This window comes from Chiloscyllium plagiosum, unplaced genomic scaffold, assembly GCF_037043375.1.
Source record: "Chiloscyllium plagiosum isolate Xiang-an unplaced genomic scaffold, Cpla_swu_hap1 HiC_scaffold_3, whole genome shotgun sequence".
In the NCBI taxonomy this organism is placed as follows: domain Eukaryota; kingdom Metazoa; phylum Chordata; class Chondrichthyes; order Orectolobiformes; family Hemiscylliidae; genus Chiloscyllium; species Chiloscyllium plagiosum.
This window is the reverse complement of record NW_028270141.1, coordinates 75,102,667-75,161,369: the sequence shown is the minus strand read 5'-3', so window position 1 is coordinate 75,161,369 and position 58,703 is coordinate 75,102,667. Positions and strand designations below refer to the sequence as shown.

Here is a 58,703-nt window from a genome sequence, read left to right as displayed (position 1 = left end):
TCATTGCTCACTAGCAAGATTGTTATCTTGTTGTTCAAACCTTGGATGGCAAAATTGGATATTTTGCTCTAGATATCGAGAATCATATTATACTGATCTTGCTATATTTTCCCAGCTAACTTGCCATTGTCTGTCATTCCAGGGCCTGGATGAAATTCATCCTGAATCTTTTCTCACAGGTGAGAACATATTTTGATAATGGTAGATTCATGTTCACAAACCGATTCTTGGAAAGGCAAATAGGATTGGTGGCAAAATGGATTAGAATGTAATGCAATGATTCAGTTTGCAAATAAATTGCATTATGGGAAAACCTGATATGTGCAACCCTAATGTATGCAATTGTTATAGATCAATTACCTGCATTTTTCCGAAGATTGTGCTGACAATTTTCTCTTAAAAGCTTTCCCCCTTTTTACACCGAAGGATTATTTAATTGAATCTAGCATGAGTTATATTGAAGCTATATGCTTTAATTGTTAAACAAAATGTATTTGTCAAACCTGTATTGATCACATTTAAAACATTAATATTGTATTATATTTTAATGGATGTGATCAGCAGTTTTGAAATAGATTGTCAATGTTAAGCTTTTGTCAGAAGCCTTATGTCTATCTTGACATTCTGGTCAGTTTCGGACAATGGGGTGGGGAAAGAAAACAGTGAACACAAATGTTTGCCAACCTATTTGCACACCCAAAGAAATATCCATGGAAGTGCTAGCTTGCAGCTACCCAGTAATTTAAATTTTAGATTTTATTGTCATATGCACTTGAGTGCAGGAATATAAGAATACAGTGAATTGTGTACAAAGTCGCAAATCTCCGGCGCCATCTTAATATACAAAAGACAGGATTAAAAACAGAAGCAGAACTAAAACAAAAGGCTAAACAGAAAAGCAAACATCCAGATCACTCCCCTGCCTCTGCCGTGAGTACTCATCACCAGAAAAACAAAACCACCAAGTCTATCCTTTCAGTCTGTGAACAGAACTACATTAACCAAGCTGTAACGAAAGAGTCGATTCTTCAGTAATTCTACAAATTCAAACACTAACTCTTGATATTAATGTTAGGCATAATTAGGGTAGAGAAGGGAAAAAACAACAATCTGTGGAAATCAACTGAAAACAGGATGTTCTAGAAATGCAGTGCCTGTTCATCAGCATCTGAAACAATATATTTCACTTTTCAACCAGGGAGTAAGGAATGTACCTTTATTTATTCATAGGATGTTTGTGTCCAGAGGGCAGTTAAGAGTCAACCACATTTTTACACTTAGCTAACATGTCTTTCAATAACAACTTGTGTGAAATGCAATCACTTACATTGTACCAACAAGACGCATTTGTTTCTTTACTCAGTTCTTCTCGTTGGGTGTATGTGTGTGTGTAAAGTGTCAAATGGAGCCCTGATTTCATTCCTGGGTCAGGTACTCGGAGTTGGAAAAATATTTTCTCCATGGACCCAGCGTTTAAAACTGTGGCAGATTGTACTGTCCGTTTTCAGTGATGTGGGATTCAGGTAACTCGTGATGAACAGAGGAGAATGCCAGTTTCTAATGTGAGGTGAGTGAGAAGCCTACCTTGGGACTCCAGCACCGTGGCCAAACATTTAAAGATCTAAAATATACCTCCAGGCCTCAATCCTCAACCCCATACTCCCTATGCCTCATCAATACTAACCCATACTAGTATTAAATCTCTACTGATCCCCCATGATCTCTCATATCTGCTATTTAAGTTTGGGAAATAATTTTTTTTCCTAAATTCTCTATTGGAATTCTCGATGACTACCTTAGTGAACTGTGGCAAATGGAGTTTAATCCTGAAAATTTGAGACGATGCATTTTGGGAGTGCTAACAGGACAAGGGACGTTGAGTGGTAGGACCTAAGGAAGGATCAGAGGCACTTTGGTGTGCATATCCATTGACCCTTAAAGGCTGCAGGATAGCTAGATAAAATGTTTAATAAAATAAGTATTTTTTTTTTAGTCAAGGTATTGAATACACGAGCAGGGAGATAATGATGGAGCAGTATATCATGTTAGTTAGGCCACAGTTGTGTTCAGTTCAGATTGCAACACTTTATGAAGGATGTGTAGGGCTCTTGTGGCACAGAGATAAGATCACTAGCTCTGGACCAGGAGTCCTGGGTTCAAGTCCCACCTGCTCCAGAGGTGTGTAATGACATCTCAAAATGGATTGATTAGAAAAATAGATTGAATTTTTTTTAAATAGGCTGCAAAGGAGATTCATCAGAATGTTGCCTGGGCTGGAGTGATTTAGCTATGAAGAGACACTGGATAGGCTGAGATTGGTTTCCATAGAGCAGACAAGGCTGAGGGGAAATATTATTGAAACATAGGAAATAGGTACAGGAGTAGGCCATTTGGCCCTTTGAGTTTCCACCAATATTCACTATGATCATGGCTGATCATGCAATCTCAGTATCCCATTCCCGCCTTCTACCATTACCCCTTGATTCCGTTAGCCACAAGAGCAATGTCCAACTCCCTCTTGGATATATCTAATTAACTGGCCCAACAGAATTCCACAGGTTCACAACTCTGAGTAAAGCAATTCTTCCTCATCTCTGTCTTGAATGGCTTACCCCTTATTCTTAGACTGTGACCCCTAGTTCTGGACTTGCCCCAAAATTGGGAACATTCTTCCTGCAGGTTGCCTGTCCAGTCCCATCAGGATTTTATCTGTTTCTATGAGATCTCCCTTCATTCTTCTAAATTCCAGCAAATACAAGCTCTGTATGTCAGTCCTGCCATCCTGGGAATCGGTCTGGTGAACCTTTGCTGGACTCCCTCAATAGCAAGGATGTCCTTCCTCAAACTGGGAGACCAAAAGTGCACATAATATTAAAGGTGAGACCTCTCCGAGGTACTGCATAGCTGCAGCAAGACACCCTTACTCCGATGCTTAAATCCTCCCACTATGAAGGAGAGCATGCCATTAACTTGAGGTGTACAATATTTGAGGGGCGTAGACTGAGAGAAATGTTTACCTTCAGTCCAAGAGTGTAGTGTAAAAATTGGGAATTTTAGAGGAGATTTGAAGGAGAACTTCTTCACCCAGAAAAGTAGTGAGTATCTAGAACTCGCTGCTTGAAAGGGTGGTAGACTAGAGCCCTCGTGACTTTGAAGAACTATTTATATGCGGACTTGAAATGCCACAGTATTCAGGGCTATGAGCCAAGTGCTGGAAAATGGGATTAGAAGAGTGGATGTTTGATGTGGGTGCTAGATGTGATAAGTCGAAGGGTCTCTTCATGCTGTGAAAAGTCTATGACTCTTAATCCCAAATACAAATACTATCCTCCTGCCCACCTCAGGAAGGCTTGATTTCCTCATTGCTTTAGAGCTAAAAATGTATTGTTGGAAAAGCGCAGCAGGTCAGGCAGCATCCAAGGAGCAGGAGAATCGACGTTTCAGGCATGAGCCCTTCTTCAGTGCTCATGCCCGAAACGTCGATTCTCCTGCTCCTTGAATGCTGCCTGACCTGCTGCGCTTTTCCAGTAACACATTTTTAGCTCCTGATCTCCAGCATCTGCAGTCCTCACTTTCTCCTTCCTTATTGCTTTACCCAACCTGAGCTTTCCATGGTGAAATAGGTAGAGGAGAACAGGACTTCAGCTTGTTGGCTGCATTAAAAGTTTTGCTTCTTTTGGTTCAAACATAGCATATGTATTGCTCTCTCGAGCAATAATGCGAAAGTTCGGACACAAAGAGCCTGTTGACCATGTGGAATGGGGGTGGTTGCTGGTCCTGTGGCAACATCAAATGCTGTTTGTCTTCTGGAAAACCAGCCCAAAGAGTAAATTTAACTTTATTTTTTTCAAATAGAAGGCCATTGTTTGCTTGTGTGTAAATTTTGAAAAGCCCCTTAATGAATAATTGAATAATTTCACATTATATTCATTTTAATATTGTCATCGAAATCATTGCAAATGACTAACACAACCCTGTTTAGGCTCCTATTAAATTTACAATCTATGATCCTGTCATTAATGCCAGAAAATGTGTGTCCAGAGAGAAGGCAAAGTTTGTCCAATAACAGGAATACTCCTTCAGCCTAGGATATTTATTGATCAGTCAACAAATGGAAAGAAGTGAAGGTCTCTTTAATTTCCACATTATAAATGGAGTGGTTTGTTTTGTAACCTCTGTCACATTTATAGTGTGGTGAAGCCAGTCCGATAAGAGGGCATGTTGCTGACTGATTTAAAAAACAGACTTGTGATTTGCTTTGGACTTGGTTAAGACTCTAATAGAAGCAAATGAAATGGTAAATGGTATGGACATGGGTAATCTGAAAGACTATTCTAAATTACACTGAGGATAGAACTAGGAAGGATTAGTAAAAGATAATGATCATAACCAGGAGGTTCCTCATGTAGAGGGCAAACACTTGGAAGAGTCACCCTGATAGTGAATTAAAAAACATATTTTTGTCAAGGTCTCTACATGACAATAGTCTCAGAGTTTTGCTAGATGGAGGAATAAGGTGACTTTAACAAACAGTATTGTTCATGCCTGAATACTTTTCGATGTAGAGAAACGACATGGGAATCGCCGTGGATAACTTGAAATGTGGGCGATTCAGACTTCGAGTGGACAAATGAGCGGGTTGTTTGTGAGATTGTTCATGGGACATGTAAAGTTATCATTCCCAACAAATGAGGGGGAAAAAATGAAAATCATTCCAGTAAAGTGATGCCATTTACAAGTATAGAAAAGCGGGCCCAGTTTTAAAAGTAGTTGAATTTTATTTGAGTCCCATTTGGGTAGTTTCCGAGATTATTCAGTGCTCTGCCGTTTGTGAGTCCTCTTGCAACATCAGATTCTACATCAAAACAGGAAAACAGATAACCTGAAAAGTCCAGGAATCTACTTTGTTCCCTATTACAATGAGTCCCGTCCAATTAAAAAAAAGTCGTAAAATCACCTTGCGTGAGGACCAGGTACAATAGCATCATTTCCTGGGTCAGACGGATGTTTGGTTTCCTCTTAGTAACGAAGCGCTGAGAAAACTGCAACTCAGGAGCAGTTCAGAGTCTGCAGGTATGTGTTGCTGCTTTAATTTGTGAGTTAGTGCAGAGAAGTGGCATTCAAATAACTGGAGCGTCTCAGCATGTGCTGCCATTCAATAGCTGTCCCGCCCGTGCGAGTTTTATCCGATTTATAGGTTTCAATCAGTTCTGGTTAAAACTGCAAATTCTGATGCTTTATCATTCTTTCAAACAGATTTTGTGCCACAGTTGATTGGTTTCAACTTTAATTGTGCTTTTAATATTCCAGAGGATCGGCAGCAATGTTTCTGATCAAGTTATTGTGAGGATTGCCAAGCTACCAAAAATGCCAATGGAGAACCGGATAGGGGATTGTATACTGAGAACAAAGAAGCACCGTGACACAATGCAAAAGGACATTAATAAACTCTCAAATAATTGGCAAATGAGTTTCATTATAGATAAGTGTAAAGTGGTACATTTTGGTAGGAAGAACAAGGGGACCACGTGCACCTTTTTACAATGAGAGTTTAGATGGGGAAGAGCAGCAAATAGTCTAGGGCCCAAGTCAGTAAAAGTTGCAAGTCATGTTCATAAATAATTTAAAAATTATTAAAATACTGGTTGTTCTTTTCCAGATGGATTTGACTAAGAAGCACACAGATTACTTTGAAGGTGTATGGATCTTTGGTTAGACCACACTCTGAGCTGAACTTTGCAGTTCCCCACTGGCAGCTTTGCAGGCAGATAGGAGTGCAAAAACAATCTCTGGATGACCTACTGGCCACCCTCTCACCCATTCCTGGCCTGACTGCAAATTTATGGAGGATAGGTGAGACCTCCCAAGTGCTCCATCGCCAACTTGCCTTCCATCATGATGTCCTCATGGGAGGATCCCCTCCGTTGTATAGACAATGCTGGAATCAATGAAGGTCATGGTACAAGGACACTTGAGAAATCTTGTGATTGGAAAAAGTCAAGACAACTGTATGTAAAGGAAGTAATTTGCTAAATTTAAGTTGCAACTTGAGTGGATAAGACCATAAGATGTAAGAGTGAAAGTTGAGAAATACAGGATGTATTTGGATTTTCAAAACAAAATTCAATCAGGTGCTGCACAAGAAGTTATTGCTTGAAATTAAAGATCATAGAAGCATGTCAATGAGAATAAAGAGTTAGTTGATGGACAGAAATTGAGAATGGGTATAAATCAATCAGCTCTGGTAAACTGGCTTGAACCAGTGTGGGAACCACAAGAATCAGTGCTTCAGTCTCAACTATTTCTAATCTACATCAATAATTTAGGAGGGGACTGAGTGTGATGTATCCAAGTTTGATGACAACAAGTTGGATAGGAAAATAAGCTGTGAAGGGAGTGCAAAAATGTTGAAAAGGACAGACAGGGTAAGTGAAGAGCCAAGCTGGAGTCACATGTAGGCCAGACTAGGTGAGGATGACAGAATTCCTTAGTGGGCTAGACAGATTTTTCAGCAATCATTTCATAGCAATCAGTAGATTTTTAATTCCAGATTTTTTTTATTGAACTCAAATTCCACCATCTGCTGTGGTGGGATTCAAACCTGGGTCCCAGAACATGAGATGAGTTTCAGGATTAATAGTCTGGTGATAATATCACTGAACCATTGGCTTCCATAATGAATGTTCACTAATGGATTCTTGAGATGTGGGGCTTGTTGTGCAAGGAAAGATTGAGTAGCATAGTCTTTTATTCCCCAGGATATTTTTAAAAAGAGAGGTAATTTCATTGTAGCATATAAAATTAATGAGGGGCTTAAATGGGTCAGTATTGGGAAGATGTTTCACTTCACTGAGGAACTGTTGAAGAAAGCCTCGAGAGGCAGACATTGAACATTAACCAGTTTATTACACAATGCAGCATGGGAAGACCACCGTCCTAAGTATGGCTCGGCAGAACTCCGATGTACAGCAAAAAGTTACAAGACTATATAGAAAACAAGACAGGGCTGAAGCACAGGCTGACCATTAATCACAAAGTGTCAGGATGGTCCATGGAGATACCGAATCAGGGGGGTCTGCCCTAAGAGATGCTCCACATTCTACAAGTAAACAGGACTGAAAGTTATCACCTAACATGCTGTTTACAGAGATCCATGATAAATGCAGGACAGATGTCCTTAATTAGAGGAACAACACACATTGGCAATATATCGTAGAGTGAAGCTAATTGACAAGAGGAGCTGCCTTTGAACAATTAAGCTACACGCCAGCAATGCATCACAGTGAGAGAGGAACTAAGCTATGTGTAAGAAAGCCTTCCACAGCTGCATGCCAAATACTATTGATCTGCTAGGTGAGGGGCACTTCCACAAAATGGTTTCTTAATCAGGAGGGAAGCCATAGCCCAGAATACGTCTTCCACAGGAACCTAAAACTAGGAGTCTCAATAAAGGGTTGGTCGTTTAGAATGGAGTAGAAATTTCTTCACTCAAAGAATCTTTGAATTTTATGCCTCAAAGCGGTGTGAATGCACAGCTGTTCAATGTGTTCAACTAAGAAAATTAGAAAGAAGGAAGTCTTAGGATATAGGGTTAATGTAGGAATATATACCTGATGTTTAAAAAAAAGTCAGTTACGGTCTTAGTGAATGGCAGAGCAGGCTCAAAGAGCTAAACACCCCGATTATTTCATTGCATTCATACTTGTTATTTCTCACATGCAAATGCTGAAGTCAGAATGAAGTTAACTGCCATCCTTTGGCTCTTCTATCATTTTTCTCTTTGTTCCAGTCATTTCCCCCAGGTCAGCATTTGCCCTACTACCAAAAGAGTTCTCCACCAATGCCAGCTGCCATCTACCATCAATTATCAAGAGATGGTAGTCCACCGCTCACTGATGTGGAAGTCCTACCTCAGAAAGCTGCTATTTAATCTGATTAGCTGATAGCTCTATCATCCCAGCAGGGGAATACTAGGCATGGTGACAATTACTAGCTTCCTCATCGGGCCCAGCATTTAAGTAACATGAATTTTAACAACAATTTGTCAGCCCAAGGCTATAAAATTATCCAAGAGCTGATTGAGAATTGCATGAGCAATTCATTATTATTGGAGGAGCTGTGGAATGGGTTCCCAAATAGTCCCACTTCTAACCTTCCTGTTTTGTTGTTTTTCTACTTCCTCAGGCTCATCTGGAAAAGGAGTTAATTGGTACTCAACATGAGCACTTTTCCCAAATGGTTCAAGTAAGATTACACAAAATAAATGTTTTTTGTTTATTTTTGCTAAGTATTTTTCAGAACACAATCTAACCACCACCCTTTGACATTCAATGACATTACTATCACAGAATCCCCTACTATCAACATCCTTGGGGTTGCCATTAACATAGTGGCAACAAGAACAGGTCACAGGTTAGGAATACTGAAGTGAATAACTCACCACCTGACTCCCTAAAACCTGTACACCGCCTACAAGGCAGAAATCAGGAGTGTGATGGAGTATTCCCCATTTATTTGAATGAGTTCAGCTTCAACGCCATCCAGGATAAAGCAACTTGCTTGATTGGCACCCCATTCAGAAGCATCCACTCCCTCCACTACTAATGCTCAGGAACAACAGTGTGTACTAATCTACAAGATGCATTGAAGAAATTCACCAAGGTCCCTTCAATAGTACCTTCCAAACCCACAACCACTTCCACCTGGAAAGATAAGAATACCACCACCTGAAAATTTCCCTCTAAGCCACACACCATCCTGACATGGAAATGTATTGGCATTCCTTCAGCGTTGCTAGATCAAAATCTTGGAAAAACTTCTTGAATGGCATTGTGGGTCTTCCTACAGCACATGGACTGCAGTGGTTCATGAAGGCAACTTACTTCCTCTTTCTCAAGGGCAACTAAGGAAAGGTAATAAATGCCAGTCCAGCCAGCAATGCTAACATCCCACAAGTATATAAAACAGTGGGAGTACTTAGTGTCTACCTAACGTGGGGCAAATTAGATAATTCATCATGGATAATATTGTAGGGGAAACTCAGACTGGCTTGTTTGTGGAAAAAAATGTTCTTACATAGAAAATATTGTGTATTCTGACTACTTTTATAAATATTTGTGAAAAAATTACCATATTGGCATAATACACAAATGTCTTTCTTTCCTTCCATAGTTCAGCGGAAAGCCCTTTGGCTAGTGTTGAAACTGAGTTCATTAAGAATCTCCAGCAACAGATCTATTATCTAGAACTTGAAGCCAACTTTCTATATCCTTTCCACATCAAGTTTGTTCTTGTATTTTCTGGATAATTACTAAACAATCACTCGGTGTGCTCTTTTATTTATTTCTAGATTATACATGGCTCAATGGCTTTAGGTCATGTCCCTGATTTGACTCATTCAAACTATTCTAAATGGGTAAACGTCAGGCCATATATCAAATACGATCCATTGAAGCAACGTAACAGTCCATTCAATGCAATGAAAGGCTCAGCCAGTCCTAATGCCAGAAGGGCACCTTGATCATACAAACATGCCAGGCATTGCCAATGTCAGTGATTAAAACTGTTTATAGTCAGATTTCCAAAACTTCCCATCAGGCTTTCAGCATTGAATTTGGGGAAAGCTAATGAAGTTTTGTTAGAAAGTGTAGGAGGGCCAAATAGCACTGGTCTCTGAGGAAGTACAGAACTGCAAAATATCACGATTTTGGCAATATTATAGCCATGGTTTGACAATATTCTTTTGTAAGTTGAAAGTGTTGCCTTTCTCTTTAATAAGTATAAGTGACTGAGAATATTTAACTGATATTTAGAAATTTGGAACAAACTAAGGTATGGTTTTAATAAAAGGAACCCAGTCTCAAAGTGGTGCCATAATATTACTCATTATCTGCTTGTTTTTCTTTTTAATATCTTAACCAAAACATACTCGCACTCAAACAAAAAAGTCTACCACCCTCCAACCAAAGGTAGAATTGGAAGCAAAGCGAATGTTACAGAAGCTACAGGTAATATCTTTTCTTAGCAAATCATTTTAATTGCTGCTGCATAACCTAAATTTCAATATAGTGATATGAGGAATGTGTGCAGAGGAAAAGTTGACTTATTAATAGAAACATGACAGGACAGCACCTGCCATCCCCCACTCCAATGATCAATCTGCCTAATAAGTAGCTTAGTAAGTTTATCTTTGCAGCGTAGCATGTACTAGATTTTATCTTGGACAAAAGTGGCAGATGGAGTACAATGTGGGAAAATGTGCTGTTTTGCACTTTGATTTGAAGGATAGAGATGTAGTCTATTTGTGAAATGGGGAAAGGCTCCGGAAATCTAAAATGCAAAGGGACTTGTGAGTCTTACTTCAGGAATCTCTTACAGTTAACATGCAGGTTCAGATGGCATAGCAAACATGATGTTAGCATGCATTTTGAGAGGACAAGAATACAAAAGTAGGATGGATTTCTTCAGCTAGAGGGTGATGAACCTGTGGAGCCCATTGCTGCAGAAGGCTGTGGAGGCCAAGTCATTTAAGACAACGATAAATAGGATCTTGATCAATAAGGGAATCAAGGATTATGGTAAGAAGTTAGGAAGAACAGGGTTGAAAAACAGGATTGATCAGTCACGATTGAATGGCAGAGCAGACTTGATTAGCTGAATGGCTTTAATTCTGTTCTAATATCTTGTGGTGAGCCAGACTGACCTCCCAGTCACCGCCCATTTTAATTTCCCTTCCCACAACCTTTTCGACATGTCCATCCTCGGCCTCCTCCATTGCCACAGTGAATCAGACTGCAAATTGGAGAAACAACACTTCATCTTCCCTGGGCAGCCTACAACCCAGAGAATTCAACATTTGAGTTCTCCAATTTCAAACAACCTTCCCACCCATCTCCTGACTCCCTTTTCAGCCCTGCCGTCTCCCTTCCATTCCATCTACTGAGCCTTCCTTCCAGCTACCAACTGGAGGAAATTCCTTCCAGTCAAGTCGTACTTATCACATTTGTTCACCTATCACTACCTCACCATTCAGCCCTTTCCCAACCCAAACCACCCCCCTCTCCATCTCCCCTTATCTGCTGTTCCCCTACCCACCTCCATTCCTGAAGGGTTATACCTGAAAAGTTGACTTCCCCACCTCCTGATGCTGCCTAGCTTGCTGTGTTCTTCCAGCCTCCTGCTTGTCTACTCTGTACTACTTGGCAGGGAAGGTGATAGACATGATGTCCCAGTAAACCTCCTTTATCAAAGTATTGGGTGTTAAAACTTGCAGTTCTTCTGGAGGTAAGCTGGAAAGGTTGGAAATCAGCTCCAAAAAAATCATCTCTATTGAAGCCATTTCCTGGGAGCAATGTTGATGATAACAAACTCTCAATACTAAGAGTTGCTGAGTACTCAAACCTCAAAAAAGGGGCCAATCTATCAGCAACTTGCTGATTGACAAATGTGCCTCTGTTTGTGGATCCAAACTGGAATTTTGGCCTCCATTACCCAATCCCAAGTAGGATTGGATTGATGATGGTTGGCATGTTGCAACTTTGACCCTATGCCACTTATTTTGCTGAAAATAACTATTTACTGGATGGCTTTCTATCCACATGATAACAAGAATTTAGAAAATTGTATTTTTAGCAATGTATCTGAGGAACAGATGCTTTAAATGGGAGTAAAATAGTGCACTGCAGAGGGTGACCTATCAAGACTTATTCCTCAGACAAGGCCTTGATAAGCAGATTAACTAATCATTCTCTCTTTGGTGTTTGTGGAATTTTGCTGTTAACAAATTGCTGTCACTTTTTGCTACATCATTACAATAGTGACTACACTTCAAAAATAGTTGAGCCATGAAATTCCATAGGCTCCTACAAACATGAATTATTACTTTCTTTGTATTAAAGACTTGATTCAAGTATTGGGGAAAAGAACTGAAATATTTTATTGGTCACGACTGATCAAGCCCTTTTATCAATTTGTATGTAATTATTCAGGAGATGCGTTCTCAAGTTGATGGTCTACACTTAGAACTGAAAAGAAAAGAAGCCAATTTAAACATGTTGCAGACTCAAAAAGAGAAACTCAGCAATGAATTTAATCTCTCAGAAGGCAAGTTCTGTGGTTAGCTCATGAAGTACAGGTAGTTCTGGGATAATGTATGTTTCAGCACTGCGATTTGGCTATAATGTCACTGAAGAATTAGGGAATGGTATTTTGGAGAGTGCTTACCTCCTTTGGCAATAGCGTGATTCCAGCCAGGATCAGTTTGCGCACTTTGTTCTGTGCATGTGCCAATGTCTGCACTGAAGTCTCTGTGTCATCCTGCGCATGCGGCGATGTCAGCTTCCGACAGAGCAGCTTTCTCTGAGAGGTACTGGAGAAAGAGTAGCTTTCTTAACATTTTTTAGATGCACTGTTCAATTTATTTTTGTTTCATTAATAAATATGATTTTAACCTTCATCCAGGCTGTGCTATACTTTGTGTAGACGTTTGGGTAATCTTTGAGCAATCATGAATGATATTTTTTGTGGGTCTGCCCCTAACCTCACTTTTCCCATAAGCCCTATTATTTCTATTGTGCGACGTCTTTATTAAGCAAGGTTTCGCTGGAATGCAACTACGGCATTATTGGAGAACAATCCGTACGCAAATTCTTTTTTGCTTTTTTAAAAATTTATATATATATATATGCTTAATTTGAAAGTTGATTTTACAGCACCAAAATCTTGCATTTATACAGTGTATTTAGCAGAATAAAACATCCCCATGAAAGTTTCAGAATGCAAAACTTAACACTGAGCCATGTCAGGAAGAGAGAGAGTTAAACAATAATGAAGTAAAATATGAAACTCAGCAAGAGAAGAGGCTCGACACTGAAAGGAGAGGCAACTGAGTGATATATAAAGTACTGCAATATTGAAGCCTTGGGACAAGGAGGAGAGAGACCTGAATGATAGCATCATGAAATGTAAGTAATGGCAGCGGAGGAATCCTGAGATCAGAAGGGACAGCTACTGGGCAAGAGTAAAGTCAGTGATTCAAGCCTGGCAGCACAGCTGGGATGAGTGCAGAAGAGGTGGGAGCTGAAACTAGTTCAAAACAGTGAAGAGTGACGTGAGAATCAGTGCAGAGAAGGAGGCAAGGCAGAACTGAAAGGAAGGAAAGCTGCATTTTAAAAATGGAGGTTATTAATTTTAAATCTTAAGTCTTTAAGTCTAAGTTTTACTTCTATTAGATTTAGATAAGATAAGTTGCATCTCCCTAAGTTGGCACCAGTCTAGCCTGGCAGTCTCTGTGGTCTGACAGGTAACAACATGATCAGGTGGAAAGCAGATACTTTAATGCTGCACAGCATTTTTTTTAAATTGTGCTGAAAAGCTCTCATGACCCTGAAATGTGACCTTCCATCTTCCTGCAAATCCTCTGGCCCAGCAAAGACTCAGTCCCAGGTTTGGGTGACTTACGAGGCACGTAGGAAGTGAGGCAGGCCACCTCAGACATGATAAGTGCATATCCTGCTTGCCATGGGAATTCTTGGAAGTGTCTCAGGTCCTAAACAACCACGTGCAGGAAGTATTATCAGCTGCAGAGGTTTGAACTCTAGCCATAGCCCAACCTCTGCCTCACTGGCTCAGTGGCAGAGCAGGATAATGAGGAGGACAAAAGAGGGATTGTGATAGGGTATTCGATGCTCTGGAACAGACAGGCATTTCTATGGTTGCAGTTCTGATTTCAGGATGCTATGTTGTGCTTCCTTTGTGCCATAGCCAGTGATATCCCTGAGTGGTTGCAGAGCACTGAGTGCCTCGGATACAAAACCAGAGGCTGTGGTTCGATACCAATCTCGATTACAGAGAGAGAATGAGGAGTAAGATCCCACACACACATTTTACAGAACTAGGAAATGAAATTAAAACTCAAGAACTCAAATATAGTCTTTGCCAGATACTCCTGGCGTCATGTATCAGTGAGGACAGAAATAGGAAAACAGGGCAAATGAATGTGTGGCAGCTGAACTGTGCAGGAGGAAGAAATTTAGGTTCATGGGACATTAGCTTTTCATACTATTCAATGAAGCATGGCAAGAACCAATATTATTGCAGGGAAGTTTGCTGGCACACCTGGGAAGTGTTCACACCAGCTTGGCAAAAGAATGAGAAGATGACTCCACATTTGGAACAGTGAGTAGCAAAACTTCAAATAGAAGACAGAGTTTCAGTAAGCGAGCAAGAGTGACGGGGGCAGAAAAGGCTAGAAAACAAACAGAAGTTGTTCAGAGATGAATCGTATACACATCAATTTAATGGGCTGGATTTTCTGGCAGGTTTGAAGGCAGGAACTCAGTAAATTCAGAGACTGGCTTACCTGCTGCCTGCCTTCAGTAGCGGTTGTACCAGGAGCAGTGATGGTACTGGATGGCCTGCAAACAGATATAGGCCCTTAAGAGGACCTGCTTCATGACAACATCCCACTGCTGCCAGGAATTAACAGCAACAGGAAAGGCCTACACTCGTGGGCTGGTGGTGAAAAGGAATGGGTTCCTCCATAACAGATTCAATGGCGTTATTAGAGGGCCGCGACTAATATTTTATCTCCACAAAAGGTTGCCTACCCCAGCTGGCTCTCTCTCACTCCACCTCCTGTTGCCTTCACAGTGGTCTGCCACTTGATACCTGACAAGACCTCAAACACTGACTAAAATACCAGACAAACATTGCACACGTCTGTTCAAAAGTGCTGGAGAGCTGTGGCTGATTGGCCTGACAACATTTCTTCATAACCAGAGAAAACCCAAGCCATTGTCCAAATCCTAAAGATATCCACGATATTATATTTTAATCATTGTCTAGAGAGTATGCTGCTTTCTCTCTCATCTATTCTTGCACTTGTTTGTAATTAATATGCTGTAAATTCAACTGTTTTATATTCAAGTTCCGTATTTTGCAATCACTTTACCTTTTTTACCCTGATGAGGCTTGGAAAGTATCACAGTCCCCAAGATTTTGTTCGGTAGGTGAGTAAGAAAGGCCTATCCATAGCATTTACTCCTTGTGCTCATATCCAGTCGTCAAAATTGCTTTGCTTTACTCTTTCAAATTCAGTATAATTTCGCCAAAGCAATTTCATTTAAGTTTTGAGCCCTTTGCCTGTATACTGCATGAACCTTTACATACCTATCAGAATAGCCTTTCTTACTTGTCCTAATCCATCAAAACCACTTCCAATAGTGACACATAAGTTTCATGTACTCCACCCACCAACTGGTTCCAAATGGGCAGTGTTTAGTTTTTCTGACCACTTCAGATGTTTTACTACTTTTTCAGCTCAACTTAAAAAAAAAGAAGTTGCCACATTTATTTTTCTCAAATGTTGGTAAGGCCTGTCCAAATTTAAACATATCCTTACTGGACTTAAGGTTATGGTGTTTTCACCCCCCTCATCATAACCATCATCTTCACTTGAACCTCTTTTTTTTAACTGTTGTTTTATCGTCCGATAATGCCCATCTCTCTATTCTTTCTCTATTAGAAATTCTAGTTCCAGTTTGTCATTGCTCTTTTCTTTCTCAAGTTCAAGATTTTTTTATCTCCAGTTCCCCTCTCCTTCATTTCCAATTTCAACAATCTTTTGCTTTCTTTCTTTGCTAGTTAGAGTTCTATTTCTAATTGCTTTGGGTTTTTTTCCCCATGTTCGAACTATTTTAGCTTTAAGTCCATTGTAACAAACTCTAATGGGAGGTGTGCACTACTCCACAAGCCATATCAAAAGTATAAATGTTTTACTTAATCAAAATGTTCAATTTGGTTTTATTTTTTACTCTTATCTAAAATGAGACTCTATTTATTTTACTCAACAAAATCAAAATACCCCATTATTCAAAATAAACTTAGCCTTCAAGCAAGTGGCAAAACTAATTCTGAACTAAGATACCATCCAGATTTAAAGTAAATTACCGTTTAGTCCTAAACCTGCATATTCGTACAGAGACAGGACAAGACACAACTTGAGAGGTATTATGGGATGGGAAAAATAAGGAAAATACAACCCTGGTGGGATTGAATGGAAATTAAAAGGGTAGAATTAGGTTGACTTCTCAGTTGCTTCACCTTCTTGTCAACTGGATAAAGTTTCTGTCAACGGCAGAGTGATGGAAGATCTTTCATTTGGGTGGAAGATAGTTAGATCCTTGGGTTGCGATTACCTTTCAGTATTTGAGGATATCAGAGATGCTGATGTCTCGAATTTTCTGATTCCCAGAAAGTAATTCAGAGATATTTCTTCAGATAGCTTTCTTTGAAGGATTGTCTTTAGACAGAGAGAGAGGAGATGCCAGCTTTCTTCCAACAGCTTCCAAATTTGTAGCGAAACAGAAAACAGACATCCAGAGCTTTTGCTAAGCGACAATGAAACCCTAAATCCGAAGAAGTTTCTTCAGGTTTGTCTATCAAACCATTTCTTATCTCTCTTTTCAAGCTTTGGTTTATCGCCTTCTGCAAAATTATTTGCTTTTCCAGTTAGCAGCTAAGAGCCCCACAGTGCTTGGCAATTGACTTTTTGTCCAAACAGTTCAGTTTTCATGTCTCATAATCCATAAATATATGTTTTTAACAATGGAAATGCAATATTTATTGTTGTGCCCAGTAGGATATCATTTTCATCAGCTTACTTTGTTTACAAAATGACAAATCTGCCCATGCATAACTGCAGTAAATGTTTACAATATATTGAAATTAAGTTAAATTAATTTCGAAGTGTTTTCTCAAATTGGTGCCTTCACTGGTAGTTAACAGTATAATTTATTTATAACATGCAGATTCTTATTTGAAGGAAAAGCATTCTCTTGTGGAAGAAATAGTACAGATGAAGAAAATGAAGGAGATCACAGACATGGCCCTCTCTCACAAAGAAATGGAGTTGCTGCAAAGCAAACAGGAACTGGAAAGACAAGTCACGAAACTAAAGAACAATCAGCATAAAGTTACAGTTATAAAGCAACAGGTCAGTTCAGCAGTCTTTCAGTACCCAAGTTTAGTAAAATTAAGTAGTTGATTGTTCAAATTAAGCAATGACACATGAGAGTGCAATTGCAAATTAGCAAGCAGTATGTATGCCTGTTTGCAAAATTAGTCCACTTAAATATGCAAACCTTGGCATCTACATCAATTGTTAATGCCCTATTTGCAATATTGCATTACACAAGAACATTAGAGGAACTTTACTAGCTGCCCTTGAAGGCTATTCAGAAATTGACCTGAAATGGTTTAATTTTATGGAGCCAGTTCTATGCTGCTCCTACCCACAAGAAAACCTCAACCCCTAGCCAGATCATTTGAAGGCACACAAGATCAACAATATCTCCTCACCTCCTTCCGAACAGACTGACCTGCCAGCCGGTTGGCTATTCATTGGAGCTAGTCACTGTCCCAAATTTTCATAACTACTAGTCCATTGGTACCCACAGCACTCCCTAAATGAAGCCGTCCAGGCCTACCAGCAATCTACTGATGTTGCCTGACTCTGAAAGGAAGAACACACACCGAGGTATAAACACCAGGTGGAATAGTTTGATTCAGTGTCCCACATCAGTCTGTTGTTGTTTTTATTTAACACAAGAATAGCCTTCTTCAAAGTTTCCAGAAGCCAAAATATCCATCCAAGGATTTAAATTTCTAGCAATTCGTCCAATGCATTCAGAATACTTACCTGTAGTGTCCCTGGACCCTGAGAGCCTACTCAAAAGTGCTTGATCCTGCAACCTCTTTGAATAAGGCCAGATCCTGATACTCCATTTCTATGTTCCCAGATCTCAAGGCCACTCTTATAGCTAATATAGAGTGATCCTAACTGGCACAACTCAGTTTATGGTCTTTTATGAATCCTGCATCTTACTGTAAACACAGTAATTAAGTTGAACATAGTGTAAAAATTTAAACCACACTAATTTGGTTGACTTTATTTGTTTGAACGTTTTCAGATTGAACAGAGATCAGAGCAAGAGAAGATGATTGGGACACAACTAGGAGAAAAGAGTCTAGAGCTATTAAAAGTGCAGTCAGCTCTCCAGGAGATGGAGGAAAAATACTATTCAAAGACAGCCACAATGCAGGCTAAAATTACACGTGATTTCAGGTACTAGCTTGTTAAGAAGAGATCAAAGTTTAAGCTAACCAATCAGATCAAGAATTCCAAAATGATACTATACTTTATTGCTATGCTATGTTTTTCCACTGAGCTTGATTAGCATCTTAACTTTTTTTGGAATAGAGAAAGAGCATTTGATACAGGAGGTTAATTACTTGCACACCTAGTCATTTGCATTCAGAGTATATTGAGAACTTTGTTTGTGTTGCTGACAAAAATAATACCCAATGAACACAGTCCACCGATTTCTCAGCAACAAACCCAAACAAGTAGACAAAACACATCCAGAAACCCTAGCCACTCTCCCTGACATCAAAGACATCTCGGAAATGACTGGCAGTGTACTCAGACCCCTTGGCAACATGGTATCCCACAAACCCACCAACACACTAAAACAGCAGCTGATGAACTTGAAAGACCCTATACAGACAACGAGCAAAACTAATGCCATTTACAAAATACCGTGCAAGGACTGTAACAAACACTACATTGGACAGACAAGCAGAAAACTAGCCAACAGGATACATGAACATCAACTAGCCACAAAAAGACATGACCCCCTCTCACTAGTATCCTCACATACGGATGAGGAAGGACACCACTTCAACTGGGACAACACATCCATCCTAAGACAAGCCACACAAAGATACACACAAGAATTCCTAGAAGCATGGCATTCCAACCGGAATTCTATCAACAAACACATTCAGTTAGACCCCTTGAGAAAAGGAACAAGAAGTGACTTCACCACTGGAAATAACATCACAGGAAATGACAGCACCAACCCAAAGAAACGCAAACATGTAAATAGAAAGCAGGAATTTTCAGCATTGCTTTGCTTGAGGCCTACTGAAGATGTTACCTAGTAAGGTAACGAAACGTCTGGAAATGAACCTTTCAGCTCAGTGAGCAAGCCTACATCCAAAACCTCAACCTGAGCTACAAATCTTCTCAAAACTCACTAACCTCTCCCATATAAAGGACCAGTACATGGAGTTCTGAATGTTTCCCATGCTGCTGCTAAATAGTTGTACCTCTGCGTTCATAAGGAACAAAGTATATTTGAGGAGCAAGCTTAAAAAATATATTAAAACTCTGGAAATGCACCTAGCAGGAATTAAATTGAGGGAAAAAAGGAGGAAAATCTGAAAATTAATTTTAAAATCACAGTATTCAAAATAAGTTCCTGCAAACTTCATTTTTGGAACTGGGATTCTCCACAAATTGAATAAATTACTAGGTAGACAGGTACATTTGAATATTTAGTAATTAGGTATGTTAACTTCAATAGTAATGTGATGTCTTTGAGATCTAAAGAATTTTAAAATGTTAAATTACAATATTAACATTTGAAGGAGAGAGTACTAGTTTAATCAGTTATAAAGTGCTAGTCAGTGTATGAATTAAAAAGAGGCACTTGGGCAAGTGTCACAACCTCCTTGCCAGGAAGTAATTAAACACAGGCCGGTATGTACCATTTTCCTGGTGTTAGTTGGATTCTATTCAGTTGAAAGAAATTATTGTAATAAAGTTCAAATTTATTATTAGACAAAAGTCTAGTTTATGGATTTACAATGGCTGCGTAATAAATAACCCATTATTCCTTGTAGAGATATGTACTGATTTAATGCATACTATATTCGAACATTATAATCCAACAAACATCACAGATCATTAATGCATTACATGAATTATTTACAGTAAATAGCTAACAGAATGGCTTAATATTTACTATCATGAAGGAAATGGGTGTTTGTTTTTACCAACAGTACATTTATCCTTCCTGTACTCAATATCTATATTGCCATATTAACCAAAGCCTATGTATGTGCTTAAACAAGAGCATTAGTAAAATGCAGGAATACCTTGCCTGTTAAGTTTTAGCAATCCCATGAGGTACTGTGCAGCATATCATGAATTTATGTTCAATCTTTCAAAATTGCTGGTTAGACCTCATTTGGAGTATTGTGCTCAATTCTAAATACCACACTTTAGGAAATATATTAAAACATTGACTTTAAAAGCAAGACTTTGAATGAATATTACAAGAGGTCATATCCTCTCCACCCCAACTCCAAAGTGTCAGGCCAAACCACTAGAAACCCAGCTGCCTTGCAGCAGTCTGAAAAAAATAGAAGTTCCACCCAGGAGAGCAGCTGATTAATCACATTAACTGGTTTCTCTGCAGTTCCATCAACATTAGGATAGAATTGTGGTCACTACTCAGACTACAGCAGTCCCTGAGGAAGAAGTGTAATTATTTCTATACATCAGGTAATTCTAGGAATTTTAGATGGGCCTATCTGGCAGACCGTGAGAAGGGAGGAATGTGGGTGGTTGTTTTAGATGTTGTTGGAGGAGTATGAATTAAGTGGCACTTCTGACAGATACAGCGTATTATCAAGGGAGAGATCTCTTCCTGCCTGATAGTAACCAACAGTGAAAACTGCTGGGCTGCCACCTTCAACGATCTCATGTATAATAGCAACAGAATGAAATTGCCAAGATGCCATTAATCGGTGCAAGAGCAGGGATGTATGCCTGATTCCTTACCTGTCCACTACAATAGGTACGAAGGTAAACTGGCCAAGAATATTAAGGAGGATAGTAAAAGCTTTTTTAGGTATGTGCAAGGCAAAAAAATGGTTAGGACAAAAATTGGGCCCTTGAAGACAGAAACAGGGGAATATATTATTAGGAACAAAGAAATGGCAGAGGAATTAAATGGGTACTTCAGATCTGTGTTCACTTGGGAAGACACAAGCAATCTCCCTGAGGTAACAGTGGCTGAAGGACCTGAACTTAAGGGAATTTATATTTGCCAGGATTTGGTGTTGGAGAAGCTGTTAGGTCTGAAGGTTGATAAGTCTCCAGGGCCTGATGGTCTGCATCCCAGGGTACTGAAGGAGGTGGTTCGGGAAATCGTGGATGCGTTGGTGATTATTTTCCAGAGTTCAATAGATTCGGGGTCGGTTCCTGAGGATTGGAGGGTGGCTAATGTTATACCACTTTTTAAGAAAGGTGGGCGAGAGAAAGCAGGTAATTATAGACCAGTTAGTCTGACCTCAGTGGTGGGAAAGATGCTGGAGTCTATTATAAAGGATGAAATTACTGCACATCTGGATAGTAGTAACAGGATAGGACAGAGTCGGCATGGATTTATGAAGGGGAAATCATGCTTGACTAATCTTCTTGAATTTTTTTTTGAGGATGTAACTATGAAGTTGGACGAGGGAAATCCAGTAGATGTAGTGTACCTGGACTTTCAGAAAGCTTTTGATAAAGTCCCACACAGGAGGTTAGTGAGTAAAATTAGGGTGCATGGTATTGGGAGCAAAGTACTAGATTGGATTTAAAATTGGTTGGCTAATAGGAAACAAAGGGCAGTGATAAACGGCTCCATTTTGGAATGGCAGGCAGTGACCAGTGGGGTACCGCAGGGATCCGTGCTGGGACCACAGCTTTTTACAATATATGTTAATGATATAGAAGATGGTATCAGCAATAACATTAGCAAATTTGCTGATGATACAAAGCTGGGTGGCAGGGTGAAAAGTGATGAGGATGTTAGGAGATTACAGTTAGGTGAGTGGGCAGATGCAGTTTAATGTGGATAAATGTATGGTTATCCACTTTGGTAGCAAAAACAGGAATGCAGACTACTACCTCAATGGAATCAATTTATGTAAAGTGGCAGTACAGAGAGATCTGGGTGTTCTTGTACACCAGTCAATGAAGGCAAGCATGCAGGTACAGCAGGTAGTGAAGAAGGCTAATAGCATGCTGGCCTTCATAACAAGAGGAATTGAGTATAGAAGCAAAGAGGTGCTTCTGCAGCTGTACAGGGCCCTGGTGAGACCACACCTGGAGTACTGTGTGCAGTTCTGGTCTCCAAATTTGAGAAAAGACATTCTGGCTATTGAGGGAGTGCAGCGTAGGTTCACGAGGTCAATTCCTGGAATGGCAGGATTACCTTACACTGAAAGACTGAAGCGACTGGCTTGTATACCCTTGAGTTTCGAAGATTGAGAGGGGATCTGATTGAGACGTATAAGATTATGAAAGGATTGGACACTCTGGCAGTAGGAAACGTATTTCCATGATGGGTGAGTGCCGAACCAGAGGACACAGCTTAAAAATACAGGGTAGACCATTTAGGACAGAGTTCAGGAGAAACCTCTTCACCCAGAGAGTGGTGGCTGTGTGGAATGCTCTGCCCCAGAGGGCATCGGAGGCCCACTCTCTGGATTCATTTAAGAAGGATAGAGCTCTCAAAGATAGTGGACCTATTGTCTATTGTCTAATATGTAAGGTGATCAGGAAAGTGGGCAAGCCATTTGGTTTACTGGTGGAGGCGCTGGTAAATATAGCTGCATGTGTTAAAACATTAGAATGCAGTGTGTCCCACAGGGTGCCAAAGTGGAGTCAGTATAACGTAATTTAACAGCAAGACATAAAGTTGGTGGAAATATTTCTCTTTCATCAATGCTGCTCCAGGTATTTTATCTGACGTTAGATATCATTTTCATTATCTCAGATTTTAAAACATCTCCCATGCTGTGAATTAACAAACATTTTATTCAGAGATATGGCCATGACCTGCAATTTCTATCTGGGAGATGGAAAATATTTTTGCTTTAAAATAGCTTTTAATATGATAGAAAAGCAAATTGGCTAACCAGTGTAGTTCTGTCACATTTGAAACAAATAAAGTATGGTTGTTGCACATGGAGAGCGCTGCAGGAATACAAAGCTACTTAAATTTGTTGCTGGGTTGGCCATTTTGTGTACCTCACCAGATTCTAAGAGCTACAAGAACTTCTTTGAATACATTGTAAAAGCTTTCTTAAATATGGTGCTGGGCCCTTGCTGTTTGTTGTGTACATTAATGATCCCGACATGAACATAGAACATAGAACAATACAGCGCAGAACAGGCCCTTTGGCCCTCGATGTTGCGTCGACCTGTGAACTATTCTCAGCTCGTCCCCCTACACTATCCCACCATATGCTTATCTAAGGATTGTTTAAATCTCCCTAATGTGGCTGAGTTGACTACATTGGCAGGTAGAGCATTCCATGCCCTTACCACTCTCTGCGTAAAGAACCTGCATCTGATGTCGATCTTAAATCTATCACCCCTCAATTTGTAGTTATGCCCCCTCGTACAAGCTGACATCATCATCCTAGGAAAAAGACTTTCACTGTCTACCTTGTCTAACACTCTGATCATCTTGTCTCTATCAAATCCCCCCTTAGCCTTCTTTTTTCCAATGAGAACAGACCCAAGTCTCTCAGCCTTTCCTCATAAGACCTTCCATCCAGACCAGGCAACATCCTGGTAAATCTCCTCTACACCTTTTCCAATGCTTCCACATCCTTGCCGAAATATGGCGACCAGAATTGTACACAATATTCCAAGTGTGGCCGCACCAGTGTTTTGTATAGTTGCAGCATGATATTGCGGCTCTGGAACTCAATCCCTCTATGAATGAAACCTAACACACTGTATGCCTTCTTAACAGCACTATCAACCTGGGTAGCAACTTTCAGGGATCTATGTACATGGACTCCAAGATCCCTCTGCACATCCACGCTACCAAGAATCTTTCCATTGACCCAGTACTCTGCCTTCCTGTTATTCTTCCCAAAGTGCATCACCTCACATTTAGCTGCATTGAACTCCATTTGCCACCTCTCAGCCCAATTCTGCAGTTTATCCAAGTCCCCCTGCAACCTGTAACATTCTTCCAAACAGTCCACTACCCCACCGACTTTAGTGTCGTTTGCAAATTTACTAATCCATCCACCTATACCTGCGTCTAAGTCATTTATAAAAATGACACACAGCAGTGGTCTCAAGACAGATCCTTATGGCACACCACTAGTGGCCAGACTCCAGGCTGAATATTTTCCATCATCTCGCTGCCTTCTTTCAAAAAGCCAGTTTCTAATCCAAACTGCTAAATCACCCTCAATTCCAGGTCTCTGCATTTTCTCCAACAGCCTACCATATGGAACCTTTTCAAAGGCTTTACTGAAGTCCATGTATACCACGTCAACTGCCCTACCCTCACCTACATGCTTGGTCATCGGAGACATAATCAGTAATTTTGCAGATGACGTGATAATTGATACTGCAGTATATAGTGAGGATGAAAGCCTTAGATGATAGGATATTATAAATAGGCTGAACTGTGGCAAATGGATCTTAACCATGAAAAGTGTGAGGTAATGCATTTTAGGAGGACTAAAAGGCAAGCGTTTATATGTTGCATGGTATGATCCTAACATGAATGGAGGATTAGAGGGATCTTGACGTGCATGTCCATATACATTTGAAGGTAGCAGGGCAGGTAGCCAAGGTGGCAAATGGAACACCTTCCTTTATTTGTCATAGCATTGAATGCAAGAGCAAGGAGGTTATGATTAGAGCAGTATGTTATTTAGGCTACAGCTTGGGTACACTCAAATGGGAAAAAATTTGTTTGCACTGGAGAGAGGGTGCAGAAGAGACTTTTCAGGTTGTTGCCTGGGCTGGGCTGGGCTGGCTGGACGATCCCGCTCAGAGAGACTAGATAGGCTGACATAGTTGTCCTTAGAGTAGAGGAGGAAAAGAGGGACCCAGTGGAGGTGTACAAAGTTCTAAGGTTAGTAGACAGGACAGGTAGGGAGAGACGTAGGATGAGGAAGTATCAAAACTATGCCATGTCCAGTGCAGATCCTTGCTGCTGTGTTTCAAGTAATGTGAATTTTCAAACTTTCCTGGTAAAATTGTCATGTTAGCAAACCCAAGGATATTTGCAAATTAAAATGAGACAATCTATGATCCGTTAAAAGCCTGTACAGACTTTTACCCTTTAGCAATGACCCATGATCTGGTGATGAAAGCGTTGTTGTTACTACCTCACCCAGTGATCCAGAGGATGGTGTAAAGAATACGAAGGACGGTGAGCTTATAGAAATATGTGAAGGTCTTAAAGAAGGCCATCTGCATCAGTCTGAGGTTGGCATTGATGACTACTCTTGTCAGAGTGTTTTTGACAATGTTCTGCGATGGTGTGTGCAAGTATAAAATGTTATGATGTTATTTGCTCTTCCAGAGATGAGATCCGTCATCTTTACCAACAACTCCGTGAGAAAGAGGTGATGAGAGAGCAGGACCGCTTCCTCAGGAGTAAAATAGCAGATGACTGTGCTGCGATGACCAAGGAAAATGCTGTGCTACATTCACAGACTCTGGAGCTTAATAAACAATTGGAAAGGGTATGTAAAAACTACCCTTGTGCAGAATTCAGTGTTTGAAACTAGAGGCTGAACTCAGACCCAACAAGGTCTTCAAAGGGATTGGGACAATGTCCCTGCACACCAGTCCAGCTTAGAGACTTTCCCTGTCTGCCTGGTTTCAACTGCAGCAACTTACTGTGTGTAAGTTCCTTGCACACCCTAACCCTCCTCCATTGGTGATCTGACTTCAGATTCTTTAAATTTTAAAAAATTGAAGAGAAGGTGCCTTCAACCTCATGGGCCCCTCCCTCTCTCTTCCCTAAGAGGCCAGTATACTTCAGTGTAGTAAGGCCTCCTGTTGGCCCTCTGGCTCTGAGGCCCTTCCCTTTGTCCTTAATTGGACAGTGGATCTAGCTTCCGGCCAGTAAAGTGGCTAATTTGGCATAAATCATAACCAGGTGACTATTTGCCACACGTTACAGGCTTCTGACTCCTATTTACCCAACTATCCCAATGTCCAAAGTCAAAATGCTGCTGTCAGATAATTGACCAATTTCAGTTAGGTTTGATTAAAGTTAATCATGTATTAAAGTTGAGGTGTCATAGTTGACAGAACAGGTTTAAAACTGGAATAAGTAATGTTCCAACTAATAATTTACAAAATAAGACCCAGAATAAAATAAACTCATTAGTGCCAGTTAATCAACTGTAAAATATCACAAATGTTTAAAGTAGATGTTTTATAAAGTTCAGCATGTCTATAGTATTACGTCCAATGTTATCTTATGGTAACAAAAAACAAATTGAATGCCACATTCAAATAACGTGGGATCAGATGGTCAGGATCATGCCAAGCAGGAAATGGAAATGTCTTCTAGCTGCAGGAATGGGAAACCCAGACAGCCACTGAGTGGTGAAGTTGGTGTATGGTTGTAACACTTACTGAAGCAATGTGCAGCTGTAAGTACCTACAATGTTATAGTGTCCACCTATCTTTGAGCCTGAGTTCAAATCACATCTGCTCCACAGTTGTGTAGTAACATCTATGAACAGCTTGATAAGGAAAATATCTACCTTCAGTAGGACTAGATGAAAGCCCAAATTTCTCAGAGCATCGTGTAATGAACTGACTTTGTCACAGCTAAGGAAGCAGGCCATCCTTTAGAAGCATAGAATCCCTACAGTGTAAGCAAGCCATTCGGCTCATCAAGTCCATACCAACCCTACAAAGTGCAAACCATCCCACTCCCCTATCCCTGTCACCCTGCATTTCTAGAGGCTAACCCATCTAGCCTGTACATCCCTGGACACTATGGGCAATTTAGCATGGCCAAGCAACCTAATCTGCATGTATTTGGAGTGTGGAAGGACAAAAGCAGATGGACAAAACCCACACAGGTACAGGGAGAATGTGCAAACTCCTCACAGATAGTCACCCAAGGATGGAATTGAACCCAGCTCTTGGCACTGTGAGGCAGCAGTACTAACCACTGAGCCACTGTGCCACACATTTAGGTGAGTAGTGGGAAGCCCATATTATATGGCAGTCCCTACATATGAACCAGAAGTAAACGTAGGACATTCAAACCCTTAAACCTGTGCTTCCATTCAGTAAGGCCATGGCTGATCTGTTTCTGTATAAAATTCCACATTCCCTTGCTCTCACTGAACCTTGGACTCCCCTGCATAACAAGAAACTACCTCCACTGAGAGTTTCAAAGTTGCATAACTATTTGTGAGATAGAAAAGTTCTCATCTCTGTCTTAAGAGGCCGGACCCTATGTTTTAAATGATGCCCCCCTAGTCTGGACTTACCTACAACAGGAAACATCTTTTTCATGTCCACCTTGCAAAATTGCTCAGGATCTTTTATACTTCAATAACGACACTGAGTTATAGACTTTCATAGCATACATAGAGGCCATTTGGTCCATTGTTCATCATCATTTTCCTATCTAGTCATATTTTTCAGTACTTAGCTTGTGACTTTGTGTGCCATGGCATTTTATATGTTTATTTAAATACATCTTAAACTTTATGAGGGTCTCTGCCTTGACCGCCTTTGCACACAGTGAATTGCAGGTACCCACCATTCTCTGGTAAAAGTATTCTTCCTGAAATCCCCTCTAAACCTTTTGCCCTTGAACTTAAATCTATGCCCCTGGCTCTTGAGCCCTCTAATAATTCAAAACATTTATTCCTATCCACCCTCGTGCTCCTCATATCTTTTTGTACTCCCCAATCAGGTCCCACCCTCACCTTCTCTTTTCTGAGAGTAACAACACCAGCCTATCTAGTCTATCTTCATGTTATTACCTCCCAATTGCCTGTTTATTGTGCAAAACCTCAAGCAAATCCTATTCTGTATTTGACATTTGTAAAGCTCTATTGCAGTGATGATATCTGTCACTGTGAAAAACTCAGATTTTATAATCCCAAACCCAGAGAGACACAAGATGACTGATTTGAGATAATTTAATTGAAGGGATCAATTTATGTGTCTTGGTACCATTCCCCATAGGTGGTAAATATAGCATGGTATGGAAAATGTTCCAAATGTTTGTATTTGTAATTAAAATTTTCCCATCATGCTAACTGAATTTGTTTACAGCTCTCTTTCCTTGGGAGCTAGCTGTCTTTTTCAAACATGCCAATATTACTCTTCTCCTCAAAATCTAATCCTTAACTCCTGTGCCTTTGCAATTTCCCAGCCCATCTCCAACTTCCCTTTCCTCTGATCCATTAACATGCTGCTGCCTCCCAAATTTATTCTCACCTTTCCTGAAACTCCACAATTAATTCCAAAAAAGTTTCCACCTTCCTGCAGTATTGTAATAGATTTTTATAAACTCACCACTGACATCCTATCTGCTGATGACATAGGTCAGCAGTCCTTCCTCATTTTTCACTTGGCTCCATTTTTGTTTATGGAATCAAAGCTGGAGAATCTCCAAAAGTGGTTTCTCTTCCCATTCTCAGTTGAAGGATTTAACCTTGGCCCCTCTGATTTGATTCCTGAAGAAGGGCCTGTGCCCGAAACGTCGAATCTCCTGTTCCCTGGATGCTGCCTGACCTGCTGTGCTGTTCCAGCAATAAAGTTTCAACTTTGATCTCCAGCATCTGCAGACCTCACTTTCCCCTCTGATTTGTACTTATATGCTGCCCTTTGGTGACGACATTCCAGACACACATCAGTTTCCACATGCATGCTCACAGTTCAAGACTCTACCTCATAATATCAGATTGAGAGAAGAGATAAAGTTGTCAGATTGCTTATTTAAGATCCAGGTGAGCAGATATTTCCTCTCATTAAACATTGGAAAGTATGAAATATTATCTTTGGTCCTCACCACATCACAGATTCCATCCCTCTCCCTGGCAATTGTCTCAGAATAAACCAGCCTGTTCAAAACCTCTGGGACATATCTGACCTGGAGATTAAATTTCTACTTTTAACTTTGTGTCGTAACAAAGAGCATCTGTTTCCACCTCCTTAACATTGCCTGTTCTCATCCTGTTGAAATCCTAATCCATGCCTTTGTTACCTCCAGACCTGACTCACCCTGGACAATTCCAATCAACCCTTACCAGCCACCAACATAAGTTCATCCTTAACACTGCTGCCCATATTCCACTTGCAACAACTTCCAGTCGCCCATCGCTCTTGTACTTGCTCATCTGCATTTGCTCCAGTTTAACAATGCCTTGATTTTCATGTTCTCAAACCCCTCCATGGTTTCAGTATCTACATATACCCATCCTGCTCCACAGCTATTTAAGATATCTGCATTGTCCTAATTCTGTCCTCTGCACTTCTGGTTGTATTTGCTCTGCCACTGATGACTATACCTTCAGCTGTCTCACCCCTAAACACTTAGGATGCCCTCCCTAAATCTCTCCAGCTTTCTTCCTTGTGTTCCTTCTTTAAGACTCTCCGAAAAGCTCCCCTCTTTGATCATCTACATCCATTTTTCCTTTTTAGGTTTGGAACCAAATTTTATTTTGTCATTGTCTATGTAAAGCATATTTGAATATTTCTAAATGCAAGCCTTTTCCTATATTGCAAATGGCAAGAACAATAGCATAATTCTGATTGTCCTTTAACAATAATGTCAGTAATACCAGTGATGTCATTCCTGTGTGATGTGTTATAGGAGAGAATGCTGAAAGAGGAGACAGATATTTGTCGTTCTTCCAGTGTCGTTCAACTGATCACTGTAAAAGGCCAAGAGGAGCAACTGCGGTATGAAGTCAAACGACATAAGGAACTCCTAGAAATGGAGAAAATAAAATTTAAGGAATTAATGGAAAAGGTAGTTAGAGTTGATGTAAAAATAATGAATACAAAATAGTAACTTCTGCAGATCATTTCTTTCAAAGGAAAAATAAATTTACTGGAATCAATATATTGATCAATGCCACATCTCAACTTCAATTCACTGTCTTCTCTCTGATACGCCATTATCAAGACAATTTGAAAAGATACGAAGGAAAATATAATTGTGAGAAGAAAGAGGGTGGATAAATATAATTTGAATTGTTTTTATGCAAGGACTGGTCAGGTGGAGTTTTCTTGTGCTGCGTCTTCTACATATTTTTAATATCAGAAGTTAGTAGAAGAGTCAAGATTGGAGATATATATCTATTTCTGGGTTCCGAGAATATCTTCTATAAATACTACTTTTCCCCCATCTACTGACAATTCTGATGAAGAGTCACCAGACTCAGAATGTTAACGCTGCTTTCTTACAACAGATGATGGCAGACCTGCTGAGTTCCTCCAGCAATTTCAGCTTTTGATCTATATTAATTTTGCTATCCAGAATCAGGCTGCATAATTATCCACAGAGCTACAGAAAATAAAAATCAAGTTAAATCAGCAAAAAAAAATCTGCATACCCAACAAGGGTGATGGCAAGTGCTGCCCTCTGCCAAGGGTTCTTACTATCAAGAGCTTTTTGACATTTCTGCTCCTTTTGTGTTGTGCAAAATGAGTGATGCAATTGGAAAAGTCATTTTAGCTGTTTAGTCGTTCTGAATACATAGAGTATAGGGAGCCACGACATCCAATAAATGACACATATATAGTGCAGTTTTAGTAACTTTATTTAAGTTGCAAAGTAAATAGTTATAGAACTCCAGAAATCTCCCAAAGGCAGGTAACTCAAGGCCATACTGTGCCTGAACTTTGAGGTGCTGGTCTACAGCCAAGCAAAACATTATCTGACGTCACTGTGGGAAATGTTCATGAAATAGTCCTGCTCACGTGCAAAAAGGACCATGTGAAGGAACATAGGATTTTACTGGAGAAAGCTCCAAATTGATGTAAACAATCAGAAAATTGGTACATACCAATGTTTTAACGCAAACATATATGAAATTAAGGAAAAAAAATGGTTTTACATTAATACATGGATTTGCGTCCATAACACTACTCAATTTATTCTCATTATTCCTCTGGTGATAATTTGATTTTTAATTTCTCTCCTAAAATGAACCAAGAAAGATTAATGAAAATTCAGAAGAATGTCCAGGTTTGCTTATTAATACAATGTTATGCTTAATATAGTAAATGAGGTATTCCCCAAATGTTTTATATCTACAATTAAATTGAATGTTGATTAATTAGCTGTGCATTTGGTTTAGCATTAAATTAGTTTGAGAAAACTAGTATTTGTAGCGCCGATTCTAATCATGTTTTGAAAAATTTTCAAGATTCTACTTCTTGAGCAAGGGAAGACTTCGATTGAACTGAATGAAGCCACTGTACGCAGTCGTATAGCTGAGATAAAGAGCCGATTTTCATGTGATGAAGAAGAAAACCTGCAGCTCCAAAGGGACAAAGCACTACTAGTTGACCTTATTACTGATTTACAGAAGCAGGTATTTGATTCCTTGGCTAAATATTCACTCTCTGCAATAATTTAAAATCAGCCTTGGTGTATAGTAGAAGCCAATTGCATTCTGAAAATTGTGAAAGAACTTTAGAATTTAATTATCTAAATGTGCTTTTATTGCTATCAATTGGAAGTGATATCAAAATTAATTTTAAAAATGTAGTCATGAAATATGCAATTGCAGGTTTAGATCACCTTCCAGAGAAATACAGTACAGAGAGGTCATATGGCTGTCTATCTTGTGTGAAAGAGAATTGATCCTATTTATTTGCTCCTTCACTGTACCTCACGATACTTATATTCAACGACTTATCCAATTCCATCTTAAATTATATTATACTGTCTGCTTCAGTTGTCATTTATTTTAAAGTTTTTCCATGCTCTCAACCCATTTCTGAATTTTGAAAAGTAAAGATCACCTTTTATTTTTCTGTGAATACTCATTGAGTTCCTGTCCCAGATTTTTTAAAGCCTTTCAATAGACAATAGATGCAGGAGTAGGCCATTTTGCCCTTCGAGCCTGCACTACCATTCAATATGATCGTGGCTGATCATCCTTAATCAGTATCCTGTTCCTGCCTTATCTCCATAACGCTTGATTCCACAATCCTTGAGAGCTCTATCCAACTCTTTCCTAAATGAATCCAGAGACTGGGCCTCCACTGCCCTCTGGGGCAGAGCATTCCACACACCCACCACTCTCTGGGTGAAGATGTTTCTCCTCATCTCTGTCCTAAATGGTCTACCCCGTATTTTTAAGCTGTGTCCTCTGGTTCGGCACTCACCCATCAGCGGAAACATGTTTCCTGCCTCCAGAGTGTCCAGTCCTTTAATAATCTTATATGTCTCAATCAAATCAGTCTTCTAAACTCAAGGGTATACAAGCCCAGTCGCTCCAGTCTTTCAGCGGAAGGTAGTCCCGCCATTCCAGGAATTGACCTCATGAACCTACCCTACACTCCCTCAATAGCCAGAATGTCTTTTCTCAAATTTGGAGACCAGAACTGCACACAGTACTCCAGGTGTGGTCTCACCAGGGCCCTGTACAGCTGCAGAAGAACCTCTTTGTTTCTATACTCAATCCCTCTTGTTATGAAGGCCAGCATGCTATTAGCCTTCTTCACTACCTGCTGTACCTGTATGCTTACCTTCATTGACTGGTGTATAAGAACACCCAGATCTCTTTGTACTGCCCCTTTACCTAAATTGATTCCATTTAGGTAGTAATCTGCCTTCCTGTTCTTGCCACCAAAGTGGATAAGCATACATTTATCCACATTAAACTGCATCTGCCATGCATCTGACTACTCACCTAACCTGTCCAGGTCACCCTATAATCTCCTAACATCTTCCTCACATTTCACCCTGCCACCCAGCTTAGTATCATCAGTAAATTTGCTAATGTTATTACTAATACCATCTTCTATATCGTTAATATAGTAAAGAGCTGCGGTCCCAGCACTGATCCCTGCGGTACCCCATTGGTCACTGCCTGCCATTCCGAAATGGAGCGGTTTATCACTGCTCTTTGTTTCCTGTCAGCCAACCAACTTTCAATCCAAGTTAGTACTTTACCCCCAATACCATGCGCCCTAATTTTGCTCACTAACCTCCTATGTGGGACTTTATCAAAATCTTTCTGAAAGTCCAGGTACACTACATCTACTGAATCTCCCTCGTCCATCTTCAGAGTTACATCCTTTAAACATTCCAGAAGATTAGTCAAGCATAATTTCCCCTTCATAAATCCATGCTGACTCTGACCTATCCTGTTACTACTATCCAGATGTGTCGTAAGTTCATCCTTTATAATAGACTCCAGCATCTTTCCCACCACTGAGGTCAGACTAACTGGTCTATAATTTCCTGCTTTCTCTCTCCCACCTTTCTGAAAAATTGTTACAACATTAGCCACCCTCCAATCCACAGGAACTGATCCCGAATCTATCGAACTCTGGAAAATAATCACCAAAGCATTCACGATTTCTCGAGCCACCTCCTTCAGTACCCTGGGATGTAGACCATCAGGCCCCGGGGGCTTATCAATCTTCAGACCTAACAGTCTCTCCAACACCAATTCCTGGCAAATATAAATTCCCTTAAGTTCAGGTCCTTCAGCCACTGTTACCTCAGGGAGATTGCTTGTGTTTTCCCGAGTGAACACAGATCTGAAGTACCAATTCAATTCTTCTGCCATTTCTTTGTTCCCCGTAATATATTCCCCTGTTTCTGTCTTCAAGGGCCCAATTTTAGTCTTAACCATTTTTTTGCCTTTCACATACCTAAAAAAGCTTTTACTATCCTCCTTTATATTTTTGGCCAGTTTACCTTCATACCTCATTTTTTCTCTGCGTATTTCCTTCTTAGTAATCCTCTGTTGTTCTTTAAAAGCTTCCCAGTCCTCCGTTTTCCCACTTATCTTTGCTATGTTATACTTTTTCTCTTTTAACTTTATATGTTTCTTAACTTCCCTCGTCAGCCATGGCCATCCATGCCTCCTCCTAGGATCTTTCTTCCTTTTTGGAATGAACTGATCCTGCATCTTCTGCATTATACACAGAAATATCTACCATTGTTCCTCCACTGTCATCCCTGCTAAGGTATTGCACCATTGAACTTTGGCCAGTTCCTCCCTCATAGCTCCATAGTTCCCTTTATTCAACAGAAATATTGTCACTTCCGGTTGTACCCTCTCCCTCTCAAATTGCAGATTGAAGCTTATTGTATTATGGTCACTACTTCCCAATGGCTCCTTCACTTCGAAGTCCCTGATCAATTCTGGTTCATTGCACAATACCAGATCCAGAATTGCCTTCTCCCTGGTAGGCTCCAGCACCAGCTGTTCTAAGAATCCATCTCGGAGGCACTCCACAAAGAATCTTTCTTGAGGTCCAATACCATCCTGATTCTCCCAGTCTACCTGCATGTTGAAATCCCCCATTACCACTGTAGTAACATCTTTGCGACAGGCCAATTTCAGCTCCTGATTCAACTTAAATCCGACATCCAGACTACTGTTTAGGGGCCTGTAGATAACTCCCAACAGGGTCTTTTGACCCTTAGAATTTCTCAGCTCTATACATACTGACTCTACATTCCCTGATTCTAGGTCCCCCCGCGCAAGGGACTGAATATCATCCCTTACCAACATGGCCACCCCACCCCCTCTGCCCGTAAGTCTGTCCTTACGATAGCACGTGTAGCCTTGAATATTCAGTTCCCAGGCCCTGTCCACTTGAAGCCACGTCTCAGTTATCCCCACAATATCGTATCTGCCAATTTCCAAAAGAGCCTCAAGCTCATCCATCTTATTTCTAATACTTCGTGCATTCATATATAGTATTTTTAATTTTTTACTGCCCTCACCCTTCCCATCAACTCCTATTTCACTAAACCTTACAGCATAATCCCTTTTTGAGTTTTCTGCTTCATTGATACATTTGTCTTTCTTGACTTCCCTTGTTCTAACTTTCCCTTCAATTTCCTTCTTAAACCTCCAGTTTGTCCCCTCCAGTTCTTTTCAAAAACCTTATTAGAACCATCGCCCAGGGATTAAAAACCTGGGGTTTTTTTGTATGGCTATAACTCCTTATTCATATGAATGAATTGCCACTGTACTCTATCCCTGATGTTAATTTACAGTACCTTCTAAAACAGTGCCCTGAACTGCTCTCTAATGTGACCTAAATAATGCATTGTGCAAATTCAACAAAACTTCCTTCCTTTTATATTCATTACCCTTTGTATCTTATCCAAGCTGACCTTGTCTTTTTCCCACTCCAGGGAGCTAAACACATAATTCAGGTTGACACATAGTGCAGCAAATCATTGTTTGGTACTGCATGAATCAGATGTACTATGGATGAGATGTTGTACTGAAGTCTTACCTGCCAACTAAGGTAGACACAAAAGATTCATTGATCCAGCCAATATTTATGCTCAACCCACTCACTAAAAACAGATTATCTGGTCACTATTTCATTGTTGATTGAGACCTTGCTGTTTACAAATTTGGCTGCCATGTTTGCCACTTTTTGTAATGACTACACTTCTAAAATACTTAACTGGTGGTAAAGCACATCAGAACAGATTGAGATAATGACCAGGTTGTTTTTGTGTGATGTTGCTTGAGGGATATTATTAACTAGGACCAAGCAGAACTCCCCTGCAATTTTATAACATAGTGCCATTTGCATCCACCTGACTGAGCAGCTGGAATGGAGACACTGTACTTGAACCTCCACAGGTTTTTAACTCAGAGGTGAACCTGCTATTAGCTGAGCATCAGTGTTCAAGATTTTACCTCATTTGAGTTCAGATAATTAACAGCTTCATTTATGTTCCTCCAAATTGTATTGTTTTGCAGTTTTTGGTACTGACTACATCTGCCATTGACCTACTCCCTCAGTCAATTTGTCTATGTCCTTGATCTTAATTTATTCACATGAATAATCATAGAAATAATCACATGTAATTTCAAATATATATAATGGAAAACAGGTGATCCCAGCACAAATACAATCAAAAATAAATTTGTTAATCCTTTTTATTTGATTTTGTACCCCAACCATGGTCCTAAGTCCCTCAGTTTAATTGAATAACATGTGCCTTACAAATTTATGTTGCACCTTTTCAAACATTTGTGAAGAGCTATGTATTAAACAATTATTTTCCCCCTTGCTCAATAGTCTGTTTTTCTTATAAAATGCAGTTGAACTATTCCAACATCTTGCAATATTTTTGTTGTATTAGGATAATCTAGGGATTCTGAGGAGAGGACAGGAACGAGGACATGAGGAAAGATGGATCACTTATGATCCTATTGAATACTGGAGCAGGCTTGAGGGGCTGAACAGCCTACACTTGTTCCTATTTCTTAATTACAAATGTCTGTTGAAAATCTCTAATATGCATTCACTATTGCCATTATTATTACCATTTTGTTTTATGGATTTGGTGTGGTGGGTATTTTCAAAGTTATTTGCTGATGGTGTACCCTCACTATCCAACTGTACGTATCGGAGGAATTTTGTGTACCGTGTGCTTGTTTTCTAAAATTAATTGGTGGGTGGGATTTTCCTACTCCTTACTCGGTAAACCAACCATTAGAAAGTTACCAATCAAAAGAGTTTTGGAAAATTATAGTTACCCCTTTGCTGTCTCTTCCCAAGTCTCATGTAGGATGAATTCAGTCCAAATCTGATCATTTATACTTTTATGTCCATTAGTATTTCAAAGGAAAACTGTATTTTAAAAGGTAATCAGCATTAATACCCTTCCACGTCCACCTCACCAATCTTGACTCCCACACACATTTCTCAGAAGGTGTGGTAAAATACTTCACTGATATCTCTCACACTAACGTTCCTTTTTATTACTAAATAACTCCAGTCCTTTTGGAATATCCCTCTATCTCGTTTGTGCTAATAAAATTCTTTCCTAGTTTTTTTAATATGAACTGACAGCCATCTCATTCTCCCTCTTACCAAATCTAAATTCCCCTTTTTCTCTCCCCTTTCTATATTGTCACCTAAAAATTTATCATTTGCCCCTTTGAGGATTGGTTAGCTCAGTTGGCTGGACATCAGGTTTGCAATACAAGATGATGCCAACAGCATAGGTTCAATTCCTGCACTGGCTGAGGTTACTGAGTGATTGTAACAAGGTCAGCCAGGTGGACCTCATAGAATAGGAGTTCACTGATTGGACCAGATGAACAGCCCCAATCACTGAGCTCTGTCTGACAGGTATAAACAAGAACAGAGGTTCTGTTCACTCAGAGATGGCTGAAGAAGCCAGACCAGAGTTAAGTATGTGCATGTGTAAAGAAAGGGTGACCTGGTGTTGGGTTACTGGCCTCTGGAGATGTTTCAGTTAGCTTAAAAGGATTCTCCTTCTCAACCTGTCCCTCGCCCGAGGTGTGGTGACCCTCCAGATAAACCAGCAGTTGTCCCTAATGAGAGAGTACCTCTATGTTCTGGTAAGACTACGCTGATGTTACCTTATCTTCTTCATGTGTCCTTTCCTGAATATCTTCCATGGTGTCTAATTAGAATGCATTTAACCTCTAACATATTGACTTGTATTTAAATATCTATGAATGTTGGTCTGCAATTTGATTTGCCTTCTTTAAAAACTAATTAGTCTGTCTAAAGCCCTTTCATCTCACTTAATTAGTTATTTCCATATGAACATTTACTTTTTGACTAAAACTTTCTCAGGCATGCTCAACTGATGTGAGATGAGCACAATTCAGAGCAAGGACATTTGTGCAGGATTCACAGATCTCTGCTCCTGCCCAGTATTTTCACTGGGGCTTGGGATAAGCTGCCCCAATCATGGTCCACAACTTCAAAGTGGTTAGAGATGAAGGGGCAGGGTGGGGGGCAGGGCAGGATTATCCATATCAACAATTCCCATTGTCCCACTTACCCTCTGAATGACTTAGGCTCTGGAAATGCATTTTCTTCCTCACAGTGTAGTAATGGGTTGATGTCCATCTGAGGGCCAAGATGTGGTTGTGGCACAGAAAATCCAGGGAATTTTCTATATTTTTTAATTGCCTCTATATGAATCTGAGCTCAGTCATTACTGGGGAAGCCATCAGCAATTTCCCAAGCAGCCAACTGCATCCCCTTTCTTAATTGCTCCCTGTAATGAGCAGCCTAGATGCAATCACATAAGCCCTACTGAAGAAATGCAAAGTAACTAAAATCTGCCTTAACCATGGATTATCAGATTGAGTCTATTTCTACTTCTCCCACCATCACACTTCTCCTTACAATACTGGACTGAAGATTTTGTTTTTATTTTGTTGTTTCTAGTGAGCTAAATTAAATGATGGTCACTATTTTCTTTGTTTGTTTTCTCAGCATTAAGTCATTTGCTTGTTCTGATCAATTGTGTTGAGATTTTTAAAGGAGTGGATGGCTATGCTCTGGATTGCGCAGCCTGTTGCGTAGATTCAGTTGTGGCTTTCAAAACGGAATTGGCTTGACATTTAATAGTTTTTTTTAAAATAGAGCTTTGGGGAAAGGGTAGGGGAAGAGGCCCAACTAAATTGCTCTTGCAGAGAGTTGGTGCAGGCTTAAAGGGCCAAATGGCCTCCTGTGCTGTAACCATTCTCTGATTGTGCCCCATACTGTCTAACCTATGCCACGCTGGACTTGGCTGTACTTATGCTGGCAATTGGATGCAGCACGCAAAACTGTTTTGGATTAATTGTGTACTCCTAACCTCCAGTATTTGGGATATTCAATATTATTAACAACGGAAATACAAAGGATATTCAGAGTTCATCACCATTCAACTTAAATGGCTTGGAATTATTGTACACAACCTGCCTTGATTTCAAGTTATGGAGACTGATTTTAAATTTCCAGCCATTTTGAATGTAAAAAACACTTCAAAGAGCAAACTTCAATTGGCAACATGCAAGCCAAGAGCTACATTTTGCTTGATTAAGCAGTCTGTTCACTTAGCATCAATAATACAGAAGGTTTCTTAGAAGTGAAAGATCAATGACAATGAACCATCAGCAGACATGAACATTAGCCTTTATTATTTCCCCCATTATGGTTTGAAAACTCTGAAGTGGTTTATAGAATATACCAGATTAGAAAATGAAATCAGTTTTATCTATGTACTTTTTAATGTCAGACACTGCATTGTAATAAACAAATCATTCCCAACATATATCAGGCACTGGATCAAAACTAAGAAATTAACTGTCCCACATGTGAAAATTACTTAATTGGATGCCTGATTAAGTTGAGGATAGATTTCAACTTTGAAGACATAGGATCACAGCTAAATGCAAACAAGGTTTGTCTGGTAGAGGTAAGGTTGAAAATAAAGCTAAAAGGCCTGATGATAATTCAATTTTTTTTTATTTATTAGCTTTATTTAATTCACTTTACAGGTTAGATGAGAAAGTAAAATTTAACCCATCTTAAGAGCTTGTAGTACTTCCCCAGTTTTCTATTGGAATTCAAAACTTTGTGGATATCTGTATTCAGAAGATATTTGACTAGTAATGATCCTGAATCATGTGTTCAGATTCAACCCAGCAGCTAAGAAATTTAAGCTTAATTATTTAGATGAATCTGGATTTTAAAAAAGAGTCATGGTGACCATGAATACCAGATTCTTATTTAAAATCTGTCTCGTCCACCATTGATCTTTAGGGAAGAATGTCTGGCATCTTTATCTGGTCTGACTTACATGTAACTCCATGCTCATATTAATATGGCTGACTATCAGCTGCATTCTGAAATGGCCGAGAAAGCCATTCAATTATGTCAAAATACCACAAAGTCAAAGATGAATAAAATTGAGTACAGTATCAATTATGACACCAGATGACACATGCATATACAGCCAAGGCAACTTTACAAAATTGTCTCACTAACATGTAGGTACACGTACCAAAATTGGGAGAGCTGTCTCAGACTGGTAAAGCATCAACCCAACAGATCTTACAGACATTATTGCAGCCAGCACAGTCACCATTCCTGTTAATATCCTGTGTCATGAGCAGGGCAGACCCAGAGGTGGTAAAACAATGTTATACAGTTAGAAGGGAATTGTCCTAGGAGTTCTCAATATTGACTCCAAACTCTCAGCATCAGGAGAAACATAAGAAAAATAATCCTGCTGATTACCACCGTACACCCCTTAAGGACCATTTGGAAGGAGCACTGAGGATGGAAAGACCATTGAAGTCCCTCACTGAGAATTCATTCGAAGTGCGGTTTTCATTCCAAGAGTGGCTTGATTGTACCACACTGACTGACTTGGCCAGTTTCTAAAGGAAAAAGCTGCCCGGCTGGATCTGGCAGGTGGCAGAGAACCAAGACGAGAAAATGCTACTTAATTTGTACTCATTAATCTATCCATCACAGATGTATCTGTGTGTGACAGTATTGGTAGGAGTGACTATTGCATTGTCCCTGAGGTGGTGAAGACCTTTTTCCACATTAGTAACACCCTCCATCATGTTGTCTAGCATTGGCAGTGTCCCAAATGGGATAGGTTGTGAATAGATCTAGTAAATCAAACTGGCCATCCATGAGATGGTTGGACCATCAGCAGTAGTAGAATTATATTCAAGTACAAGCTGTAGGTCCATGGCCAATCTCCATTACCATTAATCTAGGAGATCAGTGCAGTTTAGAGAAGTGTGCATGAGGACACTTTAGGATCAGTACCAGACTTATCTAGAAATTAGGTACCAGGCTGGTGAAATTACATGTCAAACAACAGATGCAGTGTGTGATAGTGCTAATCCAAGTCAATTTTCAGAAAACCCATCTGGTACACTAATATCCTTTAGGGAAGGAAACTTCCATTCTCATCTGATCAGACCTACATGTGATTTCAGACCTACAGCAATGTGGTTGACTCTGAACTACCCTCTGAGACGAACAGTTAATGGTGGCCTAGCCAGAGACACCCTCGTCCTGTGAATGAATAAAAAAGTACTCTTAACTGGCCTCAAAATTCATACAAAAGTGGGGATTGGAAGCAGGTTGCCTGGGTTTTCTTCCTCTCCCTGTCTGTTTTGTGGAGAGGTTTTTAAAGGAGGGAATGAGGATGATGCAGGCAAGTGTGGGTATGTGTCTGACTCACACTCAGCCTCAGAGTTACACATGCTTTCCCTCACTTCCTCCTTCCCTGAAACTCTGTTACTCCCTTGCTGACTTATACATCCTCTCTCCCTCATGGGCATCTTCCCTCACAGGGAGGGCAATTAGTTCTCAATAATAGCCACATCCTCAGAATGAATAGAACAATACCCTGAACTGTTTCAACTTCTTTGATTATCTTGAGGTCTAATAGCCTTCCTTCAACACGACCATCCAACCCCAGTAATAAAGTTACAACATGCCTGAGGTTCGTTGCTCTGAGGCAATGCGGTAAACAGCATACATTCTTGTCCCTGATACTAGCAACACAGTTCTTGGAATTTGGGACTGTGTCAGTACCTAAATAGCTCTGGCTAAATTCCGCTGCAGACTAGAACTAAATGAATTTCAGCCTCAAGATTGCAAAACTGCTCCTAGTTTATTACTGGAAGTAATGTCAAATTCTGGAAACTGTTACATCATATAATTTTTAGAATTAAAGTAAAACATGGTTTTAGCAAGTCAGCACATAATCTTCATTTTCTTCACAACAAACTAGTGCCACTAGCATTAAGCAATAGCATGAAAGGGAAGATGTCAAGTTAATCACCCTTACGTCTGTTGATTAAAAGAGTTTGCTGCAATTGATTTTCAGCCTGACAGTCTTTCTGAATTGTTGGGTATGGTGGAAGATTTATTTTTCATCTGAACATTTAAATAGTAAATTAGCATTAATGTTAAATATGTCAGTACCAGTGTCAACTTTAATCTCTTTGATGAGAGACTAATGGTAATTATACTAGTGGTCCGTGGGGTTTTTTAGTGGAAATGACAGAAACACTAGAGGACACATGCATCCCACAAGACTCGAGTGTTGAGCATCAAATCAGAATGGCTGCAATACAATTCATTTGTAAGAACTACACAGCTAGTCCGACTCTCCTGTCTTTTGACCATAATCCAGTCAATGTTTCTCGCTGAAATTCATGCCCTGTCATTCTGAACTGTTCTGCCAATGGAAACAATTTCTGTCTACCTGTTCTGTCCAGATCCCCTGTGATTTTGAATGCCTGTATCAAATTTCCTCTCAAAAAGGAGAACAATCCCATCTTCACCACTCTATCCACATGACTAAAGTCTGTTAGCCTAGGCCTCTATCTTGCACCCTCTCACAGCCATTTGGAATTGGACAAAATTCTCCGCTTGAGGCAGAATGAGGATTTTATGAAGGTTCACCATTACTTTTGGATTCTTGGTACTATTTATGAAGTCCAGAAACCTGTTTAGCATATTAACAGCTTTCTTAACCTGCCTTCCCACTGAGAATGATTTAAACCCCTATAGCCCTGGGTCTCTTTGATCCTGTATGCTTACACAGTTGTATCCTTTTTTAAAAATTGTCTTTGCTTATTCTTCCTGCCAAAATATGTTACTTCATATTGCCCACATTAAATTACATTTATCACACACCCATCTATTCCATAAGCCTGTATCTCCTCTTGAAATTTATCACCAAATTTCTCAGTTTTGTGTCATCTGCAAATTCTGAAATGGTTTCCTTCACTCAAGTCTACATTATTACTCTGGTTCAAGCAATGTAGGTAATTCCAATGTTCTGGGGAAACCCAGTACACCACTTCCAATTCTCCCATGAATAACCATTCACCAGAATTTTTCTGTTCTATCATTCACCCAGCTTTGTATCCATCCTGTCACTGTCCCTTCTATTCCACAGGTTTCCACCTTTGTTCACAAACCTGCTAAAAGGCACATTAAAAGAAGTCCACATCAACCATACTACTTTCAATACCCTCCGAGTTAATTTATCATAAGATTTTATCAACACTGTTTGCCCTTAATAAATTTGTACTGGCTTTGCTTAATTAATCCATATTTGTCCAAATAATAATTTTCTTCTTGACTATTCCTTCTAAAAGCATTCCCTCCGTTGAAATTAAGTTGACTGGCCCATAGTTGTTGTGTTTCTCCTTGCACACTTTCTGAACTGGTTTAAACATTTTCATTTCTTTAGTCCTCCACACTATCACTGTATCAATTTAATTTCAAAATTATGGCCACTCTCTGAATCACTTCCAATCTTATTTCTTTTAGTCTCCATCCAAGATATCTCATCTAGCCCTGGAGAGTTACCAATTTTAATTTCTACCAGCCTTTCTAATAATTTATCTTTATCAATTTTCAATGTATCCAGTGTCTCAACTACCTCATCTTTCACTGATTTTAGCAACGTTTTCTTCCTTTGCGAAGACAAAGGCAAAGTACTCATTTATTATCTCAAGCTATGCCTCTGCATTCATGTGTAACTCCACTTTTTGGTACCTGATTAACCCAATCCTCTTTTTGCCCTTCTTAGAAAATGTAATTGTGGATGCATTGTTACTTTATATATGCTTTTAGAAAACATTTGCATTTAGTTTTTTTGTTGGATGCCAGTTTCATTTTCGGTCTTCCGTGCTCTTATTTTAACTTCCACTTCCAAATTCAACATTTTATATTCATCCTGATTCTTCCTTGTATTATCAAACTGGAATCTGTTGTACACATGTTTTTTTCTGCTTCAGCTTACCTCTCTAGCTCTTTCACAATACAGGGTTCTGTTTGCCATATTTTTCCTGATTATGGGAACTGAACACATTTTTCTTCTTTAAAGACAGCCTATTGTTCCACTCCAGTTTGGCCTGTCAGTCTGTGATTCTGATTTACTTGGGTCTGAATCATTCTCACCACATTGAAATCAATCCTCCCTCCAGTTAGATCTTTCTGCAAATTTTTTTTATACTTTCCCAAAATTTATCTAAAAAATTCTGATCATTATAATCAATATCTCAAGTTTCCTTTAATGATACTTGATCCATTTGAATCACCTAATTCTAAAGGAACAAGGGAATTATAGAAAGGTGTAAACATCATAGAGAAGTTTAATGTGGAACTTTAATTACATATATTGACTGGGAAAGAGGAGGTGTAAGGGGCAATAGTGGTAAAACATTATGTTCAGGAGAATTTCCTAATGCAGCAAGTATCCGGCCCAACAAAAAGGAAGCTTTATTCAATCCAGTTCTTGTGAATATGTTGAGTAAAGTAGATAAAGTGGTAGTGGGGAGCATTTAGGGGACTGATCATTGCATCTAAGGTTTAGGATGACGGACAGTCATCAGTCAATCCAGATTAAGAATAATCAACTGACTTCAGATGGGACTTTAAGTGGCAAGAAAGTGAGTTTGTAAACAACTTTTCACAGAGTAATTTGAGCCCACTGTTGTGGCAGGTTTAATGGAGGTATTCAAGAGGGCATTAGATGATATTAAGTAGGGGAAAAAAGCACAAGATTACAATGGCAGGACAGTAGTTCTCTGACATTATGGTTTAGTGCCAACACAAACATGATGTATAGCCTCCTTCTGTATCGTAATGGTTCTGTGATTCTTTCCTCGTTGGACTAGAGACAGACAGATGTAGAAAATTCTCCCCTTCTCTGCTGCCCTTTGTAAAGTCAACATTAGAATACTTAAAGTGTCCCTGATAATAACAATTTGATAGTTATTGCACCTCAATGAAATTTTCTTGCAGGTTTGAACACTTCCTGGATTAACCAGGCTATTTAACTAAAATTAGAGGGAACCAAAATGGCTTTTTGGAAGTGAAGTCAGCAGTTTAATGTGGGCTGTAATCCAACAGTTGATTACAAGGAGACTTTGTAAAGTGTTAAAAATCACACAACACCAGGTTATAGTCCAACAGGTTTATTTTAAAGTACAAGTTTTCAGACCATTGCTCCTTCATCAGATAGCTAGTGGGGCAGGATCATAGAATTTGTAGTAAAAGATCAAAGTGTCATACAATTGATGCAATGTATTGAACAATTCTAGATTGCTGCTAAATCTTTAATCACTTAGAATGGGGATGCAAGTTTTGATTGATTAATAGGTAAACCCTAGAACTTCTTTTACATGGATGGGTTGGACCGAAGGGTCTGTTTCCATGCTGTATAAATGACTCTAAGTCACAGTCCCGAGACAGCTTAGGGTTTTATATAAAAAAAAAGTGACATCTCAGATTAGACAATGCATTGAAGGTATGAGGTTAGAGTCTGTCTGTATCCCAACCATGAGTCAGATTGGTTCTATTTCCAAAGTAAGAATTTATAAAATGTCACATGAACTGACTGCCCACAGATTGTGTTCTTTTTGAATACAATAGAATGTACCTATGAATATAAATCTGTAAATACAAATTCACTCTATAGACTTATATGTGTGTGCATGTGAGAGAGAGAGTGTATGTATGAGAGTGTATGTATGGGTCTGTGTAAATGTGATCGTGAGGAAGTGTGTATGTGTGCTTGTGTGAGTAGTGGAGTCACTGTAGTGTGATATAAACCCAAGATCCCAGCTGAGGCCAGATATGCAATAACGCACAGTTGCTGAGCAGAGGCTGATAGCCAAGGTCGGTATCTGTTAGGACGGCCTCACCTGGGACTTTGGGTTCATGTCACACTACAGGTGACTCCACCACACTATACTCAAGTGATCATCCTCAAGCAATCACACGCGCCCCCTCTCATATACCCTGTGACACTCATGCACACACTATAAAGCATGCATACTCTTCCTCCACCCCCCAACACACACACACACATCTAGGGGTGAATTTACATTTGCAGATATATTCTATTTTATTCAAAAACACACAATTTTATAAATTCCTACTTTGGAAAATAGAACCAGTCTGACTCCAGGTTGGGTTACAGACAGACTCTAACCTCACACCTTTAATACATTGTCTAAGCTCTGGGATTTGCATATTAATCAATTGAAACCTGCATTCTAAGTGATTAAAGACTTAATAGAATCTAGGTTTTTTTCAATACATCTCATCAATTGTATGACACTTTGATCTTGTACTATAAATACTGTGTGGTATGATCCTGCCCCACTAGCTATCTGATGAAGGAGCAGCACTCTAAAAGCTTGTACTTTCAAATAAACCTGTTGGACTATAACCTGATGTTGTAAGATTTTTAACTTTGTCCACCTCAGTCTAATTCCGGCACCTCCACATCATGGGCACCCTCATTTTTAAAAGGCAACCCCTTACTGCTAGATTCTCCCTTAAGAAGAAACTTTTCTCTATACGTATATCCTGTCAAACCCCTCACGATATGAAGTGCTTCAATCAAGTCATCTCTTAATTTTTTAAACTCCATGTTTAACTCTTAAAATTCAGTGTCAACATTAAAGGTGTCTCCTGGGTTGTTTAATGTGTACTCCATGACACATGAATTGGAAACAGCTATCCCTCATTTGGAGCTCCTGACGTGTTCCTAAAAACAGCAGGCTAAATGAAAACGATTTTCACACGAGTAACATTCAACGTGGGTGCCGTAACTTTCTGATTTTTTTTTACACAAAAACCTTGAACCCAACAGTTGCTCCTTTATTAAAGTGTTTTAGGTGTTGGAGGTGATTTCCTTGAATTCCAGGAGCAGCAATTACTGTTTTATATGCTGTTGCATAACTTTGGAACTATGGAGAAAAAATGTCAAAACAACAGCAGTTTTAAAAGGGAGTAGAACAGACAAAGGAAGAACATGGTGAGGTCAGTACAGGAGAGAGAGGGAGAAAATCTGACACCACAGTAAACCTGCGCAGTTACTGCATTTGCTGTATGAATTCATGTATCGCTGGACATCGGAGTGCGTCTGGAAAAATTAAAAAACAGTGAAATTCACAACTGATCTTGGAGGCATCTGTTTGGGAAAGGTTACAGCACAGAAGCAGATAAGTGGATTTTAAGTGTGGCCTTAAAATAAGTCTGCAGTAGTGAGTAGAATGGGTTCTTTCTTGATTATATGTTTTATTAATTTATGTCTCTTGATTAAACTTAAAATATAACCCATAAGTATTAATTTAACTTGGAGCAGTGTTTTGGAGAGGAATAAGACATTGTTAATTTCTGGGTCTGTAGATTGAAAGAAGCAAAAATGACCCTTAGTAAAATGACATGCTCTTCTTGTCGGATGTGGGAGTTTAGGGAGAGTCTACGGGTTACTAAGGATTATATCCGCAATAAATGCCATTGGTTGTGAATCCTATCAGATCAAATGGATCGGTTGGAGAGGCAGTTAGAGGCAACAAGGAATTTACAAGTGCAAGGGGATGTGATGGATGGCAGTTATAGGAAGAGGGGAAAGTCTCAGATACAATTACATTGATGGGTTAACTCAAGGAAAGATAAGAGAGGTAGGCAGGTAGTGCAAGAGTCTTCTGTGGCTATCCACATTTCAAACAAGTATTCTGTTTTGGAAAATGTAGGGGGTAATGGACACTCAGGGGTACATAGCATGAATAGCCAAGTTTCTGGTATTGAGACTGGCTCTAGAGTAATGGGAGGTACGTTGGGTTCCAAGCAATCGTTTGTGCTCAGGGGCTGTCTAATCCGAGGTACAGACAGACGTTTCTGTAGCCAGCAGCGAAAAATCAGAATGGTGTGTTGCTTCCCTGGTGCCAGGATCAAGGATGTCTTAAGGAGGGTGCAGAATGTTTTCAAGGGGGAGACGGACTAGCAGGAGGTCATTGTACACATTGGAACCAACGACATAGGAAGGGAATAGGTTGAAATTCTGAAGGGAGATTACAGAGTTAGGCAGGAATTTCAAAAGGAGGTCCTCGAGAGTAGTAATATCTGGATTACCCCTGGTGCTATGAGCTAGTGAGGGCAGGAATAGGAGGACAGAGCAGATGAATGCATGGCTGAGCAACTGGTGTATGGGAGAAGGATTCACATTTTTGGATCATTGGAAGCTGTTTTGGGGTAGAAGTGATCTGTACAAGAAGGACGGATTGTACCTAAATTGGAAGGGGACTAATATACTGGCAGGGAGATTTGCTAGAGCTGCTCAGGAAGATTTAAACTAGTAAGATTGGGAGGTGAGACCCAGTGAGATAGTGAGGAAAGATTTCAATCTGAGACTGGCACAATTGAGAACAAAGGCGAGTCAAACAGTCAGGGCAGGCAGGGACAAAGCAGAGAATGAGGCAGGACAGATAAATTAAACTGCATTTATTTCAATGCAAGAGGCCTAACAGGGAAGGCAGATGAACTCAGGGCATGGTTAGGAACATGGGACTGGGATATCATATCAATTACAGAAACATGGCTCAGGGATGGACAGGACTGGGAGCTTCATGTTCCAGGATACAAACGCTACAGGAAGGACAAAAAGGAAGGCAAAAGAGGAGGGGGAGTGGCATTTTTGATAAGGGATAGCAGTACAGCTGTACTTAGGGAGGATATTCCTGGAAATACATTCAGGGAAGTTATTTGGGTGGAACTGAGAAATAAGAAAGGGATGATCACCTTATTGCGATTGTATTATAGACCCCCTAATAGTCAGAGGGAAATTGAGAAACAAACTTGTAAGGAGATCTCCGCTATCTGTGAGAATAATAGGGTGGTTATGGTAGGGGATTTTAACTTTCCAAACATAGATTGGGACTGCCATAGTATTGAGGGTTTAGATGGAGAGGAGTTTGTTAAGTGTGTAAAAGAAAAGTTTCTGATTCAGTATGTGGATGTACGTACTAGAGAAAGTGCAAATCTTGACCTACTCTTGGGAAATAAGGCTGAGGTGACTGAAGTGTTGGTGGGGGAGCACTTTGGGGCCAGCGACCATAATTCTTTTAGTTTTAAAATAGTGATGGAAAAGGACAGACCAAATCTAAAAGTTGAAGTTCTAAATTGGAGGAAGGCCAATTTAGACGGTATTAGGCAAGAACTTTCAAAAGCTGATTGGGCGCAGATGTTCGCAGGTAAAGGGACAGCTGAAAAATGGAAAGAATGAGATAACAAGAATCCAGAGAAAGTATATTCCTGTTAGGGTGAAAGGAAAGTTTGGTAGATCTAGGGAATGTTGGGTGACTAAAGAAATTGCGGGTTTGGTTAAGAAAAAGAAGGAAGCATATGTCAGGTATAGACAGGATAGATCGAGTGAATCCTTAGAGTAGAAAGGAAGTAGGCGTATACTTAAGAGGGAAATCAGGAGGGCAAAAAGGGGACATGAGATAGCTTTGGCAAGTAGAGTTAAGGAGAATCCAAAGGGTTTTTACAAACACATCAAGGACAAAAGGGTAACTAGGGAGAGAATAGGGCCCCTCACAGACCACCAAGGCAGCTTTTGTGTGGAGCCGCAGGAGATGGAACATATACTAAACGAATATTTTGCATCAGTATTTACTGTGGAAAAGGACATGGAAGATGTAGAATGTAGGGAAATAGATGGTGACATCTTGAAAAATGTTCATATTACAGAGGAGAAAGTGCTGGATGTCTTGAAATTCACAGAAATGGATAAATCCCCAGAACCTGATCAGGTGTACCCTAGAACTCTGTGGGAAACTAGGGAAATGATTGCTGGGCCTCTTACTGAGATATTTGTATCATCGATAGTCACAGGTGAAGTGCCGGAAGACTGGAGGTTGGCTAATGTGGTGCCACTGTTTAAGAAAGGTGGTAAAGACAAGTCAATGAACTATAGACCAGTGAGCCTGACGTTGGTGGCGGGCAAGTTGTTGGAGGGAATCCTGAGGGACAGGATGTACATGTATTTGGAAAGGCAAGGACTGATTCGGGATAGTCAACATGGCTTTGTGCGTGGGAAATCATGTCTCACAAACCTGATTGTGTTTTTTTTGAAGAAGTAACAAAAGGATTGATGCGGGCAGAGCGGTAGATGTGATCTATACGGACTTCAGTAAGGCATTCGACAAGGTTCCCCATGGGACACTGGTGAGCAAGGTTAGATCGCGTGGAATACAGAGATAACTCGCCATTTGGATACAGAACTGGCTCAAAGGTAGAAGACAGAGAGTGGTGGTGGAGAGTTGTTTTTAAGAATGGAGGCCTGTGACTAGTGGAGTGCCACAAGGATCGGTGCTGGGTCCACTACTTTTCATCATTTATATAAATGATTTTGATGTGACACCAAAATTGGAGGTATAGTGGACAGCGACGAAGGTCATCTTAGATTACAACTGAATCTTGATCGGATGGGCCAATGGGGTAAGAAGTGGTAGATGGAGTTTAATCTAGATAAATGTGAGGTGCTGCTTTTTGGGAAAACAAATCTTAGTAGGACTTATACACTTAATGATAAGATCCTCTGGAGTGTTGCTGAATAAAGAGACCTTGGAATGCAGGTTCATAGCTCCTTGAAAGTGGAGGCGCAGGTAGATAGGATCGTGAAGTTTTATGAATGTGATAGATTAAAATTTTAAGTGATATTTGAATGATATGCTTTTCTTTACTGGTCAGAGTATTGAGTACAGGAGTTGGGAGGTCATGTTGTGGCTATACAGGACATTGGTGCAATTCTGGTCTCCTTCCTATCAGAAAGATGTTGTGAAACTTGAAAGGGTTCAGAAAAGATTTACAAGGACATTGCCAGGGTTGGAGGATTTGAGCAAAAGGGAGAGGTTGAATAGGCTAGGGCTGTTTTCCCTTGAGCGTTGGAGGCTGAAGGGTGAATTGATAGATGTTTGTAAAATTATGAGGGGCACGGATAGGATAAATAAACAAAGTCTTTTCCCTAGGGTGGAGGAATCCAGAACTAGAGGGCATAGGTTTAGGATGAGAAGGGAAAGATATAAAAGAGACATAAGAGGCAACTTTTTCACTCAGAGGGTGGTACGTGTATGGAATGAGTTGCCAGAGGAAGTGGTGGAGGCCGGTACAATTATACCATTTAAAAGGCATCTGGATGGGTATATGAATAGGAAGGGTTTGGAGGGATATGGGCCAGGTGCTGGCAGGTGGGACTAGATTGGGTTGGGATATCTGGTCGGCATGGACGAGTTGGACCGAAGGGTCTCTATCCGTGCTGTACATCTCTATGACTCTAATCGATCCAAAATACGTTGTCAACTTGCTGCTTTTACTAACATAATACTCTTACTCCTTCCTTAACTTATTTCTTCCTGCCTTGTGCTTGTAGCCACTATTACTTCCCTTTTTTCTCCATTTCCCACTCCAAAAGCTCTTGCTGCTTCCCACTCACCAGTTCCATCCCCCAACCCTAAACTTCACTCCATTCAACACTTTACATCTCACCTTTCTCATTCACTGCCCCCTCCCAATTTGCCTCGCTGTTCCTCGCTATTCCTCCCCGAACTCATACAACTGGTTCAAACATCATCATTCAAATTTCACTTAAAATTTTAATCTATCACATTCATAAAACTGTCAGAATAAGAAAACAGCCATTCAAAAACCTTGTCAATAAACATCATCCTCCAAGAGCTCAAAATTGTCAGAATAACACTCATGGTACACTTGACAGCTATAACAGCCCTTGCTGAACTAAAACCATTATTGAGATTTAATTTTCAATCAAGCATTGATAATTAAATTCTGTTTCACAACTGTGTCAAAGCCCCAAGAGCAAAAAAACTATTAAAGACTTTGAAGATGTTGCGTTACTTTACTGTTCCTGTACTTCAAAACTGAACAAATGGCTGACTGACACTCAATAATACAAGGCTATTGTTGACAGTAAATTGGAAACTGAGAACTGTTCAATGCCAAAGGGGATTGTAATCAGTTGTAAAGACTATTCTACTTTCGTATGCCAGTTCATTTTAATTGTCACTTTTCAAAACAAAGCACTATTAAAATTCAGTCTATTAAGAAAACATTTAACTTTACATGTTGTGCTAAGTTAGTAACAACATTTGTACATGCAATTCAAAAAATTCCCAACTTCAGACTAGCATTCCCATTTTTCACTACTGCTTTGAGTTGTCATGAACCATGCTGTCTCCCAAAACAGGACTGAAGCCTGAAAGGGAGGTGGTAGCTTAGTAATAATGCCACTGAATCAGTGATACAGAGCACTAGGTTACTGCTGTCAGGAGTTTGAATCCCACCATAGCTGATCATGAAATTTGAAGTCAAAAACCATGAATTAAAAGGGTCAGCTAATAGCAATCATGTATTGGTTAACAGCCCATGTGATTCACTAATATTCTTTAGGGAAGAAACTCTGGTTTGGCCTATATGACTTCAAGGAGAAAGTGAGGTCTGCAGATGCTGGAGATCAGAGCTGAAAATGTGTTGCTGGTAAAGCGCAGCAGGTCAGGCAGCATCCAGGGAACAGGAGAATCGATGTTTCGGGCATAAGCCCTTCTTCAGGAATGAGGAAAGTTTGTCCAGCAGGCTAAGATAAAAGGTAGGGAGGAGGGACTTGGGGGAGGGGCGTTGGAAATGCGATAGGTGGAAAGAGGTCAAGGTGAGGGTGATAGGTCAGACTGGGGTGGGGGTGGAGAGGTCAGGAAGAAGATTGCAGGTTAGGAAGGCAGTGCTGAGTTCTATGGATTAGACTGAGACAAGGTGGGGGGAGGGGAAATGAGGAAACTGGTGAAATCCGTGTTCATCCCTTGTGGTTGGAGGGTTCCTAGGCGGAAGGTGAGACGCTCTTCCTCCAACCGTCGTGTTGTTGTGGTCTGGCGATGGAGGAGTCCAAAGACCTGCATATCCTTGGTGGAGTGGGAGGGGGAGTTGAAGTGTTGAGCCACAGGGTGGTTGGGTTGGTTGGTCCGGGTGTCACAGAGGTGTTCTCTGAAACGCTCCGCAAGTAGGTGGCCTGTCTCACCAATATAGAGGAGGCCACATCGGGTGCAGAGGATGCAATAGATGATGTGTGTGGAGGTGCAGGTGAATCTGTGGCGGATATGGAAGTTTCCTTTGGGGCCTTGGAGGGAGGTGAGGGGGGAGGTGTGGGCGCAGGTCTTGCACCTCCTGCGGTTGCAGGGGAAGGTGCCGGGAGTGGAGGTTAGGTTGGTGGGGGGGGTGGATCTGACGAGGGAGTCACAGAGGGAGTGGTCTTTACGGAATGCTGATAGGGGAGGGGAGGGAAATATATCCTTGGTGGTGGGGTCCATTTGGAGGTGGCGGAAATGACGGCGGATGATGCGCTGTACATGGAGATTGGTGGGGTGGTAGGTGAGGACCAGTGGGGTTCTGTCCTGGTGGCGGTTGGAGGGGCGGGGCTCAAGGGCGGAGGAGCGGGAAGTGGAAGAGATGCGGTGGAGGGCATCGTCGACCATGTCGGGGGGGAAATTGCGGTCCTTGAAGAAGGAGGCCATCTGGGTTGTACGTTTTTGCAACTGGTCCTCCTGGGAGCAGATGCGGCGGAGACGAAGGAATTGGGAGAATGGGATGGCGTTTTTACAGGGGGCAGGGTGGGAGGAGGTGTAGTCCAGGTAGCTGTGGGAGTTGGTCGGTTTGTAGTAGATGTCCGTGTTGATTCGGTCGCCTGAGATAGAAATGGAAAGGTCAAGGAAGTGGAGGGAGGAATCTGAGACTGTCCAGGTGAATTTGAGGTCGGGGTGGAAGGTGTTGGTGAAGTGGATGAACTGTTCAACCTCCTCGTGGGAGCACGAGGCAGCGCCAATACAGTCATCGATGTAGCGGAGGAAAAGGTGGGGGGTGGGGCCAGTGTGGTTGCGGAAGATGGACTGTTCCACATATCCTACGAAGAGGCAGGCATAGCTGGGGCCCATGCGGGTACCCATGGCTACTCCTTTCGTTTGGAGGAAGTGGGAGGATTGGAAAGAGAAGTTGTTCAGGGTGAGGACCAGTTCAGTCAGTCGAAGGAGGGTGTCAGTGGAAGGGTACTGGTTGGTACGGCGGGAAAGGAAGAAGCGGAGGGCTTTGAGTCCTTCAGACCTACAGAAAAGTAGTTGACCCTTAAACTACTCTCTGAAATGCCCTACCAAACCACTCAATTATATCAAAACCATTGCATCTATCACTTTCCCTGGCAGTTCATTCTATATATGAACCACCCTCTGTGTGAAAAATTTGTTTCTCGGGTCCCTTTTTAAATATTTCTCCTCTCACCTTAAAAATATACTCCCTGGTTTTGAAATCTCTCAACCCTCAGGAAAATACCTTTGCTGTTCACTTCTATGCCCTTCATATATAAAACCTCTATGGGGTCACTTTTCAACTTCATACTCCCCAGTGAAACACTGTTGGAGTTCAAACAACTCAGTCACAGGACATCTCTGCCTGAGCTCTAGAAAGTATTTTCCTAGGCACAACTATTTTTAGGTGTTTCAATGATCTTTCTTCCATCATTACACTCAAACATGGGACATTCACTGATTATGCAGAGCTCAGCACCATTTGTAGCCCCTCAGATTTTTCAATTCCAGCTAATGATATTACTGGTCAAGTCCGATTCCACACTAATCTGCCTTAGTAGATCATATTTTGTTTTGATTTTAACAAGGTGGTTTTTGATTGAAACATAAGCATTTAATGTTGGAGCTTTATTTTTAACAATACAGATGTTTATTAAGCAAAAGGAATTTAAGATAACAGCATAAATCAGACATAAATACAAACATAAAGATTTTGAAACACAGATATATAATCCCATTAATCCCAAAGCACTAAACACTGCTGTATAATATCCAAAAGCAACCATAGTACAGTACTCACTCCAGAAAATTCCTTTCTCTAATATGACAACAGGTTTATTTTGACTTTAACTTACAGTCTGAAAAATCTGACAGCTCCAGGAAGAAGCTATTGCACACCAAGGTTTAAGTGGTCTCCGCTTCAAATAAACTTTTCAAGTTTTAATCCAAACATTTCTGGTCCAGGACTTAGCTCCTTACCCCAAGTAATCTAATGTTAACAAATGTAATTATATTTCCCCTCTTTCTCAGGAATGACTTTACGTGTGAAAATGACTGTTGAACTGCCCAAACTGAAAGTGACACTGAAAAAGTCTCAAAGCGACAGGGGTTTAGAACATAAAACATAGAATATAGAACAATACAGCACAGAACAGGCCCTTTAGCCCTCGATGTTGCACCGACCTGTGAACTATTCTCAGCTCGTCCCCCTACACTATCCCATCATCATCCATGTGTTTATCCAAGGATTGTTTAAATCTCCCTAATGCCCTTACCACCGTCTGAGTAAAGAACCTGCCTCTGACATCTGTCTTAAATCTATCACCCCTCAATTTGTAATTATGCCCCCTTGTACACGCTGACGTCATCATCCTAGGAAAAAGTTTCTTCCAAGTGTAAAAAAAAGTCCAGACATTTTGATCAAAATCTTTGAGACATAATTGTTTATCTTGCTTGATTGTAAACCACACCCCCCAAAATAAATAAAAATCCATTTAGTTCTGAAAACTAGCCCTCTGTTTGTAAAAAGCACAGTAGCTTCAGAAATGTTCAAGTTAGTTATTAATTAATTCAGACACATAAAAACCAATATGACACTCCTACAAAATCCTAAAAGCCAGTCTACATCACAAGATATTAAAGCAGCTTATGTTTATAAGCAGAATGACCTGGATATCTCGGCATGAGCTAAAAGAAAATGGCAAATAATGTTTGTGCCAGGCAAAAACCCACTCCAAGCTCAAAAGATCTGACCACTGCCCTTTAATGTTCAGTGGCATTACCACCACTGAATTTTCTCACAATCAATCGGGCGAGCTGGGAGCAGGTACAAGAAGTCATTGACCAGAACCTGAGTTGGACCAGCACACACATACTGTGACTACAAGAGCAGGTCAAAAACTAATAATTCCACAGCCAATAGCTTGCCTTCTGTCTCTTCAATGCCTGACCACTGTTGACAAGCCAAATTGAGGAGTGATGAAATATTCTCTCCGCTTGCTTGAATGCAATTCCAACAACATTCAGAGTGCTCAGTACCATCCATAACAAAGTATCCTGCTTGCTTGGCACCCTATTCACTGTTTTCCACTTTCAGTTCCCTCATGATTGGTATTTAATGGCAGCATGAGCACCATATGCTGTAACTGCAGTCATTCATTCAGATTTCTCTGACAGCATCTTCCAAACCCTCAAACAAGGGCAGATGTACGGAAACTCTACTAGCTGCATGTTCTCCCCTAAGCCATATACCATCCTGGTTGAGATCAACAAGTCCATTCCTTCACTTTTGCTGAGTCAAGATCCTGGCACTTCCTCCCTAACAGCACTGTAGGTATACCTACACCCCAAGATCCACAGCAGTTGAAGAAGGTAGTTCACCACTCTCTTCTCAAGGGCCATTAGGGATGGGAAATAAATGATGGCTTAGCCAATGACGCCCATCTCCCATGAATAAATATTTTAAAGAACTATAGCAGTGGTCCCAAAAACCCATCTCCACAATCAAGCCAGCAAGCAGAAGAGTGTTGCTTGTAGGCTTGCTACCCATATCATGAGATGTTACAATGCTAACATCAAAAAATTTTCAAGTGACATGAATGGTGCAAGAATACCAGAAGAGTTCTTTGCCCCATTTTTTTAAAAGCTGCCTGTCTTGGTTCAAGGTCTCAAGTGTCTCTTTTCACATTCACAATTAAGATTGGGTAGGTTTTCAACTTAATATACAATTACATATAAACCCTAGGTCTAATATGTTGTAATGTTATTGACATTTACTGTGGACTAAGGTTTACTTGATTTCAGTTGACTTAGTCTTGTTTAATTGTAATCATTAAAACTGAAATATTAGGGTAATTGTTTCTAAAAAAATCACATTGATATGCTTAAAATTTAAATTCCTTCAATGCAGCTTTCAAGTAAGGAGGAAGAACTTTCTCAAATCTACTCAGAAATACAATTGTTTGAACAGGACATTTCTACTTTGAAGTCCCAGAATGCAATGGATCAGTCCTTCGGCTCTGAAAAATGGCAGCAACTTGCTAAATCGACCAGCTCTGTGATGGAATTAACTGGACCAATGAGGAGAAGAATTAAAACAAAGACTTACTAATGGTTGGGTCAATTACATTCTGACTTACAGTGAATGTCGATGAAATAAATAACAAAAAACCTGTGTCTCTTAAAAATGTCATTGAAAACTCATTTCTAGGGTATAGGTTTGCTCACTGAGCTGTAGGTTTGATATCCAGACGTTTCATTACCTGGCTAGGTAACATCATCAGTGGCGACCTCCAAGTGAAGCGAAGCTGTTGTCTCCTGCTTTCTATTTATATCTTTCTCCTGGATGGGATTCCTGGGGTTTGTGGTGATGTCATTTCCTGTTCGTTTTCTGAGGGGTTGGTAAATGGCATCTGGATCTATGTGTTTGTTTATGGCGTTGTGGTTGGAGTGCCAGGCCTCTAGGAATTCTCTGACATGTCTTTGCTTAGCCTGTCCCAGGATAGATGTGTTGTCCCAGTCAAAATGGTGGTTTTTTTCATCTGTGTGTAGGGCTACAAGGGAGAGAGGGTCATGTATCTTGGTGGCTAACTTTCTTCCTGTTTGTCCTACCTAGTGTTTGTGGCAGTCCTTGCATGGAATTTTGTAAATGACGTTGGTTTTGTCCATGGGTTGTACTGGGTCTTTTAAGTTTGTTAGTTTCTGTTTTTCAGTTTTTGGCTAATTAACATTTTATGATACCAATAAACTGTAATACATGACAAATAAAGTGGCTGTGTTTTCTCCCTTAAGTCCTTGGAGTGTACACTCAGGTGTATATGGTACATAAATATTTAACCATCTATTTTTGATCTGACTGGTCCACATCACTATCAGGGCTCACTGTCCTTTTACCAAAATCACCCACTACTCTCCAACAACCTTGGAAGCAAACATTACCCTCCAGTTCTTTTCACTATATCCAACCACATTATTCAGCCCTTCTTTCTGTTATATCCACTCTTCGATTTAACAAAAATTACAACATTTAAAAGACATTCTGATAGGTACTTGGATGGAAAGGTTTTAGAGGGATATGGGCCAAACAAAGGCAAATGGGACGCATTTGAGTTGGGCTGAGGGGTATGTTTCCATGCCATATACCTCTATGGCTTTGACATCATGGATTCCTTTGTCGTGAGTTGGAAAGCATCCATTCAGCCTCTGTCCCCTTGCTACCAAACTAACCTTCACAGCATAATCTCTCTCCTCCCAAGCCCTTGTATGGGCATCCTATCTCTCTCTCCAACTTCTCTTCCTGATGATGTGGAAAATTAAGTGATTGATAAGAGTTGCTGCGTATTACACTACTGTAGTTTATAAACTCAAGATGTTTTCTTTCTACCAGCTTGTTTGTCTATGTGAATCCATTAGGATGTACTTTTCTGCAGATAATGGCATGGGATGTGTAGACCAGATAAGACCAAGAGTGTAGCCTGGGTGTCTCTGGAAAAGGAGCATGCGATGTCCACCAACACCCTGGAGTTTTTCAGGGAGAGGTGGGTGCCGCAGGGAGTGGAGTGCATTATTTACCCCTCCAACTCTATTTTGATTTAATCCCTGCCCTCCCCTTCACTGTTTGATCACACAGCACTGCCCTTTGATGTGAAGGGCACTGCTTGTCACAGGCTACTCGGGTGTTTCTTTTCTTCCTGGTGATGGAAATTGAATAAAGATTTGTCTACCTTGTGTCTTTCGCTGTGTCTCACACCTGTGCACACACAACATGGGTGATGGGGAAAAAATAAACACTACCGCAGTTAGGCGGTAGTGTGGAGGAAAAAAAACAAGAGTGTCACTGTGTCTGACACCCGCACAAAAAAAAGGCCAAGAGTGTTTTGAATCCAAGTTGTTAAGAATTTTGGACAAATAAAATTGTGCTTAGACCTTAGAGAGGGACTTCAATGAACAGAAAGAAACAGACAGATTTTGATGGAGGGATAGATTTTGAATAGTTCAGCTGCACTTTGTAATAAAGTTTAACCATCTCTGAATCCAATTGTGGCATTTGTACGAGGAGAAAGTGAGGACTGCAGATGCTGGAGATCAGAGCTGAA

The 58,703-nt window shown here is 40.3% G+C and overlaps 1 protein-coding gene across 3 annotated transcripts; it reads left to right on the top strand.

Moving 5' to 3' along the window:
• The first annotated feature begins 5,019 nt into the window (after window positions 1-5,019).
• Window positions 5,020-56,782, top strand: LOC122544716 (uncharacterized). Of its 3 annotated transcripts, none has more exons than XM_043684009.2 (11): window positions 5,020-5,073; window positions 8,185-8,244; window positions 9,172-9,264; window positions 9,929-10,007; window positions 11,988-12,102; window positions 16,809-16,993; window positions 17,970-18,124; window positions 25,239-25,401; window positions 29,517-29,675; window positions 31,078-31,245; window positions 56,519-56,782. In XM_043684009.2, exons 2-11 carry the CDS (start codon window positions 8,219-8,221, stop codon window positions 56,717-56,719), a joined length of 1,344 nt encoding a protein of 447 aa, XP_043539944.2. In that variant the 5' UTR covers window positions 5,020-5,073; window positions 8,185-8,218; the 3' UTR covers window positions 56,720-56,782. The 3 variants fall into 3 exon arrangements, with proteins under 3 accessions (XP_043539944.2, XP_087836791.1, XP_087836778.1); XM_087980665.1 differs by lacking the exon at window positions 5,020-5,073 and adding an exon at window positions 5,660-5,853; XM_087980652.1 differs by lacking the exon at window positions 5,020-5,073 and adding an exon at window positions 5,660-6,008.
• The last annotated feature ends 1,921 nt before the right edge of the window (window positions 56,783-58,703 follow it).

Coding starts and splice junctions, on each gene's coding strand:
- LOC122544716 (XM_043684009.2), top strand. CDS start 8,219: ATGAGCACTTTTCCCAAATGGTTCAA. Junction 12,103..16,808: donor TGAATTTAATCTCTCAGAAG/GCAAGTTCTGTG, acceptor TATAACATGCAG/ATTCTTATTTGAAGGAAAAG. Junction 16,994..17,969: donor TTACAGTTATAAAGCAACAG/GTCAGTTCAGCA, acceptor GAACGTTTTCAG/ATTGAACAGAGATCAGAGCA.